At 44.4% G+C, this 72,089-nt stretch overlaps 2 protein-coding genes across 2 annotated transcripts; one reads left to right on the top strand and one right to left on the bottom strand.

The window, feature by feature from the left end:
- Nucleotides 1-15,268: 15,268 nt before the first annotated feature.
- Nucleotides 15,269-23,799, top strand: LOC121535380 (mitochondrial ubiquitin ligase activator of nfkb 1-A). The gene is made up of 5 exons (XM_041842399.2): nt 15,269-15,366; nt 18,895-19,023; nt 19,103-19,190; nt 19,298-19,418; nt 22,476-23,799. Exons 2-5 carry the CDS (start codon nt 18,904-18,906, stop codon nt 22,960-22,962), a joined length of 816 nt encoding a protein of 271 aa, XP_041698333.1. The 5' UTR covers nt 15,269-15,366; nt 18,895-18,903; the 3' UTR covers nt 22,963-23,799.
- eif2b5 (eukaryotic translation initiation factor 2B, subunit 5 epsilon) lies at nt 23,796-64,737 on the bottom strand. Its single transcript, XM_045205943.1, has 16 exons — nt 64,507-64,737; nt 63,750-63,874; nt 63,414-63,599; nt 62,906-63,083; nt 62,572-62,652; nt 62,086-62,163; nt 61,611-61,923; nt 56,955-57,100; nt 56,471-56,615; nt 55,887-55,985; nt 55,678-55,782; nt 55,489-55,579; nt 25,947-26,070; nt 25,575-25,700; nt 24,618-24,728; nt 23,796-24,413 (listed from the first exon to the last, which is right to left on the bottom strand). The coding sequence occupies exons 1-16, from the start codon at nt 64,642-64,644 to the stop codon at nt 24,351-24,353; spliced, it is 2,109 nt and encodes a 702-aa protein (XP_045061878.1). The 5' UTR covers nt 64,645-64,737; the 3' UTR covers nt 23,796-24,350.
- Nucleotides 64,738-72,089: the final 7,352 nt, after the last annotated feature.

Here is a 72,089-nt window from a genome sequence, read left to right as displayed (position 1 = left end):
CTTGATGACAGCTTTGCACACTCTTGGCATTCTCTCAACCAGCTTCATGAGGTAGTAACCTGGAATGCATTTCAATTAACAGGTGTGCCTTCTTTAAAGTTAATTTGTGGAATTATTATTTCATTCTTAATGCGTTTGAGCCAATCAGTTGTGTTGTGACAAGTTAGGGGGGCTATACAGAAGATAGCCCTATTTGGTAAAAGACCAAGTCCATATTATGGCAAGAACAGCTCAAATAAGCAAAGAGAAACGACAGTCCATCAGTACTTTAAGACATGAAGGTCAGTCAATACGGATCATTTCAAGAACTTTGAAAGTTTCTTCAAGAGTAGTCGCAAAAACCATCAAGTGCTATGATGAAACTGGCTCTCATGAGGACCACCACAGGAATGGAAGTGCCAGAGTTACCTCTGCTGCAGAGGATAAGTTCATTAGAGTTCCCAGCCTCAGAAATTGCAGCCCAAATAAATGCTTCACAGAGTTCAAGTAACAGACACATCTCAACATCAACTGTTCAGAGGAGACTGTGAATCAGGCCTTCATGGTTGAATTGCTGCAAAGAAACCACTACTAAAGGACACCAATAATAAGAAGAGACTTGCTTGGGCCAAGAAACACGAGCAATGGACATTAGATCAGTGGAAATTTGTCCTTTGGTCTGGAGTTCAAATTGGAAATTTTTGGTTCCAACCACCGTGTCTTTGGGAGACGCGGTGTGGGTGAACGGATGATCTCTGCATGTGTATTTCCCACCGTAAAGCATGGAGGAGGAGGTGTTATGGTGTGGGGGTGCTTTGCTGGTGACACTATCTGTGATTTATTTAGACTTCAAGGCACACTTAACCAGCATGGCTACCACAGCTTCTGCAGCAATACACAATCCTATCTGGTTTGCGCTTAGTGGGACTGTCATTTGTTTTTCAACAGGACAAACGCCCAACACACCTCCAGGCTGTGTAAGGGCTAATTTACCAAGAAGAAGAGTGATGGAGTGCTGCATCAGATGACCTGGCCTCCACAACCACCTGACCTCAACCCAATTGAGATGGTTTGGGATGAGTTGGACCGCAGAGTGAAGGAAAAGCAGCCAACAAGTGCTCAGCATATGTGGGAACTCCTTCAAGACTGTTGGAAAAGCATTCCAGGTGAAGCTGGTTGAGAGAATGCCAAGAGTGTGCAAAGCTGTCAAGGCAAAGGGTGGCTACTTTGAAGAATCTCAAATATAAAATATATTTTGATTTGTTTAATACTTTTTTGGTTACCATATGATTCCATATGTGTTATTTCATAGTTCTGATGTCTTCACTATTATTGTACAATGTAGAAAATAGTAAAAATAAAGAAAAATCCTGGAATGAGTAGGTGTGTCCAAACTTTTCTGATACTGTACGTCTTCATACATTTGATTAATATAAAATGAAATGTTTTGTTCAAGCTGGGCCAAAGTGCATTCTGGTACGCTTTCATTCTATCGCAACAAAATGTATTTTAAAATACAAATGTTATATTTGGGGGATTGTGAAAAGTGCTTTATGAATGAAATACAGTTATTGAGTAATGAGTCATTTGTCCATTTCATTAGTAGAGTGACCTTTAAATGTAATATTGTAACAATGTTTTGACTCGACACAAATGTAGACCAAAACATCATGGTGTGTGTGTGCTGTCACCTATGAGCCTAAGATAGCTGAAGTGTGTCAGTGAATGTGAATATCTAATGATTAGCTCTGGCACTGTCTGATACAGTGGGGGGAAAAAAGTATTTAGTCAGCCACCAATTGTGCAAGTTCTCCCACTTAAAAAGATGAGAGAGGCCTGTAATTTTCATCATAGGTACACGTCAACTATGACAGACAAAATGAGAAAAAAAAATCCAGAAAATCACATTGTAGGATTTTTAATGAATTTATTTGCAAATTATGGTGGAAAATAAGTATTTGGTCAATAACAAAAGTTTCTCAATACTTTGTTATATACCCTTTACATTTACGTCATTTAGCAGACGCTCTTATCCAGAGCGACTTACACATAGGTGCATTCACCTTATAGCCAGTAGTACAACCACTTGACAATGTTTTTTTTTGTTTTTGTTTTTTTTGTGTGGGGGGGGGGGGGGGGTTGGGGTAAGGGGGGGGTAGAAGGATTACTTTATCCTATCCCAGGTATTCCTTAAAGAGGTGGGGTTTCAAATGTCTCCGGAGGGTGGTGAGTGACTCCGCTGTCCTGGCGTCGTGAGGGAGCTTGTTCCACCATTGGGGTGCCAGAGCAGCGAACAGTTTTGATTGGGCTGAGCGGGAACTATGCTTCCGCAGAGGAAGGGGAGCCAGCAGGCCAGAGGTGGATGAACGCAATGCCCTCGTTTGGGTGTAGGGACTGATCAGAGCCTGAAGGTACGGAGGTGCCATTCCCCTCACAGCTCCATAGGCAAGCACCATGGTCTTGTAACAGATGCGAGCTTCAACTGGAAGCCAGTGGAGTGTGCGGAGGAGCGGGGTGACGTGAGAGAACTTGGGACGGTTGAACACCAGGCGGGCTGCGGCATTCTGGATGAGTTGTAGGGGTTTAATGGCACAGGCAGGAGCCCAGCCAACAGCGAGTTGCAGTAATCCAGACGGGGAGATGACAAGTGCCTGGATTAGGACCTGTGCCGCTTCCTGTGTAAGGCAGGGTCGTACTCTCCGAATGTTGTAGAGCATGAACCTACAGGATCGGGTCACCGCCTTGATGTTAGCAGAGAACGACAGGGTGTTGTCCAGGGTCACGCCAAGGCTCTTCGCACTCTGGGAGGAGGACACAACGGAGTTGTCAACCGTGATGGCGAGATCATGGAACGGGCAGTCCTTCCCCGGGAGGAAGAGCAGCTCCGTCTTGCCAAGGTTCAGCTTGAGGTGGTGATCCGTCATCCATACTGATATGTCTGCCAGACATGCAGAGATGCGATTCGCCACCTGGTTATCAGAAGGGGGAAAGGAGAAGATTAGTTGTGTATCGTCAGCGTAGCAATGATAGGAGAGGCCATGTGACGATATGACAGAGCCAAGTGACTTGGTGTATAGCGAGAATAGTAGAGGGCCTAGAACTGAGCCCTGGGGGACACCAGTGGTGAGAGCACGTGGTGCGGAGACAGCTTCCGCCACGCCACTTGGTAGGAGCGACCGGTCAGGTAGGACGCAATCCAAGAGTGAGCCGCGCCGGAGATGCCCAGCTCAGAGAGGGTGGAGAGGAGGATCTGATGGTTCACAGTATCAAAGGCAGCAGACAGGTCTAGAAGGATAAGAGCAGAGGAGAGAGAGTTAGCTTTAGCAGTGCGGAGAGCCTCCGTGACACAGAGAAGAGCAGTCTCAGTTGAATGACCAGTCTTGAAACCTGACTGGTTTGGATCAAGAAGGTCATTCTGAGAGCGATAGCAAGAGAGTTGGCTAGAGACGGCACGCTCAATCGTTTTGGAGAGAAAAGAAAGAAGGGATACTGATCTGTAGTTGTTGACATCAGAGGGATCGAGTGTTGGTTTTTTGAGAAGGGGTGCAACTCTCGCTCTCTTGAAGACGGAAGGGACATAGCCAGCGGTCAAGGATGAGTTGATCAGCGAGGTGAGGTATGGGAGAAGGTCACCGGAGATGGTCTGGAGAAGAGAGGAGGGGATAGGGTCAAGCGGGCAGGTTGTTGGGCGGCCTGCCGTCACAAGTCACATGATTTTATCTGGAGAGAGAGGGGAGAAAGAAGTCAAAGCATAGGATAGGGCAGTGTGAGCAGGACCAGCAGTGTCATTTGGCTTAACAAACGAGGATCGGATGTCGTCAACCCTTTTTTTCAAAGTGGTTGACGGAGTCATGCACAGAGAGGGAGGGGGGGAGGATTCAGCAGGGAGGAGAATGTGGCAAAGAGCTTCCCTAGGGTTAGAGGCAGATGCTTGGAATTTAGAGTGGTAGAAAGTGGCTTTAGCAGCAGAAACAGATGAAGAAAATGTAGAGAGGAGGGAGTGAAAAGATGCCAGGTCCGCAGAGAGTCTAGTTTTCTTCCATTTCTGCTCAGCTGCCCGGAGCTCTGTTCTGTGAGCTCGCAATGAGTCATCAAGCCACGGAGCTGGAGGGGAGGACCGAGCCGGCCGGGAGGATAGGGGACATAGAGAGTCAAAGGATGCAGAAAGGGAGGAGAGGAGGGTTGAGGTGGCAGAATCAGGAGATTGGAGGGAGAAGGATTGAGCAGAGGGAAGAGATGATAGGATGGAAGAGGAGAGAGTAGCGGGAGAGAGAGAGCGAAGGTTGCGACGGCGCATTACCATCTGTGTAGGGGCAGAGTGAGTAGTGTTGGAGGAGAGCGAGAGAGAGAAGGATACAAAGTAGTGGTCGGAGACATGGAGGGGAGTTGCAGTGAGATTAGTAGAAGAACAGCATCTAGTAAAGATGAGGTCAAGCGTATTGCCTGCCTTGTGAGTAGGTGAGAGGGTGAGGTCAAAAGAGGAGAGGAGTGGAAAGAAGGAGGCAGAGAGAAATGAGTCAAATGTAGACGTAGGGAGGTTGAAATCCCCCAGAACTGTGAGGGGTGAACCATCCTCAGGAAAGGAGCTTATCAAGGCGTCAAGCTCATTGATGAACTCTCCAAGGGAACCTGGAGGGCGATAGATAACAAGGATATTAAGCTTAAATGGGCTAGTGACTGTGACAGCATGGAATTCAAATGAGGAGATAGACAGATGGGTTTGTTGGCAATGACACAGGTCAAACGTTTTCTGTAAGTTTTCACAAGGTTTTCACACACTGTTGCTGGTATTTTGGCCCATTCCTCCATGCAGATCTCCTATAGAGCAGTAATGTTTTGGGGCTGTCACTGGGCAACACGGACTTTCAACTCCCTCCAAAGATTTTCTATGGGGTTGAGATCTGGAGACTGGCTAGGCCACTCCAGGACCTTGAAATGCTTCTTACGAAGCCACTCCTTCGTTGCCCGGGCGGTGTGTTTGGGATCATTGTCATGCTGAAAAACCCAGCCACGTTTCATCTTCAATGCCCTTGCTGATGGAAGGATATTTTCGATTCACGATACATGGCCCCATTCATTCTTTCCTTTACACGGATCAGTCGTCCTGGTCCCTTTGCAGAAAAACAGCCCCAAAGCATGATGTTTCCACCCCCATGCTTCACAGTAGGTATGGTGTTCTTTGGATGCAACTCAGCATTCTTTGTCCTCCAAACACGACGAGTTGAGTTTTTACCAAAAAGTTCTATTTTGGTTTCATCTGACCATATGACATTCTCCCAATCCTCTTCTGGATCATCCAAATGCACTCTAGCAAACTTCAGACGAGGCCTGGACATGTACTGGCTTAAGCAGGGGGACACGTCTGGCACTGCAGGATTTGAGTCCCTGGCGGCGTAGCGTGTTACTGATGGTAGGCTTTGTTACTTTGGTCCCAGCTCTCTGCAGGTCATTCACTAGGTCCCCCTGTGTGGTTCTGGGATTTTTGCTCACCGTTCTTGTGATCATTTTGACCCCACGGGGTAGGATCTTGCGTGGAGCCCCAGATCGAGGGGAGATTATCAGTGGTCTTGTATGTCTTCCATTTCCTAATAATTGCTCCCACAGTTGATTTCTTCAAACCAAGCTGCTTACCTATTGCAGATTCAGTCTTCCCAGCCTGGTGCAGGTCTACAATTTTGTTTCTGGTGTCCTTTGACAGCTCTTTGGTCTTGGCCATAGTGGAGTTTGGAGTGTGACTGTTTGAGGTTGTGGACAGGTGTCTTTTATACTGATAACAAGTTCAAACAGGTGCCATTAATACAGGTAACGAGTGGAGGACAGAGGAGCCTCTTAAAGAAGAAGTTACAGGTCTGTGAGAGCCAGAAATCTTGCTTGTTTGTAGGTGACCGAATACTTATTTCCCACCATAATTTGCAAATAAATTCATTAAAAATCCTACAATGTGATTTTCTGGAAAGTTTTTTCTCAATTTGTCTGTCATAGTTGACGTGTACCTATGATGAAAATTACAAGCCTCTCTCATCTTTTTAAGTGGGAGAACTTGCACAATTGGTGGCTGACTAAATATGTTTTTCCCCCACTGTAGATCTGTGTTAATACCACTTAAGACAGGCTGTGTCTCACACGCACGCCTTGATTTTCTCAGATCGCAATCTAAGTTAAAGCACCTCAAGTTCGGCTGAGGCTGATGTTTGGACTGTTTGGTTCACGAAATAATATAAATCAATTTTAAATCAAGCCTATTCTATGAAATCTTATTTTATGAAATAACACATACTATAGACTATAGGGCTTTGTTTAAATGTGCTATTTAAACATGTTATATATTCTTGTGCATTGTGGACAATTCTCTGACGTGATGTATGTTCTGAAAGGCAGGCAATAGTAATTAATTATGACATTCAACATTGTCTCTTGATTGTGTGTAGGAAAGGGAGATGGTAAAGAAGGCAGGCATATACTGTATAAGCAAAATATTATAATAATAATAATAATAATAATAATAATAATATGCCATTTAGCAATTAGGATTACATTGAAAATAACACAAGGGTTACATTAAAAATGACCCCAAACCCAATATGCTGGGTTATGTTACAACCCAATACACTGGGTTGTTTTAACCCAGCAATATCTAACATACCCAGCAGCTGGGTCAAGTGCTCAACCCAAGGTGGTTAGAAGTACAACCCAAACCCACTGGGTTGTGCTTGTCCAATACTGACCCAGCGCTGGGTTGTCGAAATTACCCAAATTGGGTTATTTTTAACACTGCATTTTTTTAGAGTGTAACAATAATTCCTTTTGGGGAAATAATATGAATTGCGATATTAGGCATAACTCAATTTCTACCTTTTTAAGATGCAAAAATAAAATAAAATCAGTAAAATGTTTTCAGTATCCTAATTTTGTTTTTGTTTAGCGTTTTCTGATTGTTTCAGTGCATGCTTTGGACAAAGGACACTCAAAAAGGCAATAGTTCTGAACTGAGTATGGTTTAGTTTTTATTTAAATTATTACAATTGTGTTAATTAACTTTTAAACTTCCATTGGTTGAAATCTGTTGCTCAGTTATCACTTGGCTCATGTAAATAATTCTGTAGTTGGCCATTTAAACCTCCTAAGGTCAACATCCCCATAGTGTTCACATTTTTCTCATGTAAACGTTGTAGCTACATATAAATATTGAACAAACAATTGATTTGGGAAATATCCAGTCTTCTTCATTACCATGCTGATGATTTCAATAATAATAATAATAATAATAATATGCCATTTAGCAGACGCTTTTATCCAAAGCGACTTACAGTCATGTGTGCATACATTTTCACGTATGGGTGGTGCCGGGGATCGAACCCACTACCCTGGTGTTACAAGCGCCGTGCTCTACCAATTGAGCTACAGAGGACCACATTTCAAGTTGTATTGAATTTATTTGTATCTGTTAAGACACTGAATACATGTTGTTTAGTATATTTACTACATGTAGTATGTTCAGTTTTTTCTATGAAAAGTTCATTTAAAAAGTTATGGTTTATGTAGATACAACATTTCAATGTTAACACATAGTAACCAAAAACCTGATCTACAGTGCGTTCAGACCCCTTCACTTTTTGCAAATGTTATTACGTTACAGCCTTATTCTAAAATTGATTAAATAAATGTTTTTCTTAATCAATCTACACACAATACCCCATAATGACAAAGGGAAAACAGCTTTTTAGAAATTTTTGCAAATGTATAAAAAAATAAAAACAGAAATACCATATTTACATAAGTATTCAGACCCTTTGCTATGAGACTCAACATTGAGCTCAGGTGCATCCTGTTTCCATTGATTATCCTTGAGATGTTTCTACATCTTGATTGGAGTCCACCTGTGGTAAATTCAATTGATTGGACATGATTTGGAAAGGCACACACCTGTCTATATAAGGTCCCACAGTTGACAGTGCATGTCAGAACAAAAACCAAGCCATGAGGTCAAAAGGAATTGTCCGTAGAGCTCTGAGACAGGATTGTGTCGAGGCACAGATCTGGGGAAGGATACCAAAAAATGTCTGCAGCATTGAAGGTCCCCAAGAACACAGTGGCCTCCATCATTTTTAAATGGAAGAAGTTTGGAACCACCAAGACTCTTCCTAGAGCTGGCCGCCCGGCCAAACCAGAGCTGGCAGCCCGGCAAAACTGAGCAATCGGGGGAGAAAGGCCTTGTCGGGGAGATGACCAAGAACCCAATGGTCACTCTAACAGAGCTCCAGTGTTCCTCTGTGGAGATGGGAGAACCTTCCAGAAGGACATCCATCTCTGCAGCACTCCACCAGTCAGGCCTTTACGGTAGAGTGGCCAGACCGAAGCCACTCCTCAGGTAAGAGCACATGACAGCCTGCTTGGAGTTTGCCAAAAGGCACCTAAAGGACTCTCAGAACATGAGAAACAAGATTCTCTGGTCTGATGAAACCAATATTGAACTCTTTGGCCTGAATGCCAAGCGTCACATCTGGAGGAAACCAGGCACTGCACATCACCTGGCCAAATACATCCCTACGGTGAAGCATCGTGGTGGCAGCATCATGCTGTGGGGATGTTTTTCAGCGGCAGGGACTGGGAGACTAGTCAGGATCGAGGGAAAGATGAACGGAGCAAAGTACAGAGAGATCCTTGATGAAAACCTGCTCCAGAGTGCTCAGGACCTTAGACTGGGGGCAAAGGTTAACCTTCCAACAGGACAATTACATTTACATTTTAGTCATTTAGCAGACGCTCTTATCCAGAGCGACTTACAGGAGCAATTAGGGTTAAGTGCCTTGCTCAAGGGCACATTTACGTCATTTAGCAGACGCTCTTATCCAGAGCGATTTACAAATTGGTGCATTCACCCTATAGCCAGTGGGATAACCACTTTACACTTTTTTTTTTTTTGGGTGTGGAGAAGGATTACTTTATCCTATCCCAGGTATTCTTTAAAGAGGTGGGGTTTCAAATGTCTCCGGAAGGGTGGTGAGTGACTCCGCTGTCCTGGCGTCGTGAGGGGAGCTTGTTCCACCATTGGGGTGCCAGAGCAGCGAACAGTTTTGACTGGGCTGAGCGGGAACTATGCTTCCGCAGAGGAAGGGAGCCAGCAGGCCAGAGGTGGATGAACGCAATGCCCTCGTTTGGGTGTAGGGACTGATCAGAGCCCGAAGGTACGGAGGTGCCGTTCCCCTCACTGCTCCATAGGCAAGCACCATGGTCTTGTAACAGATGCGAGCTTCAACTGGAAGCCAGTGGAGTGTGCGGAGGAGCGGGGTGACGGAGAGAACTAGGGAAGGTTGAACACCAGGCGGGCTGCGGCATTCTGGATGAGTTGTAGGGGTTTAATGGCACAGGCAGGGAGGCCAGCCAACAGAGAGTTGCAGTAATCCAGACGGGGAGATGACAAGTGCCTGGATTAGGACCTGTGCCGCTTCCTGTGTAAGGCAGGGTCGTACTCTCCGAATGTTGTAGAGCATGAACCTGCAGGATCGGGTCACCGCCTTGATGTTAGCGGAGAACGACAGGGTGTTGTCCAGGGTCACGCCAAGGCTCTTCGCACTCTGGGAGGAGGACACAACGGAGTTGTCAACCGTGATGGCGAGATCATGGAACGGGCAGTCCTTCCCGGGAGGAAGAGCAGCTCCGTCTTGCCAGGGTTCAGCTTGAGGTGGTGATCCGTCATCCATACTGATATGTCTGCCAGACATGCAGAGATGCGATTCTCCACCTGGTTATCAGAAGGGGAAAGGAGAAGATTAGTTGTGTATCGTCAGCGTAGCAATGATAGGAGAGGCCATGTGAGGATATGACAGAGCCAAGTGACTTGGTGTATAGGGAGAATAGGAGAGGGCCTAGAACTGAGCCCTGGGGGACACCAGTGGTGAGAGCACGTGGTGCGGAGACAGCTTCTCGCCACGCCACTTGGTAGGAGCGACCGGTCAGGTAGGACGCAATCCAAGAGTGAGCCGCGCCGGAGATGCCCAGCTCGGAGAGGGTGGAGAGGAGGATCTGATGGTTCACAGTATCAAAGGCAGCAGACAGGTCTAGAAGGACAAGAGCAGAGGAGAGAGAGTTAGCTTTAGCAGTGCGGAGAGCCTCCGTGACACAGAGAAGAGCAGTCTCAGTTGAATGACCAGTCCTGAAACCTGACTGGTTTGGATCAAGAAGGTCATTCTGAGAGAGATAGCAAGAGAGTTGGCTAAAGACGGCACGCTCAATAGTTTTGGAGAGAAAAGAAAGAAGGGATACTGGTCTGTAGTTGTTGACATCAGTGGGATCGAGTGTTGGTTTTTTGAGAAGGGGTGCAACTCTCGCTCTCTTGAAGACGGAAGGGACATAGCCAGCGGTCAAGGATGAGTTGATCAGCGAGGTGAGGTAGGGGAGAAGGTCACCGGAGATGGTCTGGAGAAGAGAGGAGGGGATAGGGGTCAAGCGGGCAGGTTGTTGGGCGGCCTGCAGTCACAAGTCGCAGGATTTTATCTGAGAGAGAGAGGGGGAGAAAGAAGTCAGATCATAGGGTAGGGCAGTGTGAGTAGGACCAGCAGTGTCATTAGGCTTAACAAACGAGGATCGGATGTCGTCAACCTTCTTTTTCAAAGTGGTTGGCGAAGTCATCCACAGAGAGAGGAGGGGGGGGGAGGATTCAGCAGGGAGGAAAATGTGGCAAAGAGCTTCCCTAGGGTTAGAGGCAGATGCTTGGAATTTAGAGTGGTAGAAAGTGGCCTTAGCAGCAGAAACAGATGAAGAAAATGTAGAGAGGAGGGAGTGAAAAGATGCCAGGTCGGCAGGGAGTTTAGTTTTCTTCCATTTCCGCTCCGCTGCCCGGAGCTCTGTTCTGTGAGCTCGCAATGAGTCATCAAGCCACGGAGCTGGAGGGGAGGACCGGAGCCGGCCGGGAGGATAGGGGACACAGAGAGTCAAAGGATGCAGAAAGGGAGGAGAGGAGGGTTGAGGAGGCAGAATCAGGAGATTGGAGGGAGAAGGATTGAGCAGAGGGAAGAGATGATAGGATGGAAGAGGAGAGAGTAGTGGGAGAGAGAGAGCGAAGGTTGCGGCGGCGCATTACCATCTGTGTAGGGGCAGAGTGAGTAGTGTTGGAGGAGAGCGAGAGAGAAGGGGAAACAAAGTAGTGGTCGGAGACATGGAGGGGAGTTGCAGTGAGATTAGTAGAAGAACAGCATCTAGTAAAGATGAGGTCAAGCGTATTGCCTGCCTTGTGAGTAGGGGGGACGGTGAGAGGGTGAGGTCAAAAGAGGAGAGGAGTGGAAAGAAGGAGGCAGAGAGAAATGAGTCAAATGTGGACGTAGGGAGGTTGAAATCCCCCAAAACTGTGAGGGGTGAGCCATCCTCAGGAAAGGAACTTATCAAGGCGTCAAGCTCATTGATGAACTCTCCAAGGGAACCTGGAGGGCGATAGATGACAAGGATATTAAGCTTAAATGGGCTAGTGACTGTGACAGCATGGAATTCAAATGAGGAGATAGACAGATGGGTTAGGGGGAAAAAATTGAGAATGTCCACTTGGGAGAGATGAGGATTCCTGTGCCACCACCCCTCTGACCAGATGCTCTCGGGGTATGCGAGAACACATGGTCAGACGAGGAGAGAGCAGTAGGAGTAGCAATGTTTTCAGTGGTAATCCATGTTTCCGTCAGCGCCAGGAAGTCGAGGGACTGGAGGTTAGCATAGGCTGGGATGAAGTCAGCTTTGTTGGCAGCAGAACGGCAGTTCCAGAGGCTGCCTGAGACCTGGAACTCCAGGTGTGGGGTGCGTGCAGGGACCACCAGGTTAGAGAGGCAGCAGCCACGCGGTGTGAGGCGTTTGTGTAGCCTGTGCAGAGAGGAGAGAACAGGGATAGGCAGAGGCATAGTTGACAGGCTGTAGCAAATGGCTACAATAATGCAGAGGAGATCGGAATGAAATGAACTAAACATCTGGGAGAGGAGAGAGCAGGGCCTCCCTCACCAAAACTTCCACCTCAGAAACTATAATTGTTTCACTGAACCACCCGAACAAAAACTCTCCCAACTTCCACCTTTAGAAATCAGAATTGTTGTGAACCACAGCGGTTCAATGTTTCAAGGAATAGACTCAACCCACTTTATTCAGCTAGCTAACTATGACACCATAGCTAACTAGCATGCTAGCATCCAATAACACACAGTTTAGCACCAACACTTGGTCACAACAAACCACCAATAGTGTGTTAACACACTAAACAGATAATTCGTGTCCGTGTCTAGTTCCTTTCATAACGCAGCAATAATTAAACGTTGGCTAGCTAGCACAAATATATTGTATTTAGCTGCCACAGTACAGCACACAATGGCTACTGTGTTGACTCTGTTCGAAAAACGGCTAGCTAGCTAGCTTCGTGCTACACCCGGCACCGCCGAAAAACAATGCTAACCTACAATAACTACCCACAGCAGCCCACGATGCCTAACTATGACACCATAGCTAACTAGCATGCTAGCATCCAATAACACACCTCTTTAAGGAATACCCTAAGCACACAGCCAAGACGACGAAGGAGTGGTTTCGGGACAAGTCTCTGAATGTCCTCGAGTGGCCCAGCAAGAGCCCAGACTTGAACCCGATCTAACATCTCTGGAGATACCTGAAAATAGCTGTGCAGCAACGCTCCCCATCCAACCTGACAGAGCTTGAGAGGATCTGCAGAGAAGAATGGGAGAAACTCCCTAAATATAGGTGTGCCAAGCTTGTAGCGTCATACCCAAGAAGATGAGGCTGTAATCGCTGCCAAAGGTGCTTCAACAAAGTACTGAGTAAAGTATGAGAGGGGGGGTAGTAGAAGGATTACTGTTATACTATTCCAGGTATTCCTTAAAGAGGTGGGGTTTCAAGTGTCTCCGGAAGGTGGTCAGTGACTCCGCTGTCCTGGCGTCGTGGGGGAGCTTGTTCCACCATTGGGGTGCCAGAGCAGCGAATAGCTTTGACTGGGCTGAGCGGGAACTGTGCTTCCGTAGAGGTAGGAGGGCTAGCAGGCCAGAGGTGGATGAACGTAGTGCCCTCGTTCGGGTGTAGGGTCTGATCAGAGCCTGAAGGTAAGGAGGTGCCGTTCCCCTCACGGCTCCGTAGGCAAGCACCATGGTCTTGTAGTAGTAAAATAATATAAACCTCTTCATTTGGAAGAATATAATTTATAAATGCATGAATGAGATTAGAACTACCGTATTTTATGATAACTAAGACCCTATTGCCCCATTCGTTTCTGATGTAGCTGTAAAGCTACTGAGTTGTTTTTTTTGGTTGCTGATTTCAGTTGAGACACACAGAGAGAGGAGTTTAAAGTATCAAAATTGAGAAGATCTGAAATGTCTTTCGCACTTAATTCAAAGATGTCATATGTTGTTTGTATGATGTTAACATATGAAAATCTTCCAGGATCCTTAAGGTATCTGTTTTTTTTTTTTTTACACGTTACATTTTCGTTTTTTTTGAGCAGACTGTTTTCAGGTGAGGAAAACTGTAAGTCGCTCTGGATGAGAGCGTCTGCTAAATGACAAAAAAATAAAAAATAAATATATATATATGAATAGCAATGCGTCAGCAATACATTTATCTATTATCTTCTTCTCTTCCATAGTTTTTTCTTAGATCACAAAGCGCTGTACTCAGAATGGTGCAGTCACAATGACCAAGAAATCAAGACTTCAAGGACACAAAGATGATTCAAACTGAATAAATCTATACCTGAGTCAAACCGAGCTGAAAAGCAAGATCGTGACAAAAAATAATAATAATAAGTTCTATGGGACCTTAGACTATCAATATGAAACAAAGCATAGCAAACTGAAGAAACTAAACTATTTGGCAGCACATAAAGATGAATGCCCAAGCATGACTAAGTGAATGTTTCTGACTATCCACAACAGGTGAGTTGATGGGCAATTAGTCTCGCTTCACAAAACTCACTGGTCTACTAGCAGCCATCAATACGGTGGTAATATGATTTATGACACACGAGGTTGCATGTCTTCCCTGCTGTCTGTCTTGGCTTCTGAGCCCAGCAGGAGAAATAGAGCATATCAAAGCAGGTCCTATCCTGTCTAACTCTACTGTAGATCAGCGTCTGTCAACTCACAGGGCTTCATCCTCTAACCATTACAAGACTCACAGGGTGTGGCCCAAATGGCACCCTATGGGCTTATTGTGGCCTTAAGCTCCATAGGAAACGAAGAGGAGTTAATGGCTACGTCTCATTGGGCTCTGGTCAAAAGTAGGGGACTACTTTGTCTAGCCACTAACTCTTTCTTCGTTCCCTGTGGAGCATTATGCCACAATAAGCCCATGCCATCCCACGGATCTATCTTTTAGAGGCGCTGTGGGATAAACTCCAGTCCTGGGGACCCACCGTTAAGCACAATTGTTATGATCGTCCTCAGGTGACTGCAGAAAATGGAATCAGACAAAGTTACTCAGAATCCGGAATCGGACAGAAAGTTGGGTGAGGTTTATCACAGTTTTCCCCTCACATTTTGTAGTTTGAAATTCTGCCTGGGTACTTTAAATCAAACCAAAACAGAGATGATGTCTGCTAGTGACATTTAGTTTGCGGCAAAGTCTTGTGCAGGACAGCTTCCAAAGAGACACAGACTTTACACCTCAACCTAAGGAGTGCCTTGAAGTTTTTTTTCTTTCTTTTTTCGAAAGGTTTTAAAGACTCACTCCACAGATAAATGTGGTGCAAAAAGAGAGCGAGAGAGAGACAGACAGACAAAGAGTAGCAGTACACGTTATTTTAAAGACAGTGTGTGCAATAGCAAAGTTTAGCCTACTAAGATATGAGAATATGTTAAATAATAAAACAGACAGGATGAGGAAGCTGACTGACACAATCAGTGGAGTTTTACCCAGGAGTCATTGAGCTGAGGGAGACACACTGGACAGCTAGCCTTCGCACATACAAACCAACCAACAAACCAACACAGCCAGATATAATACAGAGAGGGACCCGTTTGAATGATTCATAACTCATAGTAGACATATTGAACAAAACATTGATAGTTTTGTGACTGATGCAATGTACCATACATTATACATCAAGTTGAAAAGAGAACTAACTGCCTCAATTATTAAGTGGACAAGCGTCCTAAACTCAGAGCCCTTTGCTGAAGTTAAAGGCTCTAACCAAAACCATTGGCTTTGCTGCCACCTGGAGGACTCGTCTTCTAACTCCCTTTGTAGAACTACTAGTGGGCGGGTACGATTGCAATTTACCTGCCATTGCCATTGGCTTAGCAAGTGCAACGTCATCAACGCGTAAAATAAAGGAAGTGAAACCTAAATGACTCGCCTAGAGTTATTTCAGGTTATTCGTTCCCACATTTTGACTGTGTTTTCGAATAGGTGAGTACTGGGATTTATTCATTCACATCAAGGCCATTTGACTAAATCCATCATTACGAATATATATCGTTGAGTTCCTCTTCCTCTCTTGTTCTTCTTACAAGGTGAACAGCCAGGCTACAGGGTGTAATCACAGATAGAACAATGAGGGTTAGTTATAAAAAAAAATATTTGGTGTAATCATTAGCCAAACAGTTGCAAACAGTTGAGTTTTGCAACGAAAACGAGAGTTTCTATTGGACAAGTTCAGGTAGGTCCCTCCCCGTTTCGTTCCGTTTGCTTTCGTATGTTTTTGAACAGAATCGGCGTAATGAATACGTCCCTGTTTTATTCATTACACAGGAGAGGGACATTAAGGTGTTTCTGGTCAAGAATACCAATGCTTAAAATCTCTCCGACATTTCCTGGTTGCTAAAAGTGTAATAGTTGGCCTAATTTCAGTTTGTCACAAAACAAGCAAGAGAGAATGTAGAGAGTCATTGTAACATCTAAAACGCAGTGAAATATCTTCAATAACCACAAATATAGTATTTTCAGATGTTTGAAGCTGGTGTACAAAACCAAAAGTAAAAGACGCAAAAACGAAACTTCAGAACGGGAAGCATAAAAATAGCATACATGGAACAGATCTACCGCTTCTTAAGACGTTGCTTTCAATGAAAATGACAGATTTATAAGTCACATTTCTATGGGAATTTGGGCTGTCACTCAAAAAGTTACATATTGCGGCTTTAAACTTTTACTGCAAATAGCATTTACACATCATTAGCACAGTCTCTCCAAACAAACCACATCAAAAATACTAGATTATTGGAAAACAATAAATCCTGGTCAAAAGTCCCTATGTAGTGTACTATTATAGTGGCATTTGCGAGAGGACACACGCCAAGAAACCTAGTAGTGTATCTAAATCAAATCAAATTGTATTGGTGACATACACACATTTAGCAGATGTTATTGCGGGTGTAGCGAAATGCTTGTAACGTCTATGCCAGGGCAGTCCAACCCTCTTCCTGGAGATCTAGCGTCCTGTGGGTTTTCAGTCCAACCCTAATTTAACACACCTGATTCTACTTATTAGCTGCTCAACAAGACCTTAACTAGCTGAATCAGATACGCTAAATTAGGGTTGGATTGAAATCCTACAGGACAGTAGCTCTCCAGGAAGAGGGTTGGGCAGCCCTGGTCTATGCCAAAAACTATTTCTGGATGAACAAAACAAAAGCACACGCTGTGTACTCAGCTTACCATGGGGCTGGCCTCTTGTCCTACAGTGAGCTACATGCAAGCGTGTGTCATCAGGGGCTGAACTTCCACTCATAATAATGGCCGGAACGGAATAAATTGAATGGCATTAAACACATGGAAACCATGAATCGTACTACACCGGCTCTGACGCTCGTCGGATGTGGCAGGGCTTGAAAACTATTACAGACTACAAAGGGAAGCACAGCCGCGAGCTGCCCAGTGACACAAGCCTACCAGACGAGCTAAACCACTTCTATGCTCGCTTCGAGGCAAGCAACACTGAAGCATGCATGAGAGCACCAGCTGTTCCGGATGACTATGTGATCACGCTCTCCGTAGCCGATGTGAGTAAGACTTTTAAGCAGGTCAACATTCACAAGGCCGCAGGGCCAGATGGATTACCAGGACGTGTACTCCGAGCATGCGCTGACCAACTGGCAAGTGTCTTCACTGACATTTTCAACATGTCCCTGACTGAGTCTGTAATACCAACATGTTTCAAGCAGACCACCATAGTCCCCGTGCCCAAAGACACTAAGATAACCTGCCTAAATGACTACCGACCCGTAGCACTGACGTCTGTAGCCATGAAGTGCTTTGAAAGGCTGGTCATGGCTCATATCAACACCATTATCCCAGAAACCCTAGACCCACTCCAATTTGCATACCGCCCCAACAGATCCACAGATGATGCAATCTCTATTGCACTCCACACTGCCCTTTCCCACCTGGACAAGAGGAACACCTACGTGAGAATGCTATTCATTGACCAAAGCTCAGCATTCAACACCATAGTGCCCTCAAAGCTCATCACTAAGCTAAGGATCCTGGGACTAAACACCTCCCTCTGCAACTGGATCCTGGACTTCCTGACGGGCCGCCCCCAGGTGGTAAGTGTAGGTAACAACACATCTGCCACACTGATCCTCAACACGGGGGCCCCTCAGGGGTGCATGCTCAGTCCCCTCCTGTACTACCTGTTCGCCCATGACTGCATGGCCAGGCACGACTCCAACACCATCATTAAGTTTGCCGACGACACAACAGTGGTAGGCATGATCACTGACAACGATGAGACAGCCTATAGGGAGGAGGTCAGAGACCTGGCCGTGTGGTGCCAGGATAACAACCTCTCCCTAAACGTGACCAAGACAAAGGAGATGATTGTGGACTACAGGAAAAAGAGGACTGAGCACGCCCCCATTCTCATCGACAGGGCTGTAGTGGAACAGGTTGAGAGCTTCAAGTTCCTTGGTGTCCACATCACCAACTAACTATCATGGTCCAAACACACCAAGACAGTCGTGAAGAGGGCACGACAAAGCCTATTCCCCCTCAGGAGACTGAAAAGATTTGGCATGGGTCCTCAGATCCTCAAAAAATTATACAGCTGCACCATCGAGAGCATCCTGACTGGTTGCATCACCGCCTGGTATGGCAACTGCTTGGCCTCCGACCGCAAAGCACTACAGAGGGTAGTGCGTACGGCTCAGTACATCACTGGGGCCAAGCTTCTGCTGCCATCCAGGACCTCTATACCAGGCGGTGTCAGCGGAAGGCCCTCAAAATTGTCAAAGACTCCAGCCACCCTAGTCATAGACTGTTCTCTCTGCTACTGCACGGCAAGCGATACCGGAGTGCCAAGTCTAGGTCCAAAAGACTTCTCAACAGCTTCTACCCCCAAGCCATAAGACTCCTGAACAGATAATCATGGCTACCCGGACTATTTGCACTGCCCCCCCACCCCATCATTTTACGCTGCTGCTACTCTGTTAATGATTTATGCATAGTCACTTTAACTCTACCCACATGTACATATTACTTCAACTAGCCGGTGCCCCCGCACATTGACTCTGCACCGGTACCCCCCTGTATATATAGCCTCCCTACTGTTATCTTTTTTTTTTTCTGCTCTTTTTTTTCTCAACACTTTTGTTTTATTTTACTTTTTTTATTAAAAATAAATGCATTGTTGGTTAAGGGCTGTAAGTAAGCATTTCACTGTAATGTCTGCACCTGTTGTATTCGGCGCATGTGGCCAATAAAATTTGATTTGATGTATTTGTTACCATTACACTAATTCCGCTCCAGTCATTACCACGAGCCCGTTCTCCCCAATTAAGGCGCCACCAAACTCCTGTCCACAACATCCACATCAACAAACAGTGGATGTGGATGTGGATGTTGTTGTGGAAGTTGGCCAGCAGTCACACAAGATTTGGTTTTAGGTTTCTGATCTGGGAGTTTTAATCTGCTGAAATGTCTTATTTTCTATCACAGATTGACAAGATGAGTGACCTTCCCATCTTCAACCCGTTGGTCCTGATCGGTGTGGGCTCCAGCTTCGCCTTCTCTGGCTTGTTTTACCACTTATACAAAGACAAGAAAGATGACCTAGTCAAGCTGAAGGTAACACACACACACACACAAACTCATGAAGGTGAAATGCAGTACAGTTTCTGTGTTTTCATTTTTCTCTCCCGAATAGGAAATACCCAAATTCATCCCGGATCAACACTTGGTAAGGATCCTCAAGGCATCGCCCCACAGAAAACTGCAGTACGTCGCAGTGGAAGGTAAGTGGAAACCCCCCCCCCGAAACTGATTAAACAGCCTTTTGATTAAATAATGTGTTTTTATTACCAGTATGCATTTAGAGACGTGTGAAGTATTCTTGTTCCAGGTTTGGTCCAGGCGGACGGTGAGACTCTGGCCAGTCAGTTTGTCCCAAGATGCTTTGGTGTGATCCAGAGGATAGCTGTAGAGGAACACTGGAATGTGTGGAACAACATCACTAGAACATGGTAAGTACACAGAAAATTCTATACATTAGCCATAAATACAGCATTATGTACACACACACACTACATGACCAAAAGTATGCGGACACCTGCTCATCCAAAATCATGGGCATTTAAAATGGAGTTGGAACCACAGCCCAGCCCTACTGGCCTCGATCAAGAACTACCAATGACCAAGGGAGGGACTGGGTCTGGGACTCCCTCACAACAGCTCTCTCTCTGTCCCCTGACTGCCCCGTCTGTGCCATCAATACATACACAGAGCACGCCTCAACCCTTGCTCTCCATCTTTGGGATTTTCCAACCAGTTCAGCAACCCAACAACTCTCGACTTAAACTCCCAACCCAGCCCTCGGGGTTCGTTTGCACCATTGTGTGATGCTTGGCGTGTTCAGGAAGCTATAGAGACAGTGGTTGGTGATGGGTCAGGTCTTTATAGATTTTTATAATCGGCGCATACAATGCGGGTAGATTTAGGTATTGGCAGGTAAGGTCTTTCACCAGCCACGTTGGCGGGTGGTCAGTTTGCAGGGCTCTACAGTGCCAGCTTTACATTTGCGAATAAACAGTCAAAAGTCAAGTATGCATGCACATGTTAGAAAAATAATGCAGTAGCTGTTTTCAAAGTATTTCTGCTCTTTTGCATCATAGCTAATTGCGCAAATAAATACTAAATCTATATCCAACCTCGCGCAGCAACACTGCATGGGAGCTGAGCTCACTGAGTGAAGTGCTGATAGATACAGTTTTGTAGGCATGAAAGTTAGTCTAATTTACTTGAAAGTCTACAAAGTGAGACTTTGTCCTCGTGTTTCTTGGCGATTTTAAAATTGTTTTGTTCACAAGCTCGGTTGTTTTTCAACGTTAGTTTGAGTCCGCTGCTTAAACTGAGTGAAGAGACGCCATAATCAGATCCCAAATATCACACGTGACAGAACTCGAGTGGCCCCGTTACTACGGTAACCTCCCGCTCTTAAAGGGGCAGCTGGACATTTGTCTCAGATATTTTGATTTAAAAGACAAAAAAAAGATATTAAATGTACTTCTTACTAAAACATTTCTTGTTTTAGAAACATTACAAAGCATGGTCATCTTTTTTTTTTGTAATTATGTCAAAAATATTTTGGCTGGTAAAAGAGATCTGAGTGTCTGGTAGATTATATATGTTTTGTCCATCTACCTTGCCACAATGGCTGGTGGACCCTAACAGTACATATTAGGCCCTGGTTATACTCCTGTTTTTATGGTTTACTTTAATCATATACTGGGACATCCACGTCTGTGAAGGACATGACATGCAGACAGATGACTTTAAACACAACTTTGCTGTTCCTGAGGACCAGAGGATGACTGCCACGGTGGGACTCATGAGGACCAGAGAATGACTGCCACGGTGGGACTCCTGTCTGTCTGCTGGTCATGAGGACCAGAGGATGACTGCCACGGTGGGACTCCTGTCTGTCTGCTGGTCATGAGGACCAGAGGATGACTGCCACGGTGGGACTCCTGTCTGTCTGCTGGTCATGAGGACCAGAGGATGACTGCCACGGTGGGACTCCTGTCTGTCTGCTGGTCATGAGGACCAGAGGATGACTGCCACGGTGGGATTCCTGTCTGTCTGCTGGTCATGAGGACCAGAGGATGACTGCCACGGTGGGATTCCTGTCTGTCTGCTGGTCATGAGGACCAGAGGATGACTGCCACGGTGGGACTCCTGTCTGTCTGCTGGTCATGAGGACCAGAGGATGACTGCCACGGTGGGACTCCTGTCTGTCTGCTGGTCATGAGGACCAGAGGATGACTGCCACGGTGGGATTCCTGTCTGTCTGTCTGCTGGTCATGAGGACCACCATGTAAAGACAAGTGAGACTCCTGTATGTCTGTCTGTGGGACTCCTGTATGTCTGTCTGTGGGACTCCTGTATGTCTGTCTGTGGGACTCCTGTATGTCTGTCTGTGTATGTTGAAGTGCAATGAGTTTGACGGTATGTCAGTCTGTTTTGACCACAACACCTCTTAAATGTGATTTACTTTTCAATCCTTTTGTTTTCAGTTTGGCTTTGAAATGAAAAATCAATCACGTGAGACATGTCCTGTTGGTAAATAGTTAGATTAGTGATGGCTGTATGACATGAAAAATGTATGCACTCACTAACTGTAAGTCGCTCTGGATAAGAGCGTCTGCTAAATGACTAAAATGTAAGATGTAAAAGTAGTTCTCCTGGCATCCGCCAAACCCAGATTCATTTGGTCGGACTGCCAGATGGTGAAGCGTGATTCATCACTCCAGAGAACGTGTTTCCACTGCTCCGGAGTCCCAATGGCAGCGAACTTTACACCACTCCAGCCGACGCTTGGCATTGCGCATGCTAATATTAGGCTTGTGTGCGACTGCTCAGCCATGGAAACCCATTTCATGAAGCTCCCGACGAACAGTTCTTGTGCTGACGTTGCTTCCAGAGGCAGTTTGGAACTCTGTAGTGAGTGTTGCAACCGAGGACAGACGATTCGTACGCGCTATGTGCTTCAGCACTCGTCGGTCCCGTTCTGTGAGCTTGTGTGGCCTACCACTTCGCGGCTGAGCCGTTGTTGCTCCTAGACGTTTCCACTTCACAATAACAGCACTTACAGTTGACCCGGGGCAGCTCTAGCAGCGTTAGAAATTTGACATAGTGACTTGTTGGAAAGGTGGCATCCTATGACGGTGCCACGTTGAAAGTCACTGAGCTCTTCAGTATGTTTTTGTCTATGGAGATTGCATGGGTGTGTGCTCGATTTTTATACACCGGTCAGCAACGGGTGTGGCTGAAATAGCCGAATCCACACATTTTGAAGGGGTGTCCACATACTTTTGTGTATATATAGTGTAGTATGGACATATGGAGACTAAATAGTACTATGGAGGCTATGTGGTCCAGCTCAAAGTGGAACTTGGAATCATGTAGGTCTTCAAGAATCACATTTTCTGACAGGAGTCTACATCACCTAAAAGTAATGCAATTGCAACACAATTCAGTACATACTGTAAATTCAACACCACCATTCATCCCTCTTCTCTCAGGAACACCAGAATGACCAACAGGAAGGAGACCAACAACGCCGTCCCCTTCAGTCTTGTTGAACCGGGCGCCTGCATCACCGACATCACCGTCAAGGTCCATTCCCCTCTGGAGGCTTCCGGCTCGTTCCTGGAGAGGGTTCACTGCGGGGTCAAACACGCCCAGGAGGGTCTGGTGAACGTGTTGTTGGAGGGCCTCAGCGGCGAGCGGCCCACGGTGCAGAAGGAGACGGAGGAGCTGCTCCGTGTCGGGACCACTATGACGGGTTTCGGGGAGGTGGTGCTGGAGGGAGGGACCGTGAGACTACAGGCGCCACAGGACGGCCGCCGCTACATCCTGGTCCCCACGGACTACAGGGGGTTCATAGAGGGACACGAGGGCACGGCCAATCTGTGGAAGGGGCTGACAGCGCTGTTTGGGATTACGGGGGCATCGCTGCTGGCCGGGGCGGTTTATAGTACGATGGGGAAAAAGGACAGAAGGGACTAGTAGTGATGATGCCCAAATCGACCACCTGCCCTCCTGCACATCTAAAATGATTGGATAGGTTTTAAGCAATATGGGGGAAATTCAACCCAGCCTATCAAAAGGTGAAGTATTGCTTAAAACTTTATCCTAGTTCTTTGTAGATATGGACAGTGCATGGTCCACAATTGTAACCGTGGTGATTTTATAGCTGATCAGTCATTCATGATGGACCAAACCAAATATTTTGTTTTAATGAGGGATGATGTCCTAGCTGAACGGGAAACGTCTGTAGTGAATATTACTAAAACCACTCCGAATTTACAGGATTATGGCGGACCATAGGTATTGCAAGACTGTGTCTGACGAATCCCGTCCACAGCGTATCAGTGGCACATAAAGTGTTTAAGTAGATGCTTCAACAAAGGAGTTCTTATACTGGAATGTAGACCAGTCGTTTAAAAAATAAATTAAAAAATTGTTCTGAATAGATTATTTTTTCGAACATTTAGTTTTAATCGTACTTTCTTTGAATCATTCCTTGCCAGTCGCTGCGGTCCACAAAACTGGTGATTGTAAGGTGTCTGAGATTGTGGTGTATTATGTGATAGACGTATGACTTAACGTCAGCAGGTGAGCTTGCTAGTATAACAACTACCTCTATACAGCATTAAACCACTGTGGTTACTTCAAACCGCCCCCAGGGAAATCTGTTGTATTGTTCTGAACTGACAAGAGACCGGTAAAACCTGTCTATACTGAACACTGTAAAAAAACAGATCTGTGACATTCTTTATTAATTGGTGATGGTCTGTGTCGGGAGCATCTTGTTTTCACTCATTAAAACCTTACTCAAGTGTGTTCAAGCTTTCTTTTATTAGGGTGTTTAAATCATACCACAGCTTTTGTCTTCTTGTGACATTGTGAGCAAGATGTCACCTTTGTGTTGTCCACTAAATATCAACAACACCATTTCCTTTTGGAGAAGCAATATGAAGCTGCCGCAGTGTACAACCTGATAACCTTTGACATTCTGGGCCGGTTTTCCCGGACACAGATTAAGCCTAACCCTGGACTAAAAAGCGTCCTCAGTGGAGAACGTCCACTGAAATAGATTTTTACTTCAGGACTAGAGGTTTAGGGCTGTGTTCAATCCGTATGGCGGAAGATCTGCGTTATAGCTCAATTGAAAGGCAATGTTCGATGAGGCTGCATTAATGGTAAACGCTGTATATGTCGGCTCAATCGGAAATGACCTTTTATGTTTTCACGCGGATCTTCCGCGATACGGATTAAATCCAGCCCTAACTCTGTCCGGGAAACCGGTCCTCTTAAATGCAGATTTAAAGTGGAACCACCATGGGTTTCTATTCACACAACAGTCTCAAGTCTTCAGTCTTTATTCCACTTCCTCACTCTCCTTCCTCCGAAGACTCATCCTCTGCTTCTTCCAACCACTGGATAAACTTCTGGAGCTGAGGAAAGACAGGACATCACCTCTCAGCCATGTGTTTTAGGCCTGGGGCCTGTTCAGGACGTACAGTGCCACCTCTAAAAGTACAGAGGCACGCACTTCGGGTACGTTTAACTGCCCCCTTCCGTTGGAAAACAAAATCGCTTTCCCTACACAATGCCTTTGTTGCTGTCATAATGTAAGAAGCCCTGTAAGTGGTACTCACTCCCTGGTTCTTCCGTAGTTGTCTGCTCCTGTCTGTGGTGGTTCCTGTAGAGAACCATTTTAGGATGGCCGCCTCCTCAAGGATCTCCAGCTGGTACATTTTCATCAGCACCTACAGGGAAGGCGACAACAACAGACAAGTTAACATCCAACATCACACGTTTTTTTTTTATGTAAAAAGCGGGTTGGAACCGGTTCAGGGAACAGAACTGAAAATGCAATTTTTTAGAGGAACAGAATCTGAAACGCAAACGAAAGTGATCTATACTGTTCCGGGACAGAACTGTTATTTAAATAATGATGGGAACCGGTTAATTATGTTATTTTACAGGAATTTTTTTACAGTCCCACTAAAAAAAAAAACACAACAAACTACCTATGCAAAGTCCTCACACTGTCACTCAGTCATTCCATTGTCTGCCTGCCTGCCGGAAAAATCTTTGCCAGTGTGTGTGCCAGGGTTTCCGTTAGGGAAATGTGGTGCTGGGAAGATTTAAATTCACCGGACATTTGAGAAATTTACCCGACATCCATATGTATTCAGATCCGAACTGGCCATCAATAAACAAGGGATATTGGCCAAATGAGACACATTTGCGTCCTTAAAAAGCAGCCTATAGCAAATTACAAAGACAGTAGCCTGCAATTGGCCCCGCCAAAGTTCTCCTCATCTTAGTCCACTACAATATTAAAACTTCTCCACGTGTACTCTACTCACTGTAGACATAGACCTACTCTTCGTCCTCGAACTTCAATGAAAAAGGCCTCCATCTTCGTAATCAACAGTGACCCCCTCTCTCATTCCCGCTCTCTCCTCAGCAGCAGGCGCACGTGCGCCCAAAAGGAGTGCGATTATGGCGCTGACGCTCATATTCGGGGTGTAGGCTATGATGGACAGCCTCTCCCGGACAATTTGGCCCACCCTCTCACCCACCCTCCCACCCACCCTCTCACCCACCTTGACCATAGCAGTCTGGTGTGTGTCCTGCTCCAGAAACAGCTCCTCCACAGCAGACAGACAGTCCAGGTGGTCCTGAGCTCTCTTGATATAGTTCTTAAACACCGGAGACCACTTCTTCAGCAGCTGAGAGGCGGGGGGAGGAGAAGAGAAAATAGGTTATTCTGTGACCGTCTCGCCCTCTGTCCCCCATTCACAGCTACACCTCTGTAAAAGTTGTTTTGGGGTAGAGATAGGAGCTGGTCATTTTTGTAAGTGATTTGTCTGTAAAAATGAAGAGCTAGATAAATAACATATATTTATTCTAATTATTGGTTGTAGAACAATTTATTGGGGTGTGGTGGTTGTAGGTCTGTAGTTGTAGGTACTTACAGGCAATAGTAAACCAGTGTACTGTAGGGTGGTGAGTTGCGTCCCCTGCAGTTGGAAGGGGTACTCTAGAACAACTCTGGTAAGAATCTGCATTACCTCCTTGAGAGTGATGTTATAGGCATACCTGGTGGGAGAGGGGAAGTACAAGATCTATACATTGAAGATAGTAGCATGGAGCAACATTTAGCTGGATATGTTCTAATGGGACTGAAATATTATTGCACTTCAACAAAGTTTGCACTTCTCTGTAGAGCACTTATCAGGAGCTGACCACTAGTTACTCTTATCAGGAGCTGACCACTAGTTACTCTTATCAGGAGCTGACCACTACTTACTTATCAGGAGCTGACCACTACTTACTTATCAGGAGCTGACCACTACTTACTTATCAGGAGCTGACCACTACTTACTCTTATCAGGAGCTGACTACTACTTACTCTTATCAGGAGCTGACCACTAGTTACTTATCAGGAGCTGACCACTACTTACTTATCAGGAGCTGACTACTACTTACTTATCAGGAGCTGACTACTACTTACTTATCAGGACCTGACCACTACTTACTTATCAGGAGCTGACCACTACTTACTTATCAGGAGCTGACCACTACTTACTTATCAGGAGCTGACCACTACTTACTTATCAGGAGCTGACCACTACTTACTCTTATCAGGAGCTGACTACTACTTACTCTTATCAGGAGCTGACCACTAGTTACTTATCAGGAGCTGACCACTAGTTACTTATCAGGAGCTGACCACTACTTACTTATCAGGAGCTGACTACTACTTACTTATCAGGAGCTGACCACTACTTACTTATCAGGAGCTGACCACTACTTACTTATCGGGAGCTGACCACTACTTACTCTTATCAGGAGCTGACTACTACTTACTCTTATCAGGAGCTGACCACTAGTTACTTATCAGGAGCTGACCACTACTTACTTATCAGGAGCTGACCACTACTTACTTATCAGGAGCTGACTACTACTTACTTATCAGGAGCTGACTACTACTTACTTATCAGGAGCTGACCACTACTTACTTATCAGGAGCTGACCACTAGTTACTTATCAGGAGCTGACCACTACTTACTTATCAGGAGCTGACCACTACTTACTTATCAGGAGCTGACCACTACTTACTTATCAGGAGCTGACCACTACTTATCAGGAGCTGACCACTACTTACTTATCAGGAGCTGACCACTACTTACTTATCAGGAGCTGACCACTACTTACTTATCAGGAGCTGACCACTACTTACTTATCAGGAGCTGACTACTACTTACTTATCAGGAGCTGACCACTACTTACTCTTATCAGGAGCTGAACACTACTTACTCTTATCAGGAGCTGAACACTAGTTACTTATCAGGAGCTGACCACTAGTTACTTATCAGGAGCTGACCACTACTTACTCTTATCAGGAGCTGACCACTACTTACTCGTATCAGGAGCTGACCACTAGTTACTTATCAGGAGCTGACCACTAGTTACTTATCAGGAGCTGACCACTACTTACTTATCAGGAGCTGACCACTACTTACTTATCAGGAGCTGACCACTACTTACTTATCAGGAGCTGACCACTACTTACTTATCAGGAGCTGACTACTACTTACTTATCAGGAGCTGACCACTACTTACTTATGAGGAGCTGACCACTACTTACTTATCAGGAGCTGACCACTACTTACTCTTATCAGGAGCTGACTACTACTTACTCTTATCAGGAGCTGACCACTAGTTACTTATCAGGAGCTGACCACTACTTACTTATCAGGAGCTGACTACTACTTACTTATCAGGAGCTGACCACTACTTACTTATCAGGAGCTGACCACTACTTACTTATCAGGAGCTGAACACTACTTACTTATCAGGAGCTGACCACTACTTACTTATCAGGAGCTGACCACTACTTACTTATCAGGAGCTGACTACTACTTACTTATCAGGAGCTGACCACTACTTACTTATCAGGAGCTGACCACTAGTTACTTATCAGGAGCTGACCACTACTGACTTATCAGGAGCTGAACACTACTTACTTATCGGGAGCTGACCACTACTTACTTATCGGGAGCTGACCACTACTTACTTATCAGGAGCTGACCACTACTTACTTATCAGGAGCTGACCACTACTTACTTATCAGGAGCTGACCACTACTTACTTATCAGGAGCTGACCACTACTTACTTATCAGGAGCTGACCACTACTTACTTATCAGGAGCTGACCACTACTTACTCTTATCAGGAGCTGACCACTAGTTACTTATCAGGAGCTGACCACTACTTACTTATCGGGAGCTGACTACTACTTACTTATCAGGAGCTGACCACTACTTACTTATCAGGAGCTGAACACTACTTACTTATCAGGAGCTGACTACTACTTACTTATCAGGAGCTGACCACTACTTACTCTTATCAGGAGCTGAACACTACTTACTCTTATCAGGAGCTGAACACTAGTTACTTATCAGGAGCTGAACACTACTTACTTATCAGGAGCTGACTACTACTTACTTATCAGGAGCTGACCTATACTTATTCTTATCAGGAGCTGAACACTACTTACTCTTATCAGGAGCTGACCACTAGTTACTTATCAGGAGCTGACTACTACTTACTTATCAGGAGCTGACTACTACTTACTTATCAGGAGCTGACCACTACTTACTTATCAGGAGCTGACTACTACTTACTTATCAGGAGCTGACCACTACTTACTCTTATCAGGAGCTGACCACTAGTTACTTATCAGGAGCTGACCACTAGTTACTTATCAGGAGCTGACCACTACTTACTTATCAGGAGCTGACCACCACTTACTCTTATCAGGAGCTGACCACCACTTACTCTTATCAGGAGCTGACCACTACTCACTTATCAGGAGCTGACCACTAGTTACTTATCAGGAGCTGACCACTAGTTACTTATCAGGAGCTGACCACTACTTACTTATCAGGAGCTGAACACTACTTACTTATCAGGAGCTGACTACTACTTACTTATCAGGAGCTGACCACTACTTACTCTTATCAGGAGCTGACCACTACTTACTCTTATCAGGAGCTGAACACTACTTACTCTTATCAGGAGCTGACCACTAGTTACTTATCAGGAGCTGACCACTAGTTACTTATCAGGAGCTGAACACTAGTTACTTATCAGGAGCTGAACACTAGTTACTTATCAGGAGCTGAACACTACTTACTTATCAGGAGCTGACTACTACTTACTTATCAGGAGCTGAACACTACTTACTCTTATCAGGAGCTGAACACTACTTACTCTTATCAGGAGCTGACCACTAGTTACTTATCAGGAGCTGACTACTACTTACTTATCAGGAGCTGACCACTACTTACTTATCAGGAGCTGACTACTACTTACTTATCAGGAGCTGACCACTACTTACTTATCAGGAGCTGACCACTACTTACTTATCAGGAGCTGAACACTACTTACTTATCAGGAGCTGACCACTACTTACTTATCAGGAGCTGACCACTACTTACTTATCAGGAGCTGACTACTACTTACTTATCAGGAGCTGACCACTACTTACTTATCAGGAGCTGACCACTAGTTACTTATCAGGAGCTGACCACTACTGACTTATCAGGAGCTGAACACTACTTACTTATCGGGAGCTGACCACTACTTACTTATCGGGAGCTGACCACTACTTACTTATCAGGAGCTGACCACTACTTACTTATCAGGAGCTGACCACTACTTACTTATCAGGAGCTGACCACTACTTACTTATCAGGAGCTGACCACTACTTACTTATCAGGAGCTGACCACTACTTACTTATCAGGAGCTGACCACTACTTACTCTTATCAGGAGCTGACCACTAGTTACTTATCAGGAGCTGACCACTACTTACTTATCAGGAGCTGACTACTACTTACTTATCAGGAGCTGACCACTACTTACTTATCAGGAGCTGAACACTACTTACTTATCAGGAGCTGACTACTACTTACTTATCAGGAGCTGACCACTACTTACTCTTATCAGGAGCTGAACACTACTTACTCTTATCAGGAGCTGAACACTAGTTACTTATCAGGAGCTGAACACTAGTTACTTATCAGGAGCTGACTACTACTTACTTATCAGGAGCTGACCACTACTTACTCTTATCAGGAGCTGAACACTACTTACTCTTATCAGGAGCTGACCACTAGTTACTTATCAGGAGCTGACTACTACTTACTTATCAGGAGCTGACTACTACTTACTTATCAGGAGCTGACCACTACTTACTTATCAGGAGCTGACTACTACTTACTTATCAGGAGCTGACCACTACTTACTTATGAGGAGCTGACCACTACTTACTTATCAGGAGCTGACCACTACTTACTCTTATCAGGAGCTGACTACTACTTACTCTTATCAGGAGCTGACCACTAGTTACTTATCAGGAGCTGACCACTACTTACTTATCAGGAGCTGACTACTACTTACTTATCAGGAGCTGACCACTACTTACTTATCAGGAGCTGACCACTACTTACTTATCAGGAGCTGAACACTACTTACTCTTATCAGGAGCTGAACACTAGTTACTTATCAGGAGCTGAACACTACTTACTTATCAGGAGCTGACTACTACTTACTTATCAGGAGCTGACCACTACTTACTCTTATCAGGAGCTGAACACTACTTACTCTTATCAGGAGCTGAACACTACTTACTCTTATCAGGAGCTGACCACTAGTTACTTATCAGGAGCTGACCACTAGTTACTTATCAGGAGCTGAACACTAGTTACTTATCAGGAGCTGAACACTAGTTACTTATCAGGAGCTGAACACTACTTACTTATCAGGAGCTGACTACTACTTACTTATCAGGAGCTGACCACTACTTACTCTTATCAGGAGCTGAACACTACTTACTCTTATCAGGAGCTGACCACTAGTTACTTATCAGGAGCTGACCACTAGTTACTTATCAGGAGCTGACTACTACTTACTTATCAGGAGCTGACCACTACTTACTTATCAGGAGCTGACTACTACTTACTTATCAGGAGCTGACCACTACTTACTTATCAGGAGCTGACTACTACTTACTTATCAGGAGCTGACCACTACTTACTTATCAGGAGCTGACCACTACTTACTTATCAGGAGCTGACCACTACTTACTCTTATCAGGAGCTGACCACTACTTACTCTTATCAGGAGCTGACCACTAGTTACTTATCAGGAGCTGACCACTAGTTACTTATCAGGAGCTGACCACTACTTACTTATCAGGAGCTGACCACCACTTACTCTTATCAGGAGCTGACCACCACTTACTCTTATCAGGAGCTGACCACTACTTACTTATCAGGAGCTGACCACTAGTTACTTATCAGGAGCTGACCACTAGTTACTTATCAGGAGCTGACCACCACTTACTCTTATCAGGAGCTGAACACTACTTACTTATCAGGAGCTGACCACTAGTTACTTATCAGGAGCTGACCACTACTTACTTATCAGGAGCTGACCACTACTTACTCTTATCAGGAGCTGACCACTAGTTACTTATCAGGAGCTGACCACTACTTACTTATCAGGAGCTGACCACTACTTACTTATCGGGAGCTGACCACTAGTTACTTATCAGGAGCTGACCACTAGTTACTTATCAGGAGCTGAACACTACTTACTTATCAGGAGCTGACCACTAGTTACTTATCAGGAGCTGACCACTAGTTACTCTTATCAGGAGCTGACTACTACTTCCTCTTACTTACTTATCAGGAGCTGACCACCACTTACTCTTATCAGGAGCTGACCACTAGTTACTTATCAGGAGCTGACCACTAGTTACTTATCAGGAGCTGACAACTAGTTACTTATCAGGAGCTGACCACTAGTTACTTATCAGGAGCTGACCACTAGTTACTTATCAGGAGCTGACCACTAGTTACTTATCAGGAGCTGACCACTAGTTACTTATCAGGAGCTGACCACTACTTACTCTTATCAGGAGCTGACCACTACTTACTCTTATCAGGAGCTGACCACTAGTTACTTATCAGGAGCTGACCACTACTTACTTATCAGGAGCTGACCACTACTTACTTATCAGGAGCTGACCACCACTTACTCTTATCCGGAGCTGAACACTACTTACCAGGAGCTGACCACTAGTTACTTATCAGGAGCTGACCACTAGTTACTTATCAGGAGCTGAACACTACTTACTTATCAGGAGCTGACCACTAGTTACTTATCAGGAGCTGACCACTAGTTACTCTTATCAGGAGCTGACTACTACTTCCTCTTACTTACTTATCAGGAGCTGACCACCACTTACTCTTATCAGGAGCTGACCACTAGTTACTTATCAGGAGCTGACCACTAGTTACTTATCAGGAGCTGACCACTAGTTACTTATCAGGAGCTGACCACTAGTTACTTATCAGGAGCTGACCACTACTTACTCTTATCAGGAGCTGACCACTACTTACTCTTATCAGGAGCTGACCACTAGTTACTTATCAGGAGCTGACCACTAGTTACTTATCAGGAGCTGACCACTACTTACTTATCAGGAGCTGACCACTACTTACTTATCAGGAGCTGACCACTACTTACTTATCAGGAGCTGACCACTACTTACTTATCAGGAGCTGACCACTACTTACTTATCAGGAGCTGACCACTACTTACTTATGAGGAGCTGACCACTACTTACTTATCAGGAGCTGACCACTACTTACTCTTATCAGGAGCTGACTACTACTTACTCTTATCAGGAGCTGACCACTAGTTACTTATCAGGAGCTGACCACTACTTACTTATCAGGAGCTGACCACTACTTACTTATCAGGAGCTGACTACTACTTACTTATCAGGAGCTGACCACTACTTACTTATCAGGAGCTGAACACTACTTACTTATCAGGAGCTGACCACTACTTACTTATCAGGAGCTGACCACTACTTACTTATCAGGAGCTGACTACTACTTACTTATCAGGAGCTGACCACTACTTACTTATCGGGAGCTGACCACTACTTACTTATCAGGAGCTGACCACTACTTACTTATCAGGAGCTGACCACTACTTACTTATCAGGAGCTGACCACTACTTACTTATCAGGAGCTGACCACTACTTACTTATCAGGAGCTGACCACTACTTACTTATCAGGAGCTGACCACTACTTACTCTTATCAGGAGCTGACCACTAGTTACTTATCAGGAGCTGACCACTACTTACTTATCAGGAGCTGACTACTACTTACTTATCAGGAGCTGACCACTACTTACTTATCAGGAGCTGAACACTACTTACTTATCAGGAGCTGACTACTACTTACTTATCAGGAGCTGACCACTACTTACTCTTATCAGGAGCTGAACACTACTTACTCTTATCAGGAGCTGAACACTAGTTACTTATCAGGAGCTGAACACTACTTACTTATCAGGAGCTGACCACTACTTACTTATCAGGAGCTGACCACTACTTACTCTTATCAGGAGCTGACCACTACTTACTCTTATCAGGAGCTGACCACTAGTTACTTATCAGGAGCTGACCACTAGTTACTTATCAGGAGCTGACCACTACTTACTTATCAGGAGCTGACCACCACTTACTCTTATCAGGAGCTGACCACCACTTACTCTTATCAGGAGCTGACCACTACTCACTTATCAGGAGCTGACCACTAGTTACTTATCAGGAGCTGACCACTAGTTACTTATCAGGAGCTGACCACTAGTTACTTATCAGGAGCTGACCACTACTTACTTATCAGGAGCTGAACACTACTTACTTATCAGGAGCTGACTACTACTCACTTATCAGGAGCTGACCACTAGTTACTTATCAGGAGCTGACCACTAGTTACTTATCAGGAGCTGACCACTAGTTACTTATCAGGAGCTGACCACTACTTACTTATCAGGAGCTGAACACTACTTACTTATCAGGAGCTGACTACTACTTACTTATCAGGAGCTGACCACTACTTACTCTTATCAGGAGCTGAACACTACTTACTCTTATCAGGAGCTGAACACTAGTTACTTATCAGGAGCTGACCACTAGTTACTTATCAGGAGCTGACCACTACTTACTCTTATCAGGAGCTGAACACTAGTTACTTATCAGGAGCTGAACACTACTTACTTATCAGGAGCTGACTACTACTTACTTATCAGGAGCTGACCACTACTTACTCTTATCAGGAGCTGAACACTACTTACTCTTATCAGGAGCTGACCACTAGTTACTTATCAGGAGCTGACTACTACTTACTTATCAGGAGCTGACTACTACTTACTTATCAGGAGCTGACCACTACTTACTTATCAGGAGCTGACTACTACTTACTTATCAGGAGCTGACCACTACTTACTTATCAGGAGCTGACTACTACTTACTTATCAGGAGCTGACAACTAGTTACTTATCAGGAGCTGACCACTAGTTGCTTATCAGGAGCTGACCACTAGTTACTTATCAGGAGCTGACCACTAGTTACTTATCAGGAGCTGACCACTAGTTACTTATCAGGAGCTGACCACTACTTACTCTTATCAGGAGCTGACCACTACTTACTCTTATCAGGAGCTGACCACTAGTTACTTATCAGGAGCTGACCACTACTTACTTATCAGGAGCTGACCACTACTTACTTATCAGGAGCTGACCACCACTTACTCTTATCCGGAGCTGAACACTACTTACCAGGAGCTGACCACTAGTTACTTATCAGGAGCTGACCACTAGTTACTTATCAGGAGCTGAACACTACTTACTTATCAGGAGCTGACCACTAGTTACTTATCAGGAGCTGACCACTAGTTACTCTTATCAGGAGCTGACTACTACTTCCTCTTACTTACTTATCAGGAGCTGACCACCACTTACTCTTATCAGGAGCTGACCACTAGTTACTTATCAGGAGCTGACCACTAGTTACTTATCAGGAGCTGACCACTAGTTACTTATCAGGAGCTGACCACTAGTTACTTATCAGGAGCTGACCACTACTTACTCTTATCAGGAGCTGACCACTACTTACTCTTATCAGGAGCTGACCACTAGTTACTTATCAGGAGCTGACCACTAGTTACTTATCAGGAGCTGACCACTACTTACTTATCAGGAGCTGACCACTACTTACTTATCGGGAGCTGACCACTAGTTACTTATCAGGAGCTGACCACTAGTTACTTATCAGGAGCTGAACACTACTTACTTATCAGGAGCTGACCACTAGTTACTTATCAGGAGCTGACCACTAGTTACTCTTATCAGGAGCTGACTACTACTTCCTCTTACTTACTTATCAGGAGCTGACCACCACTTACTCTTATCAGGAGCTGACCACTAGTTACTTATCAGGAGCTGACCACTAGTTACTTATCAGGAGCTGACAACTAGTTACTTATCAGGAGCTGACCACTAGTTACTTATCAGGAGCTGACCACTAGTTACTTATCAGGAGCTGACCACTAGTTACTTATCAGGAGCTGACCACTAGTTACTTATCAGGAGCTGACCACTACTTACTCTTATCAGGAGCTGACCACTACTTACTCTTATCAGGAGCTGACCACTAGTTACTTATCAGGAGCTGACCACTACTTACTTATCAGGAGCTGACCACTACTTACTTATCAGGAGCTGACCACCACTTACTCTTATCCGGAGCTGAACACTACTTACCAGGAGCTGACCACTAGTTACTTATCAGGAGCTGACCACTAGTTACTTATCAGGAGCTGAACACTACTTACTTATCAGGAGCTGACCACTAGTTACTTATCAGGAGCTGACCACTAGTTACTCTTATCAGGAGCTGACTACTACTTCCTCTTACTTACTTATCAGGAGCTGACCACCACTTACTCTTATCAGGAGCTGACCACTAGTTACTTATCAGGAGCTGACCACTAGTTACTTATCAGGAGCTGACCACTAGTTACTTATCAGGAGCTGACCACTAGTTACTTATCAGGAGCTGACCACTACTTACTCTTATCAGGAGCTGACCACTACTTACTCTTATCAGGAGCTGACCACTAGTTACTTATCAGGAGCTGACCACTAGTTACTTATCAGGAGCTGACCACTACTTACTTATCAGGAGCTGACCACTACTTACTTATCAGGAGCTGACCACTACTTACTTATCAGGAGCTGACCACTACTTACTTATCAGGAGCTGACCACTACTTACTTATCAGGAGCTGACCACTACTTACTTATGAGGAGCTGACCACTACTTACTTATCAGGAGCTGACCACTACTTACTCTTATCAGGAGCTGACTACTACTTACTCTTATCAGGAGCTGACCACTAGTTACTTATCAGGAGCTGACCACTACTTACTTATCAGGAGCTGACCACTACTTACTTATCAGGAGCTGACTACTACTTACTTATCAGGAGCTGACCACTACTTACTTATCAGGAGCTGACCACTACTTACTTATCAGGAGCTGAACACTACTTACTTATCAGGAGCTGACCACTACTTACTTATCAGGAGCTGACCACTACTTACTTATCAGGAGCTGACTACTACTTACTTATCAGGAGCTGACCACTACTTACTTATCGGGAGCTGACCACTACTTACTTATCAGGAGCTGACCACTACTTACTTATCAGGAGCTGACCACTACTTACTTATCAGGAGCTGACCACTACTTACTTATCAGGAGCTGACCACTACTTACTTATCAGGAGCTGACCACTACTTACTTATCAGGAGCTGACCACTACTTACTCTTATCAGGAGCTGACCACTAGTTACTTATCAGGAGCTGACCACTACTTACTTATCAGGAGCTGACTACTACTTACTTATCAGGAGCTGACCACTACTTACTTATCAGGAGCTGAACACTACTTACTTATCAGGAGCTGACTACTACTTACTTATCAGGAGCTGACCACTACTTACTCTTATCAGGAGCTGAACACTACTTACTCTTATCAGGAGCTGAACACTAGTTACTTATCAGGAGCTGACCACTACTTACTTATCAGGAGCTGACCACTACTTACTTATCAGGAGCTGACCACTACTTACTCTTATCAGGAGCTGACCACTACTTACTCTTATCAGGAGCTGACCACTAGTTACTTATCAGGAGCTGACCACTAGTTACTTATCAGGAGCTGACCACTACTTACTTATCAGGAGCTGACCACCACTTACTCTTATCAGGAGCTGACCACCACTTACTCTTATCAGGAGCTGACCACTACTCACTTATCAGGAGCTGACCACTAGTTACTTATCAGGAGCTGACCACTAGTTACTTATCAGGAGCTGACCACTACTTACTTATCAGGAGCTGAACACTACTTACTTATCAGGAGCTGACTACTACTCACTTATCAGGAGCTGACCACTAGTTACTTATCAGGAGCTGACCACTAGTTACTTATCAGGAGCTGACCACTAGTTACTTATCAGGAGCTGACCACTACTTACTTATCAGGAGCTGAACACTACTTACTTATCAGGAGCTGACTACTACTTACTTATCAGGAGCTGACCACTACTTACTCTTATCAGGAGCTGAACACTACTTACTCTTATCAGGAGCTGAACACTAGTTACTTATCAGGAGCTGACCACTAGTTACTTATCAGGAGCTGACCACTACTTACTCTTATCAGGAGCTGAACACTAGTTACTTATCAGGAGCTGAACACTACTTACTTATCAGGAGCTGACTACTACTTACTTATCAGGAGCTGACCACTACTTACTCTTATCAGGAGCTGAACACTACTTACTCTTATCAGGAGCTGACCACTAGTTACTTATCAGGAGCTGACTACTACTTACTTATCAGGAGCTGACTACTACTTACTTATCAGGAGCTGACCACTACTTACTTATCAGGAGCTGACTACTACTTACTTATCAGGAGCTGACCACTACTTACTTATCAGGAGCTGACTACTACTTACTTATCAGGAGCTGACAACTAGTTACTTATCAGGAGCTGACCACTAGTTACTTATCAGGAGCTGACCACTAGTTACTTATCAGGAGCTGACCACTAGTTACTTATCAGGAGCTGACCACTAGTTACTTATCAGGAGCTGACCACTACTTACTCTTATCAGGAGCTGACCACTACTTACTCTTATCAGGAGCTGACCACTAGTTACTTATCAGGAGCTGACCACTACTTACTTATCAGGAGCTGACCACTACTTACTTATCAGGAGCTGACCACCACTTACTCTTATCCGGAGCTGAACACTACTTACCAGGAGCTGACCACTAGTTACTTATCAGGAGCTGACCACTAGTTACTTATCAGGAGCTGAACACTACTTACTTATCAGGAGCTGACCACTAGTTACTTATCAGGAGCTGACCACTAGTTACTCTTATCAGGAGCTGACTACTACTTCCTCTTACTTACTTATCAGGAGCTGACCACCACTTACTCTTATCAGGAGCTGACCACTAGTTACTTATCAGGAGCTGACCACTAGTTACTTATCAGGAGCTGACCACTAGTTACTTATCAGGAGCTGACCACTAGTTACTTATCAGGAGCTGACCACTACTTACTCTTATCAGGAGCTGACCACTACTTACTCTTATCAGGAGCTGACCACTAGTTACTTATCAGGAGCTGACCACTAGTTACTTATCAGGAGCTGACCACTACTTACTTATCAGGAGCTGACCACTACTTACTTATCAGGAGCTGACCACTACTTACTTATCAGGAGCTGACCACTACTTACTTATCAGGAGCTGACCACTACTTACTTATGAGGAGCTGACCACTACTTACTTATCAGGAGCTGACCACTACTTACTCTTATCAGGAGCTGACTACTACTTACTCTTATCAGGAGCTGACCACTAGTTACTTATCAGGAGCTGACCACTACTTACTTATCAGGAGCTGACCACTACTTACTTATCAGGAGCTGACTACTACTTACTTATCAGGAGCTGACCACTACTTACTTATCAGGAGCTGACCACTACTTACTTATCAGGAGCTGAACACTACTTACTTATCAGGAGCTGACCACTACTTACTTATCAGGAGCTGACCACTACTTACTTATCAGGAGCTGACTACTACTTACTTATCAGGAGCTGACCACTACTTACTTATCAGGAGCTGACCACTAGTTACTTATCAGGAGCTGACCACTACTGACTTATCAGGAGCTGAACACTACTTACTTATCGGGAGCTGACCACTACTTACTTATCGGGAGCTGACCACTACTTACTTATCAGGAGCTGACCACTACTTACTTATCAGGAGCTGACCACTACTTACTTATCAGGAGCTGACCACTACTTACTTATCAGGAGCTGACCACTACTTACTTATCAGGAGCTGACCACTACTTACTCTTATCAGGAGCTGACCACTAGTTACTTATCAGGAGCTTACCACTACTTACTTATCAGGAGCTGACTACTACTTACTTATCAGGAGCTGACCACTACTTACTTATCAGGAGCTGAACACTACTTACTTATCAGGAGCTGACTACTACTTACTTATCAGGAGCTGACCACTACTTACTCTTATCAGGAGCTGAACACTACTTACTCTTATCAGGAGCTGAACACTAGTTACTTATCAGGAGCTGAACACTACTTACTTATCAGGAGCTGACCACTACTTACTTATCAGGAGCTGACCACTACTTACTCTTATCAGGAGCTGACCACTACTTACTCTTATCAGGAGCTGACCACTAGTTACTTATCAGGAGCTGACCACTAGTTACTTATCAGGAGCTGACCACTACTTACTTATCAGGAGCTGACCACCACTTACTCTTATCAGGAGCTGACCACCACTTACTCTTATCAGGAGCTGACCACTACTCACTTATCAGGAGCTGACCACTAGTTACTTATCAGGAGCTGACCACTAGTTACTTATCAGGAGCTGACCACTAGTTACTTATCAGGAGCTGACCACTACTTACTTATCAGGAGCTGAACACTACTTACTTATCAGGAGCTGACTACTACTCACTTATCAGGAGCTGACCACTAGTTACTTATCAGGAGCTGACCACTAGTTACTTATCAGGAGCTGACCACTAGTTACTTATCAGGAGCTGACCACTACTTACTTATCAGGAGCTGAACACTACTTACTTATCAGGAGCTGACTACTACTTACTTATCAGGAGCTGACCACTACTTACTCTTATCAGGAGCTGAACACTACTTACTCTTATCAGGAGCTGAACACTAGTTACTTATCAGGAGCTGACCACTAGTTACTTATCAGGAGCTGACCACTACTTACTCTTATCAGGAGCTGAACACTAGTTACTTATCAGGAGCTGAACACTACTTACTTATCAGGAGCTGACTACTACTTACTTATCAGGAGCTGACCACTACTTACTCTTATCAGGAGCTGAACACTACTTACTCTTATCAGGAGCTGACCACTAGTTACTTATCAGGAGCTGACTACTACTTACTTATCAGGAGCTGACTACTACTTACTTATCAGGAGCTGACCACTACTTACTTATCAGGAGCTGACTACTACTTACTTATCAGGAGCTGACCACTACTTACTTATCAGGAGCTGACTACTACTTACTTATCAGGAGCTGACCACTACTTACTTATCAGGAGCTGACCACTACTTACTCTTATCAGGAGCTGACCACTACTTACTCTTATCAGGAGCTGACCACTAGTTACTTATCAGGAGCTGACCACTAGTTACTTATCAGGAGCTGACCACTACTTACTTATCAGGAGCTGACCACCACTTACTCTTATCCGGAGCTGAACACTACTTACCAGGAGCTGACCACTAGTTACTTATCAGGAGCTGACCACTAGTTACTTATCAGGAGCTGAACACTACTTACTTATCAGGAGCTGACCACTAGTTACTTATCAGGAGCTGACCACTAGTTACTCTTATCAGGAGCTGACTACTACTTCCTCTTACTTACTTATCAGGAGCTGACCACCACTTACTCTTATCAGGAGCTGACCACTAGTTACTTATCAGGAGCTGACCACTAGTTACTTATCAGGAGCTGACCACTAGTTACTTATCAGGAGCTGACCACTAGTTACTTATCAGGAGCTGACCACTACTTACTCTTATCAGGAGCTGACCACTAGTTACTTATCAGGAGCTGACCACTACTTACTTATCAGGAGCTGACCACTACTTACTTATCGGGAGCTGACCACTACTTACTTATCGGGAGCTGACCACTACTTACTTATCAGGAGCTGACCACTACTTACTTATCAGGAGCTGACCACTACTTACTTATCAGGAGCTGACCACTACTTACTTATCAGGAGCTGACCACTACTTACTTATCAGGAGCTGACCACTACTTACTTATCAGGAGCTGACCACTACTTACTCTTATCAGGAGCTGACCACTAGTTACTTATCAGGAGCTGACCACTACTTACTTATCAGGAGCTGACTACTACTTACTTATCAGGAGCTGACCACTACTTACTTATCAGGAGCTGAACACTACTTACTTATCAGGAGCTGACTACTACTTACTTATCAGGAGCTGACCACTACTTACTCTTATCAGGAGCTGAACACTACTTACTCTTATCAGGAGCTGAACACTAGTTACTTATCAGGAGCTGAACACTACTTACTTATCAGGAGCTGACCACTACTTACTTATCAGGAGCTGACCACTACTTACTCTTATCAGGAGCTGACCACTACTTACTCTTATCAGGAGCTGACCACTAGTTACTTATCAGGAGCTGACCACTAGTTACTTATCAGGAGCTGACCACTACTTACTTATCAGGAGCTGACCACCACTTACTCTTATCAGGAGCTGACCACCACTTACTCTTATCAGGAGCTGACCACTACTCACTTATCAGGAGCTGACCACTAGTTACTTATCAGGAGCTGACCACTAGTTACTTATCAGGAGCTGACCACTAGTTACTTATCAGGAGCTGACCACTACTTACTTATCAGGAGCTGAACACTACTTACTTATCAGGAGCTGACTACTACTCACTTATCAGGAGCTGACCACTAGTTACTTATCAGGAGCTGACCACTAGTTACTTATCAGGAGCTGACCACTAGTTACTTATCAGGAGCTGACCACTACTTACTTATCAGGAGCTGAACACTACTTACTTATCAGGAGCTGACTACTACTTACTTATCAGGAGCTGACCACTACTTACTCTTATCAGGAGCTGAACACTACTTACTCTTATCAGGAGCTGAACACTAGTTACTTATCAGGAGCTGACCACTAGTTACTTATCAGGAGCTGACCACTACTTACTCTTATCAGGAGCTGAACACTAGTTACTTATCAGGAGCTGAACACTACTTACTTATCAGGAGCTGACTACTACTTACTTATCAGGAGCTGACCACTACTTACTCTTATCAGGAGCTGAACACTACTTACTCTTATCAGGAGCTGACCACTAGTTACTTATCAGGAGCTGACTACTACTTACTTATCAGGAGCTGACTACTACTTACTTATCAGGAGCTGACCACTACTTACTTATCAGGAGCTGACTACTACTTACTTATCAGGAGCTGACCACTACTTACTTATCAGGAGCTGACTACTACTTACTTATCAGGAGCTGACCACTACTTACTTATCAGGAGCTGACCACTACTTACTTATCAGGAGCTGACCACTACTTACTCTTATCAGGAGCTGACCACTACTTACTCTTATCAGGAGCTGACCACTAGTTACTTATCAGGAGCTGACCACTAGTTACTTATCAGGAGCTGACCACTACTTACTTATCAGGAGCTGACCACCACTTACTCTTATCAGGAGCTGACCACCACTTACTCTTATCAGGAGCTGACCACTACTTACTTATCAGGAGCTGACCACTAGTTACTTATCAGGAGCTGACCACTAGTTACTTATCAGGAGCTGACCACCACTTACTCTTATCAGGAGCTGAACACTACTTACTTATCAGGAGCTGACCACTAGTTACTTAACAGGAGCTGACCACTACTTACTTATCAGGAGCTGACCACTACTTACTCTTATCAGGAGCTGACCACTAGTTACTTATCAGGAGCTGACCACTAGTTACTTATCAGGAGCTGACCACTACTTACTTATCAGGAGCTGACCACTAGTTACTTATCAGGAGCTGACCACTAGTTACTTATCAGGAGCTGAACACTACTTACTTATCAGGAGCTGACCACTAGTTACTTATCAGGAGCTGACCACTAGTTACTCTTATCAGGAGCTGACTACTACTTCCTCTTACTTACTTATCAGGAGCTGACCACCACTTACTCTTATCAGGAGCTGACCACTAGTTACTTATCAGGAGCTGACCACTAGTTACTTATCAGGAGCTGACAACTAGTTACTTATCAGGAGCTGACCACTAGTTACTTATCAGGAGCTGACCACTAGTTACTTATCAGGAGCTGACCACTAGTTACTTATCAGGAGCTGACCACTAGTTACTTATCAGGAGCTGACCACTACTTACTCTTATCAGGAGCTGACCACTACTTACTCTTATCAGGAGCTGACCACTAGTTACTTATCAGGAGCTGACCACTACTTACTCTTATCAGGAGCTGACCACTACATACTCTTATCAGGAGCTGACCACTAGTTACTTATCAGGAGCTGACCACTACTTACTTATCAGGAGCTGACCACTACTTACTTATCAGGAGCTGACCACCACTTACTCTTATCCGGAGCTGAACACTACTTACCAGGAGCTGACCACTAGTTACTTATCAGGAGCTGACCACTAGTTACTTATCAGGAGCTGAACACTACTTACTTATCAGGAGCTGACCACTAGTTACTTATCAGGAGCTGACCACTAGTTACTCTTATCAGGAGCTGACTACTACTTCCTCTTACTTACTTATCAGGAGCTGACCACCACTTACTCTTATCAGGAGCTGACCACTAGTTACTTATCAGGAGCTGACCACTAGTTACTTATCAGGAGCTGACCACTAGTTACTTATCAGGAGCTGACCACTAGTTACTTATCAGGAGCTGACCACTACTTACTCTTATCAGGAGCTGACCACTAGTTACTTATCAGGAGCTGACCACTACTTACTTATCAGGAGCTGACCACTACTTACTTATCAGGAGCTGACCACTACTTACTCTTATCAGGAGCTGACCACTAGTTACTTATCAGGAGCTGACCACTAGTTACTTATCAGGAGCTGACCACTAGTTACTTATCAGTAGCTGACCACTAGTTACTTATCAGGAGCTGACTACTAGTTACTTATCAGGAGCTGACCACTAGTTACTTATCAGGAGCTGACCACTAGTTACTTATCAGGAGCTGACCACTAGTTACTTATCAGGAGCTGACCACTAGTTACTTATCAGGAGCTGACCACTAGTTACTTATCAGGAGCTGACCACTAGTTACTTATCAGGAGCTGACCACTAGTTACTTATCAGGAGCTGACCACCACTTACTCTTATCAGGAGCTGAACACTACTTACTTATCAGGAGCTGACCACTAGTTACTTATCAGGAGCTGACCACTAGTTACTTATCAGGAGCTGACCACTAGTTACTTATCAGGAGCTGACCACTACTTACTCTTGATTTCCAAGATGGCGAAGTAGTGCAGTCCTGTTTCTGTCGTGTGTCTGTAAATAGCCTGTAAATACCCTGTTTTTTGTATTTTTCGTACATATTTCCCTATCAGACTTTTCATCCTTCTACAAAATATACTTTCCTGCAACCCGCCTCACTCAATGTGGAACGGATTCTATTATTGACTTACCTTTTATCTAGAATCTAGAATCTCCAGTTGAAACTAGCTAGCCAGCTAACTAGCTACTTGCTATTAGCCACAGCTAGCGGTGTTTCACCCAGATCATTGGATTTTTTTTCCGCGGGATACATTTTAATCACTGGACATTGATCACCGGATATTCGGCCAGTCTGCACAGCGCGTTATCGACCCAGAACATATCAGTTTTTCCGCCGGAATCATTGAATCACTGGACCTTTAACTCCGGATTCATCGCTACCAGCTGGCTACAACAAAACGGACACTGTGGTCTGGCTAATCATCCTGAGCTAGGCCCATCTCCCGGCTATCTACCTCTCTGTCAACCGGACGGGACCACCTAGTGTTGACACGGAGCCCCGCCGATCCTACACGACTGGTCTGCCGACGAAATCGTCTGATGTGGTTACGACATTAACCACGAAGATTCCATCCATCTGCTAGCCCTGGCCTAGCACACGCTAGCCGTGGCCTCTTACTCACTAGCGCTTCACCACCGGACCTTATGATAACTCAGCTATACAGCTGATATCTGCTGGACTGTTCCTTTTTACGGTACTACATCCTGTTTATGTTTAGCCTCAGCCCAAACATGGTTAGTTTATTGTTGTTTCGGTTATTTCTAATTGTACTATATCACTGTAGATCCCCCAGCCTAGCTAAACCTGCCTTAGATAGCTATTTTGTCCCTCCCCCCATACACTCAGAGACCGACTCAATTGATGCCTCTAGAGATACTATCTCTTTCATTGTTACCCAACGCTTAGGTTTACCTCCACTTTACTCATATCCTTCCATATCCTTGTCTGTACATAATGCCCTGAATCTTTTCTATAACACCCGGAAATCTGCCCCCTTTATTCTATGTACCCAACGCACTAGAAGACCAGTTCTTAAAGCCTTTAGCCGTATCCTTATTCTAGTCCTCCTCTGTTCCTCTGGTGATGTAGAGGCTAACCCAGGCCCTGCAGCCCTCAGTATCACTCCTACTCCCCAGGCGCTATCATTTGATGACTTCTGTAATCGCAAAAGTCTTGGTTTCTTGCACATAAATATCAGAAGTCTACTTCCTAAGTTTGAGTTATTCACTGCGCTAGCACACTCTGCCAACCCTGATGTTCTAGCAGTGTCTGAATCCTGGCTCAGGAAGGCCACCAAAAATTCTGAAATTTCCATCCCCAACTATAACATTTTCCGTCTAGATAGAACTGCCAAAGGGGGTGGAGTTGCAATCTACTGTAGAGATAGCCTGCAGAGCTCTATCATACTATCCAGGTCTGTGCCCAAACAGTTTGAGCTTCTACTTCTAAAAATCCACCTTTCCAGAAATAAGTCTCTCACTGTTGCCGCTTGCTACAGACCCCCCTCAGCCCCCAGCTGTGCCCTGGACACCATATGTGAATTGATTGCCCCCCATTTATCCTCAGAGTTTGTACTGCTTGGTGACCTAAATTGGGATATGCTTGGGGCTGTGCTTTGGCAGAGTGGGTGGGGTTATATCCTTCCTGTTTGGCCCTGTCCGGGGGTTTCTTCGGATGGGGCCACAGTGTCTCCGGACCGCTCCTGTCTCAGCCTCCAGTATTTATGCTGCAGTAGTTTATGTGTCGGGGGGCTGGGGTTAGTTGGTTATACCTGGAGTACTTCTCCTGTCTTATCCAGTGTCCTATGTGAATTTAAGTATGCTCTCTCTAATTCTCTCGTTCTCTCTTCTCTCTGAGAACCTGAGCCCTAGGACCATACGTCAGGACTACCGGGCATGCTGACACCTTGCTGTCCCCAGTCCGCCTGGCCTTGCTGCTATTCCAGTTTCAACTGTTCTGCCTGCGGTTATGGAACCCCTACCTGTCCCAGACCTGCTGTTTTCAACTCTTAATGATCGGCTATGAAAAGCCAACTGAGAGACCTGAGCCCTAGGACCATACGTCGGGACTACCGGCCGTGGTGACTCCTTGCTGTCCCCAGTCCGCCTGGCCTTGCTGCTATTCCAGTTTCAACTGTTCTGCCTGCGGTTATGGAACCCCTACCTGTCCCAGACCTGCTGTTTTCAACTCTTAATGATCGGCTATGAAAAGCCAACTGAGATTTATTCCTGATTATTATTTGACCATGCTTGTCACTTATGAACATTTTTGAACATCTTGGTATGGTTCTGTTATAATCTCCACCCGGCACAGCCAGAAGAGGACTGGCCACCCCTCATAGCCTGGTTCCTCTCTAGGTTTCTTCCTAGGTTTTGGCCTTTCTAGGGAGTTTTTCCTAGCCACCGTGCTTCTACACCTGCATTACTAGCTGTTTGGGGTTTTAGGCTGGGTTTCTGTACAGCACTTCGAGATATTAGCTGATGTACGAAGGGCTATATAAAATAAAATTGATTGCTTAATACCCCAGCCATCCTACAATCCAAGCTAGATGCCCTCAACCTCACGCAAATTATCAACGAACCTACCAGGTACAACCCTAAATCCGTAAACATGGGTACCCTCATAGATATCATCCTGACTAACATACCCTCTAAATACACCTCAGCTGTCTTCAACCAGGATCTCAGCGATCACTGCCTTATTGCTCACGTCCGTGACGGGTCCGCGGTCAAACGACCACCCCTCATCACTGTCAAACGCTCCCTAAAACACTTTAGCGAGGAGGCCTTCCTAATTGACCTGGCCCAGGTATCCTGGATGGATATAGATCTCATTCCGTCAGTAGAGGATGCCTGGTTGTTCCTTAAAAGTAATTTCCTCTCAATCTTAAATAAACATGCCCCATTCAAAAAATACAGAACTAAGAACCGATATAGCCCCTGGTTCTCCTCAGACTTGACTGCCCTTGACCAGCACAAAAACATCCTGTGGCGTACAGCATTAGCATCAAATAGCCCCCGCGATATGCAACTTTTCAGGGAAGTTAGGAACCAATATACACAAGCAGTCAGGAAAGCAAAGGCTAACTTTTTCAAACAGAAATTTGCATCCTGTAGCACTAACTCCAAAAAGTTTTGGGACACTGTAAAGTCCATGGAGAATAAGAGCACTTCCTCCCAGCTGCCCACTGCACTGAGGCTAGGAAACACTATCACCACCGATAAATCTACAATAATCGAGAATTTCAACAAGCATTTTGCTACAGCTGGCCATGCTTTCCATCTGGCTACCACTAACCCGGCCACCAACTCTGCACCCTCTGCTGCAACTTGCCCATGCCCCCCCGCTTCTCCTTCACACAAATTCAGACAGCTGATGTTTTGAAAGCGCTGCAAAATCTGGACCCCTACAAATCAGCTGGGCTAGACAATCTGGACCCTTTCTTTCTAAAACTAGCCGCCGAAACTGTCGCAACCCCTATTACTAGTCTGTTCAACCTCTCTTTCATAACGTCTGAGATCCCCAGAGATTGGAAAGCTGCCGCGGGTGACACTCGATCCAAACTGCTACAGACCTATATCCATCCTGCCCTGCCTTTCGAAAGTATTCGAAAGCCAAGTTAACAAACAGATCATCGACCATTTCGAATACCACCGTACCTTCTCCGCTATGCAATCCGGTTTCCGAGCTGGTCACGGGTGCACTTCAGCCACGCTCAAGGTCCTAAACGATATTATAACCGCGATTGATAATAGACAGTACTGTGCAGCCGTCTTCATCGACCTGGCCAAGGCTTTCGACTCTGTCAACCACCGCATTCTTATTGGCAGACTAAATAGCCTTGGTTTCTCAAATGACTGCCTCGCCTGGTTCACCAACTACTTCTCAGATAGAGTTCAGTGTGTCAAATCGGAGGGCCTGTTGTCTGGACCTATGGCAGTCTCTATGGGGGTGCCACAGGGTTCAATTCTTGGGCCGACACTTTTCTCCGTGTATATCAATGATGTCGCTCTTGCTGCTGGTGACTCTCAGATCCACCTCTACGCAGACGACACCATTTTGTATACATCTGGCCCTTCATTGGACACTGTGTTAACAAACCTCCAAACGAGCTTCAATGCCATACAACAATCCTTCAGTAGCCTTCAACTGCTCCTAAACACTAGTAAAACTAAATGCATGCTTTTCAATCGAACGCTGCTAGCACCCGCCCACCCGACTAGAATCACCACTCTCGACGGGTCTGACCTAGAGTATGTGGACAACTACAAATATCTAGGTGTCTGGTTAGACTGTAAACTCAACTTCCAGACTCACATAAAGAATCTCCAATCCAAAGTTAAATCTAGAATCGGCTTCCTATTTCGCAACAAAGCCTCCTTCACTCATGCTGCCAAACATGCCCTCGTAAAACTGACTATCCTACCGATCCTTGACTTCGGCGATGTCATTTACAAAATAGCCTCCAACACTCTACTCAGCAAATTGGATGTAGTCTATCACAGTGCCATCCGTTTTGTCTCCAAAGCCCCATACACTACCCACCACTGTGACCTGTACGCTCTTGTTGGCTGGTCCTCACTACATGTTCGTCGTCAAACCCACTGGCTCCAGGCCATCTATAAATCACTGCTAGGCAAATCCCGCCTTATCTTAGCTCATTGGTCACCATAGCAGCACCCACCCGTAGTCTGCGCTCCAGCAGGTATATCTCACTGGTCATTCCCAAAGCCAACACCTCCTTTGGCCGCCATTCCTTCCAGTTCTCTGCTGCCAATGACTGGAACGAATTGCAAAAATCTCTGAAACTGGAGACTCTTATCTCCCTCAATAACTTTAAGCATCAGTTGTCAGAGCACCTTACCGATCACTGCACCTGTACACAGCCCATCTGAAATTAGCCCACCCAACTACCTCATCCCTATATTGTTATTTATTTTGCTATTTTGCACCCCAGTATCTCTATTTGCACATAATCTCTTGCACATCTAGCATTCCAGTGTTAATACTATTGTAATTATTCTGCACTATAGCCTATTTATTGCCTTACCTCCATAACTTGCTACATTTGCACACACTGTATATATATTTTCTGTTGTATTTCTGACTTTATGTTTTTTTTTTACCCCATATGTAACTTTGTGTTGTTTTTATTGCACTACTTTGCTTTATCTTGGCCAGGTCGCAGTTGTAAATGAGAACCTGTTCTCAACTGGCTTACCTGGTTAAATAAAGGTGAAAAAAAAATAAAAAATACTCTTATCAGGAGCTGAACACTAGTTACTTATCAGGAGCTGACCACTAGTTACTTATCAGGAGCTGACCACTAGTTACTTATCAGGAGCTGACCACTAGTTACTTATCAGGAGCTGACCACTAGTTACTTATCAGGAGCTGACCACCACTTACTCTTATCAGGAGCTGACCACTACTTACTTATCAGGAGCTGACCACTAGTTACTTATCAGGAGCTGACCACCACTTACTCTTATCAGGAGCTGACCACCACTTACTCTTATCAGGAGCTGACCACTAGTTACTTATCAGGAGCTGACCACTAGTTACTTATCAGGAGCTGACCACTAGTTACTTATCAGGAGCTGACCACTAGTTACTTATCAGGAGCTGACCACTAGTTACTTATCAGGAGCTGACCACTACTTACTCTTATCAGGAGCTGACTACTACTTCCTCTTACTTACTTATCAGGAGCTGACCACTAGTTACTTATCAGGAGCTGACCACTAGTTACTTATCAGGAGCTGACCACTACTTACTCTTATCAGGAGCTGACCATTAGTTACTTATCAGGAGCTGACCACTAGTTACTTATCAGGAGCTGACTACTACTTACTCTTATCAGGAGCTGACCACTACTTACTCTTATCAGGAGCTGACCACTAGTTACTTATCAGGAGCTGACTACTACTTACTCCTATCAGGAGCTGACCACTAGTTACTCTTATCAGGAGCTGACTACTACTTACTCTTATCAGGAGCTGACCACTACTTACTCTTATCAGGAGCTGACCACTAGTTACTTATCAGGAGCTGACCACTACTTACTTATCAGAAGCTGACCACTAGTTACTTATCAGGAGCTGACCACTAGTTACTTAACAGGAGCTGACTACTACTTACTTATCAGGAGCTGACCACTACTTACTTATCAGGAGCTGACCACTAGTTACTTATCAGGAGCTGACCACTAGTTACTTAACAGGAGCTGACTACTACTTACTTATCAGGAGCTGACCACTACTTACTTATCAGGAGCTGACCACCACTTACTCTTATCAGGAGCTGAACACTACTTACTTATCAGGAGCTGACCACTAGTTACTTATCAGGAGCTGACGACTAGTTACTTATCAGGAGCTGACCACTACTTACTCTTATCAGGAGCTGACTACTACTTACTCTTACTTACTTATCAGGAGCTGACCACTAGTTACTTATCAGGAGCTGACCACTACTTACTCTTATCAGGAGCTGACCACTAGTTACTTATCAGGAGCTGACCACTAGTTACTTATCAGGAGCTGACCACTAGTTACTTATCAGTAGCTGACCACTAGTTACTTATCAGTAGCTGACCACTAGTTACTTATCAGTAGCTGACCACTAGTTACTTATCAGGAGCTGACTACTAGTTACTTAACAGGAGCTGACCACTACTTACTTATCAGGAGCTGACCACTACTTACTTATCAGGAGCTGACCACCACTTACTCTTATCAGGAGCTGAACACTACTTACTTATCAGGAGCTGACCACTAGTTACTTATCAGGAGCTGACGACTAGTTACTTATCAGGAGCTGACCACTACTTACTCTTATCAGGAGCTGACTACTACTTACTCTTACTTACTTATCAGGAGCTGACCACTAGTTACTTATCAGGAGCTGACCACTACTTACTCTTATCAGGAGCTGACCACTAGTTACTTATCAGGAGCTGACCACTAGTTACTTATCAGGAGCTGACCACTAGTTACTTATCAGTAGCTGACCACTAGTTACTTATCAGTAGCTGACCACTAGTTACTTATCAGTAGCTGACCACTAGTTACTTATCAGGAGCTGACTACTAGTTACTTAACAGGAGCTGACCACTACTTACTTATCAGGAGCTGACCACTACTTACTTATCAGGAGCTGACCACCACTTACTCTTATCAGGAGCTGAACACTACTTACTTATCAGGAGCTGACCACTAGTTACTTATCAGGAGCTGACCACTAGTTACTTATCAGGAGCTGACCACTACTTACTCTTATCAGGAGCTGACCACTAGTTACTTATCAGGAGCTGACCACTACTTACTCTTATCAGGAGCTGACCACTACTTACTTATCAGGAGCTGACCACTACTTACTTATCAGGAGCTGACCACTACTTACTTATCAGGAGCTGACCACCACTTACTCTTATCAGGAGCTGAACACTACTTACTTATCAGGAGCTGACCACTAGTTACTTATCAGGAGCTGACCACTAGTTACTTATCAGGAGCTGACCACTAGTTATTTATCAGGAGCTGACCACTACTTACTCTTATCAGGAGCTGAACACTACTTACTTATCAGGAGCTGACCACTAGTTACTTATCAGGAGCTGACCACTAGTTACTTATCAGGAGCTGACCACTAGTTACTTATCAGGAGCTGACCACTAGTTACTTATCAGGAGCTGACCACTAGTTACTTATCAGGAGCTGACCACTAGTTACTTATCAGGAGCTGACCACCACTTACTCTTATCAGGAGCTGAACACTACTTACTTATCAGGAGCTGACCACTAGTTACTTATCAGGAGCTGACCACTACTTACTCTTATCAGGAGCTGACTACTACTTCCTCTTACTTACTTATCAGGAGCTGACCACCACTTACTCTTATCAGGAGCTGACCACTAGTTACTTATCAGGAGCTGACCACTAGTTACTTATCAGGAGCTGACCACTAGTTACTTATCAGGAGCTGACCACTACTTACTCTTATCAGGAGCTGACTACTACTTCCTCTTACTTACTTATCAGGAACTGACCACTACTTACTCTTATCAGGAGCTGACCACTAGTTACTTATCAGGAGCTGACCACTAGTTACTTATCAGGAGCTGACCACTACTTACTTATCAGGAGCTGACCACTACTTACTCTTATCAGGAGCTGACCACTAGTTACTTATCAGGTGCTGACCACTAGTTACTTATCAGGAGCTGACTACTACTTACTTATCAGGAGCTGACCACTACTTACTTATCAGGAGCTGACCACTACTTACTTATCAGGAGCTGACCACTACTTACTCTTATCAGGAGCTGACCACCACTTACTCTTATCAGGAGCTGACCACTAGTTACTTATCAGGAGCTGACCACTAGTTACTTATCAGGAGCTGACCACTAGTTACTTATCAGGAGCTGACCACTAGTTACTTATCAGGAGCTGACCACTAGTTATTTATCAGGAGCTGACCACTACTTACTCTTATCAGGAGCTGACCACTAGTTACTTATCAGGAGCTGACCACTACTTACTTATCAGGAGCTGACCACCACTTACTCTTATCAGGAGCTGAACACTACTTACTTATCAGGAGCTGACCACTAGTTACTTATCAGGAGCTGACCACTAGTTACTTATCAGGAGCTGACCACTACTTACTCTTATCAGGAGCTGACTACTACTTCCTTTTACTTACTTATCAGGAGCTGACCACTAGTTACTTATCAGGAGCTGACCACTAGTTACTTATCAGGAGCTGACCACTACTTACTCTTATCAGGAGCTGACCACTAGTTACTTATCAGGAGCTGACCACTAGTTACTTATCAGGAGCTGACTACTACTTACTCTTATCAGGAGCTGACCACTACTTACTCTTATCAGGAGCTGACCACTAGTTACTTATCAGGAGCTGACCACTACTTACTCTTATCAGGAGCTGACCACTAGTTACTTATCAGGAGCTGACCACTAGTTACTTATCAGGAGCTGACCACTAGTTACTTATCAGGAGCTGACCACTAGTTACTTATCAGGAGCTGACCACTAGTTATTTATCAGGAGCTGACCACTACTTACTCTTATCAGGAGCTGACCACTAGTTACTTATCAGGAGCTGACCACTACTTACTTATCAGGAGCTGACCACCACTTACTCTTATCAGGAGCTGAACACTACTTACTTATCAGGAGCTGACCACTAGTTACTTATCAGGAGCTGACCACTAGTTACTTATCAGGAGCTGACCACTACTTACTCTTATCAGGAGCTGACTACTACTTCCTTTTACTTACTTATCAGGAGCTGACCACTAGTTACTTATCAGGAGCTGACCACTAGTTACTTATCAGGAGCTGACCACTACTTACTCTTATCAGGAGCTGACCACTAGTTACTTATCAGGAGCTGACCACTAGTTACTTATCAGGAGCTGACTACTACTTACTCTTATCAGGAGCTGACCACTACTTACTCTTATCAGGAGCTGACCACTAGTTACTTATCAGGAGCTGACCACTACTTACTCTTATCAGGAGCTGACCACTAGTTACTTATCAGGAGCTGACCACTAGTTACTTATCAGGAGCTGACCACTAGTTACTTATCAGGAGCTGACTACTACTTACTTATCAGGAGCTGACCACTACTTACTTATCAGGAGCTGACCACCACTTACTCTTATCAGGAGCTGAACACTACTTACTTATCAGGAGCTGACCACTAGTTACTTATCAGGAGCTGACCACTACTTACTCTTATCAGGAGCTGACAACTACTTACTCTTACTTACTTATCAGGAGCTGACCACTAGTTACTTATCAGGAGCTGACCACTAGTTACTTATCAGGAGCTGACCACTACTTACTCTTATCAGGAGCTGACCACTAGTTATAATAATATAATAATATATAATAATAATAATAATATAATATAATATAAATAATATAATATAATATGCCATTTAGCAGACGCTTTTATCCAAAGCGACTTACAGTCATGCGTGCATACATTTTTTTTTTGTGTATGGGTGGTCCCGGGGATCGAACCCACTACCTTAGCGTTACAAGCGCCGTGCTCTACCAGCTGAGCTACAGAGGACCACTTACTTATCAGGAGCTGACCACTACTTACTTATCAGGAGCTGACCACTACTTACTTATCAGGAGCTGACCACTACTTACTTATCAGGAGCTGACCACTACTTACTCTTATCAGGAGCTGACCACTAGTTACTTATCAGGAGCTGACCACTAGTTACTTATCAGGAGCTGACCACTAGTTACTTATCAGGAGCTGACCACTAGTTACTTATCAGTAGCTGACCACTAGTTACTTATCAGGAGCTGACCACTAGTTACTTATCAGGAGCTGACCACTAGTTACTTATCAGGAGCTGACCACTAGTTACTTATCAGGAGCAGGAGCTGACCACTACTTACTTATCAGGAGCTGACCACTAGTTACTTATCAGGAGCTGACCACTAGTTACTTATCAGGAGCTGACCACTACTTACTTATCAGGAGCTGACCACTACTTACTTATCAGGAGCTGACCACTACTTACTTATCAGGAGCTGACCACTAGTTACTTATCAGGAGCTGACCACTAGTTACTTATCAGGAGCTGACCACTAGTTACTTATCAGGAGCTGACCACTACTTACTTATCAGGAGCTGACCACTAGTTACTTATCAGGAGCTGACCACTAGTTACTTATCAGGAGCTGACCACTACTTACTTATCAGGAGCTGACCACTACTTACTTATCAGGAGCTGACCACTACTTACTTATCAGGAGCTGACCACTACTTACTTGAGAGAGTTGATCTCTAGGACCAGGTTGTCACAGACAATGTTCTCCTCCAAACCTCTCTGTAGTGTCCCCAACACTTCCAACTGGAAAGCTACACAAACACATTCTTGTTATGGCTGATAATATGTCATTTTCGATGTGTATCATCAATTCAACTAATCAATTAATAAATCAATCAGTACCCCTCACCATTGACGTCGTCAATCTCAGGTGAGACACTGCGACTGCGATCCTGAGATTCCTCGCTGGCCTCACTCTCGCTGTCACTCTCTGGGTCAGGGTTCAGCACTAGGCCTAGGGAAACAGGATATATATTTTATGACTGATGGCATGGACAGCTGGCCTGACCCAGTCTCTTCACACTACCTTGCATGAGTTTTGTTTTGAAAGTGGCCTACCCCATAGACACTGTGCCAGCTCTTCGTCCTCAGTGTCGTCCACACTAGGCTTCCAGATATAACCTTTACCCTCAGGTCCTACCTCTGCTGGATTAAATGCTGAACAGGTGAAACAGGGAGGTAAGTGTACTGTACAGTCGTCAAGGTTTTGCTCACTGTCATGGACATAAATATCACAGCTATGTCCTGAGATACCTTTGACATATTATTTCCAAAAACAGATTTCCATAACGTTGAAATAACAATATAACTTTGGAAACAAGATCAAGATACATTTCATATCAAAACATAGTTTGTAGACTTATCAATTGTTGAAGCATCGCATAATCCTTTCCATAAACCCACTACAGTAATAAATACTGAGAATGTGTAGAAGGTATAGAGCAGGGGTAGGTCACCCTGGTCCTGGAGGCACTTCATGTTTTTTGATTTAACCAACCTGGAAGATCAGCAGGTATGTTGAATTTAGGCATTCACTGAACTGATCAATTAGTTCAGCTGATTCAAATAATCAAAGGTTGATGATGAGTTGGTTATTAGAATCAATTAGTTATTAGGGGGGGGGGTATACTACTAATACACACCTTTCTGCCTGGTCTTGTCTTTGCTGTGTCCCACCTCCTGGTCATCACTGAGGAACTCATCATCATCATCTTCCTCCTCTTCCTCAGGGTGATGCATGGACACCACAGTCCCTTCTGGGAGGGACAGGTTCGGACCAATCTCCACCTGGGGAAACAGACAACATGGAATAATGGAAAAAAAATACTCCAAAAGTACTCAACAGTTACTATTTTGAAAGCTTACTGTAGCTAATAACATTTTGATATTAGGAAAGAGTGAAAGCAAAACAGTTATCAACATGTTTCATGCCGGCGTTTTACAATATGTAGCTAATGTTTACATAAATATTTCAATGAGCACCTACAATGAGCACCTACAATGTAAAGTACTTCGAGAGCTACTGAAAGGCACTACAGAAACAACAGTCGATTATCTCTATTCAAGAGGGTAATCTGTTTTCATTAAAAACAGTGTTATTTGGTTGTAAAGACTCAGTTGCCTTACGTTGTATGCGAGGACACACTGTTTGTTAAGGCGTACAGCCTCTTTGACCACCGCCCCGTCACACACTACTGACTGGTGAATCTCTACGTTGCTGGAGATGTCTACGTTGTTCCAGATGTAGCCCCGGTCCAACACCACGTTGTCCCCTACAGAGAGACATCAGAGAGAGGCGGTAAGAGTTGGACTTTCCACTGCTAGGTTCTCCAGGATCACTGGCATCTTGGTAGAACCTAGCAGAGTAGTAATGCAGAGCAAAGAGCAGATTGAAGGAAAACTGCACCGTGGATTCACTCAGAATGTTTATATTGAAAGGACAGGTGCGGTTCCCACGATCTAACCTCATGACTACCTATGGTGGTGAGGTTCCCACGATCTAACCTCAGTTCTGTACCATAGGTAGTCATGAGGTTAGATCGTGGGAACCTCACCACCATAGGTAGTCATGAGGTTAGATCGTGGGAACCTCACCACCATAGGTAGTCATGAGGTTAGATCGTGGGAACCTCACCACCATAGGTAGTCATGAGGTTAGATCGTGGGAACCGCACCACCATAGGTAGTCATGAGGTTAGATCGTGGGAACCTCACCACCATAGGTAGTCATGAGGTTAGATCGTGGGAACCTCACCACCATAGGCAGTCATGAGGTTAGATCGTGGGAACCTCACCACCATAGGTAGTCATGAGGTTAGATCGTGGGAACCTCACCACCATAGGTAGTCATGAGGTTAGATCGTGGGAACCTCACCACCATAGGTAGTCATGAGGTTAGATCGTGGGAACCTCACCACCATAGGCAGTCATGAGGTTAGATCGTGGGAACCTCACCACCATAGGCAGTCATGAGGTTAGATCGTGGGAACCTCACCACCATAGGTAGTCATGAGGTTAGATCATGGGAACCTCACCACCATAGGTAGTCATGAGGTTAGATCGTGGGAACCTCACCACCACAGGTAGTCATGAGGTTAGATCGTGGGAACCTCACCACCATAGGTAGTCATGAGGTTAGATCGTGGGAACCTCACCACCACAGGTAGTCATGAGGTTAGATCGTGGGAACCTCACCACCATAGGTAGTCATGAGGTTAGATCGTGGGAACCTCACCACCACAGGTAGTCATGAGGTTAGATCGTGGGAACCTCACCACCATAGGCAGTCATGAGGTTAGATCGTGGGAACCTCACCACCATAGGTAGTCATAAGCTCAGGTGTTAGCTTCACTACAGTACCTACAATAGACACAGGGTTCATACACATTTTGACAGATGGAATATCATGACTTTTAACAACATTTCCATGACCAACACTTGGCGGCGTCTCTATGTAGGTATAAATAAAGTATGTGGTGTGGTATCGACACTGGGAGGCCGCTCTCTGATCCCATGTACCATCTCCTGTCGTTCAGCAAGGCACTTAACATCCACAAAGTAGAATACCTGCTGTATAAAACAATGTGGTCAACCCTCAGTCCGGAGAGCTGCTGGGTGTGCATGCTTTTTGATCAAGCCCTGCTCAAACACATCAGAGCCAGTTTATCAAGGTCTGGTTGAGCAGCTAATTTCTAAAATGTGGTTTGTTAGAGGGGGGGCTGGAACAAAAGCCTGCATCTATTATCTCTCCTGAAAGATGGTTGACCACTCTTGATGTAAAACATTTCAACATTACAACCAAATAGGTTATGCCTTTTGAAATAATTCGCTCATTCAATATATCAAAGATCAAATAGCTATGGCAGGCAACAAATATTTTTATTCAGATGAAGCAAGCCCATAAATGTTCTTCAGGAAATGTACCTTTTCTAGTTTAGTCATATTTATCTTAGCTACATTTTTACATTTTAGTCATTTAGCAGACGCTCTCATCCAGAGCGACTTACAGTTAGTGAATGCATACATTTTTATTTTCATACTGGCCCCCCGTGGGAATCGAACCCACAACCCTGGCGTTGCAAGCGCCATGCTCTACCAACTGAGCTACACAGGGCTGAAATACCTTGGAAGTGTTTACTTTGCAGGCTGACTAGCATCTATTGAGTTGCAATGTCCCATACATTGGATGCCCAACTCAACTGGAAGTATCTACAAAACAAGTTCAAGCCACATAACCCCAAAGGCTAAATCTAATATTTTTTCCTAAAATTCATGTTCACGGTTATCAAATGTTTATTTTCAAACACATGATTTGATTCACCGCAATTGAACCTAATCCCAACTAATACAATGTCAAAGTGAATTGTTAGTTTTGTCAAAATTAATAGTTGAAATGAATCATATCAATTGTTTAAAAAAGTGAATCAACTTTGTATGGCCTTATTCGCGAGTGTCGGCGGAAAGTTTTTTGGGGACATGACGAAAACATGACTACATGCTAATAACAGCTCAACAGTTAACTAGAGGGTAGAAGATATGTTTTGAATTGGCTTCCTAGTCAGTCTGCTCTATCATAGTTTATAGGCCAGGCCTACCTGCTGCAATGGCCTACTGTCTGTCTCTCCTTGGGAAACGGCCTACTGTCTGTCTCTCCTTGGGAAACGGCCTACTGTCTGTCTCTCCTTGGGAAACGGCCCACTGTCTGTCTCTCCTTGGGAAACGGCCTACTGTCTGTCTCTCCTTGGGAAACGGCCCACTGTCTGTCTCTCCTTGGGAAACGGCCTACAGTCTGTCTCTCCTTGGGAAACGGCCTACTGTCTGTCTCTCCTTGGGAAACGGCCTACTGTCTGTCTCTCCCTGGGAAACGGCCTACTGTCTGTCTCTCCTTGGGAAACGGCCTACTGTCTGTCTCTCCTTGGGAAACGGCCTACTGTCTGTCTCTCCTTGGGAAACGGCCCACAGTCTGTCTCTCCTTGGGAAACGGCCCACAGTCTGTCTCTCCTTGGGAAACGGCCTACAGTCTGTCTCTCCTTGGGAAACGGCCTACAGTCTGTCTCTCCTTGGGAAACGGCCTACTGTCTGTCTCTCCTTGGGAAACGGCCTACTGTCTGTCTCTCCTTGGGAAACGGCCTACTGTCTGTCTCTCCTTGGGAAACGGCCTACTGTCTGTCTCTCCTTGGGAAACGGCCTACTGTCTGTCTCTCCTTGGGAAACGGCCTACTGTCTGTCTCTCCTTGGGAAACGGCCTACTGTCTGTCTCTCCTTGGAAACGGCCTACTGTCTGTCTCTCCTTGGGAAACGGCCCACTGTCTGTCTCTCCTTGGGAAACGGCCTACTGTCTGTCTCTCCTTGGGAAACGGCCTACTGTCTGTCTCTCCTTGGGAAACGGCCTACTGTCTGTCTCTCCTTGGGAAACGGCCTACTGTCTGTCTCTCCTTGGGAAACGGCCTACTGTCTGTCTCTCCTTGGGAAACGGCCTACTGTCTGTCTCTCCTTGGGAAACGGCCTACTGTCTGTCTCTCCTTGGGAAACGGCCCACTGTCTGTCTCTCCTTGGGAAACGGCCCACTGTCTGTCTCTCCTTGGGAAACGGCCCACTGTCTGTCTCTCCTTGGGAAACGGCCCACTGTCTGTCTCTCCTTGGGAAACGGCCCACTGTCTGTCTCTCCTTGGGAAACGGCCCACTGTCTGTCTCTCCTTGGGAAACGGCCCACTGTCTGTCTCTCCTTGGGAAACGGCCTACAGTCTGTCTCTCCTTGGGAAACGGCCTACAGTCTGTCTCTCCTTGGGAAACGGCCTACTGTCTGTCTCTCCTTGGGAAACGGCCTACTGTCTGTCTCTCCTTGGGAAACGGCCTACTGTCTGTCTCTCCTTGGGAAACGGCCTACTGTCTGTCTCTCCTTGGGAAACGGCCTACTATCTGTCTCTCCTTGGGAAACGGCCTACTGTCTGTCTCTCCTTCGGAAACGGCCCACTGTCTGTCTCTCCTTGGGAAACGGCCCACTGTCTGTCTCTCCTTGGGAAACGGCCCACTGTCTGTCTCTCCTTGGGAAACGGCCCACTGTCTGTCTCTCCTTGGGAAACGGCCTACAGTCTGTCTCTCCTTGGGAAACGGCCCACTGTCTGTCTCTCCTTGGGAAACGGCCTACTGTCTGTCTCTCCTTGGGAAACGGCCTACTGTCTGTCTCTCCTTGGGAAACGGCCTACTGTCTGTCTCTCCTTGGGAAACGGCCCACTGTCTGTCTCTCCTTGGGAAACGGCCTACTGTCTGTCTCTCCTTGGGAAACGGCCTACTGTCTGTCTCTCCTTGGGAAACGGCCTACTGTCTGTCTCTCCTTGGGAAACGGCCTACTGTCTGTCTCTCCTTGGGAAACGGCCCACTGTCTGTCTCTCCTTGGGAAACGGCCTACTGTCTGTCTCTCCTTGGGAAACGGCCTACTGTCTGTCTCTCCTTGGGAAACGGCCTACTGTCTGTCTCTCCTTGGGAAACGGCCTACTGTCTGTCTCTCCTTGGGAAACGGCCTACTGTCTGTCTCTCCTTGGGAAACGGCCCATGCAGCTGATGCACCATTCCAATCCTGGCTGATGTTGACTTTTATTTATAAAATATTTAAAAACGTGCCTAAATAAATAACATTAACAGACATTGTGAAATACATTTTTATGACTTTTCGGACTAACATTTTCCATGACTTTTCCAGGCCTGGAAAACACAATTTCAAAATTCCATGACTTTTCCATGACTTTGTCGTGACCCTGTAGAAACAGTAAAACAGTATAATACCTATGGTGCAGTTGTTGCCGATGACGCTGTTCGATATATGACAGTTGGCCCCGATGCTGGTGTCTCGACCAATCAGAACGTTCTCCTCCATCTGGCTGCCGTGCCCCAGGCTGACCCCCGCGCCCCGGTAGACGTTATGACGGGAGTGGGTACACCCTTGCCCCCGCTGGTCTGTGAAGTTCGCCTCAGGGGTGAGAGGATAGACCCAGCGACGCACCATGTCCGAGGAGACGGAGTCGTACATCTGCAGGTTGGACACGCGGGCTCCATAGCCATCCTGTGTTACATACAGGTGGATCTGGTTGCCAAGGATCTATAGAGCAGGAGGAGGAGGAGATGGTAGACTTGTTTTGCTCGGTAAGGATGTGTATAAGCTATGGTTGGGGCATTGCTTGGGCTGTTCTGGTTTCAATACAACACACACACAGTACATCTTATATACTGTAGCATAATCACTGAATTCGTCTTCTCATACCTCTTCATTGACCAGAATCCCTCTGACAAAGTCATTCCTGGTCTGGTAGTCAAAGTTGTCTGTGAAGAGCTCAGCTACCTGTAAACAAAACCATATACAATGTCTGTAAGAGCCAGTGTCATGTCTTCCATACAAGAGACTTGCAGCTCACCTGGTTAAAGACGGGCAATTCCACAGTAAAGGAATTAGCTGAGAGTCAGATTTTTCACTTTAAAATGTATGCCAAACAAAAACCATTGAATTCAAAAGTTTAACATACCATACAACTCTATGCACAATAATTACTTTGAACAATTTACAGAGTAAACAAAAAAAACAAAACAAAAACATTTACTGGAACAACTGTGCAGATGCGACCTTTCTGAGGAAATTCTATGGTTTGTTAAACTTTGAAATCAATGGTTTTTGTTTTGTATACATTTTAAAGTGAAAAAAACAGTTTCTGCGTAATTCCGTTACCATGGAATTGCCCAGACAGTAGATTACCTGTGGGGAACAGATACTGATGTGGCAGTCCAGCAGATCATGTCTAACTTCAAACTCATCACTTCCATGTTGGAAAATGTTCTGCAACGATACAGAGAAAACACAATAGTCAGTCCAACACCGCTGAACATCCACACATTCTGAAAATATATTTGTGTTTGTATCTATACTACTTGCTGTGAAGTAAATTGACCTTTTGGGGATACTATAGTTTTATAAACACATCATACTCTATCCTATCCCTCGTTACCATGGGGAACTGTTACGTTACCATGGGGAACCGTTACGTTACCATGGAGAACTGTTACGTTACCATGGAGAACTGTTACGTTACCATGGGGAACTGTAGCTTCTTAAGGCCCTGTGTCTTCTGGTAGTGGAGGACCCGCTTGCTCTTGCTGTCCATGGCAACAATCACGTCATCCTCCTCGCAGCGAGACTTGTGGCCGGGAGAGGACTCTTTGAACACCATGGTCATCACAGAGATGTTCTTGTCCACCTTACGCCGGTGCCTTCATGAACAACATAAATCCTAGTGTTAATACATGATCACTATGAAAAGGTATAGAAATAGTCCTACCTGCCCATTGGTGTACTACATTGTATACACCTGATTCTACTAATCAGCTGCTCATCACAATCTTGAATAGCTGGATCAACTGTGCTAGATTAAAGCAGGGCTGGTGCAAAAGCTGACACACCCAGTATCTGTAGCTCTCCAGGAAGAGGTTTGGCCAACTCATGAGGATTGGCCACCCAAACCCTCCTCCTGGCGAGATGCTGGGTGTGCAGGCTTTTTCTCCAGCCCTGTTGTCTAAGGTCAAGGGTCAAATGTGACTGACCGGTGCTCCTGTAGGGCCTGGCTGACGTCGATGTTGGACACCACGTCTCCGTAGACCAGGATGAAGTCGTTCCTCACCAGAGTCTTGGCATCCACATCCCGCAACACGTCACCAAGGGAACGGTACAGATCAGAGGTGATGATGTGGACCACGTTGGGAGAAGTGGGACGACACCACTTGGACTTACTGTTGGGAGGATGAGGGAACATTTATATTGAGAAAACCCTGTGTGTGTGTGTGTGTGTGTGTGTGTGTGTGTGTGTGTGTGTTTGGGCGCTAAATATTTTCTATGACTAGTTTTTCCTGGTCAGACAGTGTGTGTATGTGTGTTCTCACAGCAGGTGGTCCTTGATCTTGTTGGACATCCAGCAGCAGAAGACGAATGTCTCCTGAACCCCAGTGGATGTTAGGAACTCCAGGGTGTAGTCTATCATGGCCACATTGCCCAACGGTAGGAGAGCCTGGATGGCACAAAACACAGCAGAGATGTGATGAGTGCAACAATGACCATCGGGTTTGGAGTCTCACATATAAAGCATAAGATGGTGTCAAGAAATCTGAAGTTCTGAGTGATGCTGGCTAGCAATTACGCGATATTTGGTTTTGGATTCCAAGATTAGACTGATGACAACTTTATGTAGCCAAGTTTATTTTTTTATTTTTTTTTAACCAATGTTCAGTTATTAGCAGGATGAATAAATTAACATTGTCGTTGATATTGTGCTTTTGTCACGATTAGTCCCGCTACATGGATCTGATTGTGTCCCACTTAAAGAGATGATCATATATCATGCCATCTGGAACAGTGCTAAATTAGCTGGCTCGCTACCTGACTAAGTTACCGACAAGAACTGCTGGCATGTGACACCCACAGATTTACTCCCACCAATATTACTAACTAGCTAGCAGGAAAACATATTGACCACAATTGTTATGAAATGTTGCATTTCAAGAACACGAGGTCGCTGCAAGAACGGTAGCTAGCTAGCTAGCTATGCTAGCGCTGTCATCCATTGACAATAACATGCATTTAGCCACCTAGAGTTTTCGAGCCGCTAGCATGCACTAGTCAAGCCATGGCATCATCACATACCCTAGGTTGGTCTTTGGAGATGGGGAAAAACCTCCGGTTGAAGCTATCGGCGACTAACACAGCTTGAAGCGGCTGCTCCTCTTCCTCCTGCTCACTGGCAACGTTACCTTTCTTCTGTTTTCCTCCTCTGCTAGACATGGTGTTTGTTTGACAACTAGGTAGCTAGCTACTAGCAAAAATTTCAACAACCTTTCGTCATACAGTAACAACCACAGATAGAACAATGAGCCAGATGTTGCACCGGATGTATAAATCTGAAGCATCCGGTTAGCGTTTCCACTCACCACCAAATATGGTGACAAGAGGAAGCCCAGTGACCAGCGGTGGGAGAAGATGGAGCGAGATGGATTTTAGCCGACATTCTGCTAATTTTCTCATTTACGAAACATTTGATCTCAATACAGTTATCTGTTCCCCAAACTAAAATCTATATGTTCCTAGGCGTTCCCTAACGGAAATATGCAAATACATGCTAGAACGCGCAAATAGGATCTCGCTAGCTCGTGCTTGGCTCTGCCCACCTCCTTGCTTGTTCTGCTCACTATGATTAATTTGCTCCCATTGGAAACGACAGGTTGTGGTCCATCTTGAGTTAGTTATAAGAAATCTTTGGTACAACTACGGCGTCTGCATTGGGACATGTCCTCTTCTTTGGTGGGGTTTATCGGAGGTTGGCATCCAACGTTAATGGCGCATTATCTCCACCTACTGTACTGGAGCGTGGGCTTTGAGATTGAGAACTCTGTTCTTCTTACATTTTACATTTTAGTCATTTAGCAGACGCTCTTATCCAGAGCGACTTACAGTTATTGAGTGTATACATTTTCACTGCCCCCCCGTGGGAATCGAACCCACAACCTTGGCGTTGCAAGCGCCATGCTCTACCAACTGAGCTACACTTCTTCCATTCCCTTAAACCAGTCTTAAACGAAATGGAATATAAAAATAATATGCCATTTAGCAGACGCTTTTATCCAAAGCGACTTACAGTCATGTGTGCATACATTTTCACGTATGGGTGGTCCCGGGGATCGAACCCACTACACTGGCGTTACAAGCGCCATGCTCTACCAATTGAGCTACAGAGGACCACCTGAAGGTTTTCTTAACAAATCAATTAAACTTGGCTCCTCAATAACATTATTCCTTAAACATCCCATACTGCTGGTTTAACAGATGTTAATCGTACTCTCCCTGCGTTGTGTTTAGTTTAAAGAAATCACCCCAGTCAGTGGTCCCAGTGTGGTATCTGAAGATTATGCCTTTGTTAAATGTTTTTCATGAAGAGATAGAATGTTGTTTGTGGTAGTATCAAGGGGGAATGTTTTAGGTGTAATACCACATATCACAGACAGGGGGGGGTGTAGACAGGAAGTGTAGTGTAAACTGGCCAGCAGAGGGAGCCCATCTTGTTGCATTGGTTATAAATAGGGGTGAACGAAGAAGATAGAACAGAGCAGAAATTAGAATGGGAGGACACTGCTCTCCGGACCACGCGTGTCTGTTACTCATGCTGAAGCTTGTGGTCTGAATAAACCTTATGATCAATGTTCAGTATGAGCAGACTCCTTTTGTTCATCAGCCATGACGACCACAATTCATCATATACTACAGAATGGCGAGCTTGCCAGGAGGGATGATGCAATCCTTCTTTGCTGCATTTGGAGTCAAGCTAACTCAGGCTGACTTTGGTCTGGAGTCATGACCCGGCTAGACACAGCTAAGTTGTTGGTTTTGTTACTGCTTATGTACACTGGAGGAGTGTACCCTTACGACCGTGTTTTGGGTGGCGTTATGGCTGTTAACTGGGAGTCTGAACGAAAATATTCTAAATTTGGTTGATGGATAATGATCATTGGTAACTATGGACAATGATGAACGGTAGAATTTTATATTTCATTGGTAACGGGTGACAATGGATTTGGCAATTAATGTTGGGAGATGTCTGCATAATTAGGGCACCGGGGGATCTGGAAAAGCCCTCGAGGAGGCGACTCACAGGAGTGGGCCAGAAATCCAGACTTAGTTAGTATTGGGTCAGGTTGATTCCTTAAGCGGGAATTATGAAGTGAATTGGTGTATTTACGTTATACTCCGCCTCTGGTCGACGGGAAATTGGTTTGGGGGTAACCTCTTGATATGAGATTCATCTTTCAAGGCAACACAAAGTTAGAAGGAGATATTATTGATAATCATGGAAAATGATTGGGCCACGGTGCAGGATATTGATTTGTGTAGTATATCGCAATTGGCTAGAGGCTACAGCTCATTCTTCATTGTTTCAGGTCACGTGGTACATCGTGGCTAATGCTAACGGCTAATGCTAACGGCTAAATGTGTGTTGTGTCACCATGTACTTTAGGCTAAGTTAAATGCTAATGCTACAGGCTAATTGTGTTGTGTGCTACATGTTAATGTATCCTTAGAGATTCCGTTGCGACGGGTTAAAGTCTCTTAAACTTGTTACTGTTTGTAAGTCGGGTTGTATGTTTTGTGAGCTCTGTTAAATGTTGTTTGACTAGAAGGGGGAAATGGGAAGTTACAGCTGGCTGTTATTCTTTCTGTTTGGGGAGAGAGTAGAGAATCATTCTTGCATGGGGAAAAGTATTTTGAATGGTTGTGCGCATGCGTTTAATTTTGCGACACTACAGTACCAAACGTGGGAGTTGGAGTTTATGGCACGAGATTAGGGAACGTTTTGTTTTACGGCACCATGAGGGGATTCTGAGACTCGAGTGAGGTTAAAATGATATTTGCGCATGCGTGATTTTACGGGGCTAAAAACTACAACATGTGGTTATGTGCTAAGCCTACAAAGCACGGCATTATGGGTAAGGGTCATAGGTCCCATGTGACGCGGCAAGGGATAATAGTCACAGAATAAGAGAGATTTTGGGAAAAAATCTCCTAGGTGTTAAACGGCTGTTGTTCGAACGGGAAACTATTTGGCGAGATGTGGTAAAGTCATAAATCAAATATATGTTGATGGAGTATAATTAATTAAATTAAAAGACGATTAAAATTAAATGAAATGTTTTGGAGCGATCTATGTAATAAATGATATTTGCGCATGTGTGGGATTCTGCAAAACAACACATTGGTTAAACGGCAGGGGGAGACAGAGGGACACAGACGACGAAACAAATACGCATAAAGAGATTTTAACACGATGATTCTAGTTTAAACTGTGATTGGTTAAGATGAAACTTGTTTGGAGCCTATTGAATTTATAAATTAAATATAGGATAACGGATTATAATAGATTGAATTAAATAATTAAATGACGGATTGAAAGCAAAAGGTTTTTGGGCGATCTATAATTAGTCCTGAGTTAAAGTCTTACAGTGAATAATGTAGAACAAACGAATATTGAATGGTTGGAAATACTCAGTGATTGCATTAACGACTAAAATGTTATGTTGTGTCTTTGTTCTTCTGTCATATGAGAGGAACGCTAAGCGAGAGGCGAGAGGAGATACAGGAAGTGCTGACTGCGTCACGTGACAAGGTGACGAGGCAGAGGATCGGATCAGATATCAGGCTAGTTCACAAAATCTTCCCCATACAGGATATGTGATGTTATGACGATTTCGCATAAGCTTGGCAAACTGATTCATTAAAAATTTCATTTTGGAGGCTATGTGCATCATTGGGGTTTAATTACAGATGGGTTGGGAATCCAGGATGGATTGAGGATTCTTCTGTAAATTTATGATAATTAGAGCTAATAGAGCAAGGGGTTATGGGAATTGGAGTATTGAAGGGTTGTAAGGTTAGAAGGCTTTGTTTATGGGTATTTTAGTCTGAAGATGACTAACTTGCATTTACTTGCATTTGATGGGTTGTGGTAATATACTCAACACTAATGGATAAGTTGGTGACATAGGATATAGGAATAGGAATTGGGGTTAATTATTCAGGATTGTTAATGGATTTGTTTAGGTTATATTAAGAATTACAGGGGGGAAGGCTACTTAGGCTATACAGGTTAGAATAACATAGTTCACAATAAAGGAATATAAAGGGCTTGATATAGGGGAAAATTGATTAAAATAGTCATTTTTTAATCAAAGTAGTGTTAGGAGAGACTAATGGCAGAAGTTAGTACACCTTTCTCACATATGGATTCAGCAGAAAGACATCATCCAGCAGGGTGATTATGGCATCAGAGATGAAGACGAATACGAGCAGAAACGACGATGAAGATGAATTCAAAACTCCAGAAGTAAGAAGAACCGACATGTCTGGAAACGAAGAGAAGGAGGTTTAGAAAGATGAAGGAGAAGAGGATGATGGAGAATGAGAGTGATTGATGAGAGGTCATGGGTGGAGGTGACTCTGTGATCAGAGGGAAGTGGCAAGAGAGGAAAGAAGAAATGGATACTAGAGATTTGATCTCTGATGGAAGTTGAAGATGAAGAAAGCGATGAAGATTTGGAGATTAAAGGTGCTTTATTTTCAAGAGGAGTTTGTCCTACAAGGACTGGCACAGAAGATGATGGAAGATGATATTTCAAGAACAGAACTTAGAAGATAACCTTTTGAAGAATACTGATAGGTCCACAACGAGAAGAACTGGACGAAGAAAACTCAATCAAATACAACTTATAACTGGTGGTGGAGAAGAAGAAAAGTATGAAGAATCAGAGTGAACCAAATCAACAATCACTGTCACAGCTTCAACTGAACAATATCAAATGCAATTGTACCAGCCAAAGGGGGGTACCAGATGTTCCTTATCCACAGCAACAAGTCAGGAGGAAACAAGAGAACATTTTTAAGGAAGATACAGGGGCAATTCAAGATCACCTGTGCTTCAGGTGAACACTAAATATTCTAGAGTGCCTAGAATATCCAGAAGGGGGGTATCAGCTGATAGCATCGATTAGAGGAGAAGGGAAAATAGCTAACAGTTAAAACAATCGACCATTAGAAGTGATAGTGAATAGGGGAAAAACTTATCTGGGTTCAGCCTAAAGAGGTTAAACATATCACTCTGTAAAATAAACTAATTAGGTTAGGATAGGGATTTGAAGTAGTAAAACAGTTTACTCTTCGGGAATCAATTGAGCTCTGCTATAGAAGTCAAATAGGAATTACAATAGACATACTAATATTAGGACAATATATCAAGGATATTGTGGGAAGAGATGTATGGTGTAAATTGAAGTGTTCGATCAGAGGCACACTGGACGACTGACTGTCTGGTGGAATATTTTAAGAAGTGGGGTGTTTGGGAATCAGTTGCTTAAAAGATAATATCATAGGAAGGATGATAATGTATTAGATTGCCTGTTAGACAATCTGTCTGGGGAAAAAAACTTAATAGGGGTGACTGTTATTTTGGGTTACATTCTTACACTAAGAGATTTGAGGTTAGGCTAAAGGGTGTTTAGTCATTTGCCAAGTCTGTGTGTAATGAGTCAGAAGCAGGTGGGGAATTCCCAATCACGTATTCTAAAAATTGGTGGGGAAGGAATTTTGTCAATAAATCAGTGGGAAAAGGTTTTAAATGTTATGAGAGAAAAGATTAGATTAAAATAAGTTAGGAGAACTAGGGGTGAAGGAACTCTGAGACAGTAAGCTAAGTTTCAAAGTTAGTAGTAAGACAGAGAGAGAACAGTGAGGAAGGACATTTTAAAGTTTAGTGGGAAGATATGGTAGGAGTTTAAATCGATTAGGAGCAGATGCATTGAGAAAGTATGTGTTGCTGAATGATTTGAGGGTGATTGAGTATCTATATTTACAGTTTCCAGCAGGGAGATCAAGGTCATTATAGGTGTACTTTGTGTAATCAAAAGTTTGAAAGTCAGGGATTTAGAGATAGGACTGAGATTTGGGGAAAAAGTGACACTAGTGGTGATGGATGGAAGTACAAGGAAAGAGTTCAAAGTTTTAGGGGAAAACTGGGGGAAACTAGGAGTAAATAAGGACATTAACACTTCAGTCTATTAGAACAACAGAGAGAAGCAATTTAACTCTTTCAACATTGATAGGTATTAAAGTCATAAATATATCGCATTTGATTATAAGGGAACCAATACAGCACCAATTTTAGGGGGAAAACACTTATTAGGGTTTAGGATGGGGACGTTTCTCTCATATGGAGAGATAATTATGGAGAATAAGTGTTGTTATTAGGACCAGGAGTAAAAGGAGGTATAGTTTAGAAGAGGGTTAGGAGTGACTGTTCACTTAATTTGCGTAAGGTTACAGATAAAGATCAGGGAGAATATGTGTACTTATCTAGTGAAAGCATTAAAATTTGTTTTGGTTAAGAATTATTGGTTAAAGGGCTATGTAATTTGTAAGGTGATGCTTATAATGGAAGATTTGAAGTCTGTAAAACTTTTCACAGTCACAGAGGGAGTTAAGGATAAGTTTATTACAGTAATCACTCCAACAGGGAATAATCGAATAGGATGTTGGTAGTTTCCCACTAGAGGGAATTAAGGGTTTTAATTCATCAACTAAATCAACAACGTTAATGGTAACTTTGGGAAGGGATTAATGATATGATGGTAATAGCAAATGTAATAAGGAGGACGACAACTTTTCTGAAATTAGAGGTAGCAAGAGGGACTCAGGAGGTTATGGAAAATAGGAGGGCAGAGAGAGAGCAATATAGATTAATCTGAAATGGAGAAGAGAGATTCATCATGGAAGCTGCAGGATGAGGTCTTTTGATTTTGGGGACAGAGGGGGGGGGCATCTGATCAGTGCTGCTCGTTCCTCTGTTGTGAAAATTAGAGATATATTAACTCATTCTGTGAGAATCAGTGAGGAATCTTGAGGGTTGATGTCTGTTGGGGATGCCAGCCCAAGACGTGTTAGACGGTCGCGCGGCCTCTAGCGGGTCTGGGCAGGGTTATGCTTTGTCATGACTGTGGTATCGGCAACAGTCATTGACCGATAAAATAATGTAGTTGTCAGAACAGTAGGGTTTAAGTGTTCTTGGGTAAATGGATTACCCTATGGGAATTGTTAGATGGAGAGTAAAATCAGGTAATAACGGAACCCTGAAGTATTCAGGTGAAACATTGAGGGCTAAAAGTTGTTTTATAAAATATAGGATATAAGGGTATGTTTATGGGAATATCAGATTGGGATGTTATATGATAACTTTGGATAAGTATGACCTTAAGGGTAGTAATGACAAATAATAGGTTATTTTTATATATCAGGTAGTAAGAAGAGCAGGACTTTGATGGTTAAAAGATTAGCGTTTGACTGACAATGTGACTATGGGAATTTTAGAGATATTTAGGGGTTTGGAGGTGATAAAGCATATATATATTTATATTAGGGATGGACAGGATTTGGTTACATGTCAACGTTAAAGCTTCCATATGAGGTTTTACCATTATAAGAGGGATAGCATTGGACACAGCTAAATCTAGGGGTAAAAGGGTGACATGGCTACATGTCATAGTCTTCAAGCCTATCATTGAAGGATGAATTATAGGGAGAAGGGGGACTTCATTCATGGTATGGTGTAACATTTTTAGCAGATCATATTGATAATATTACATATACGTTGCAGGGCTTTGCGAATGAAACAATAAGAGGGTTTAACCTTCTGT

The sequence above is a fragment of the Coregonus clupeaformis genome, chromosome 21 (assembly GCF_020615455.1).
Source record: "Coregonus clupeaformis isolate EN_2021a chromosome 21, ASM2061545v1, whole genome shotgun sequence".
NCBI classification, from domain to species: Eukaryota; Metazoa; Chordata; class Actinopteri; order Salmoniformes; family Salmonidae; genus Coregonus; species Coregonus clupeaformis.
The sequence above is the reverse complement of the archived record's forward strand: the minus strand, read 5'-3'. Positions and strand labels throughout refer to the sequence as shown.

What these genes read in the sequence shown, in the direction of transcription:
- LOC121535380 (XM_041842399.2), top strand. Translation starts at nt 18,904, where the DNA reads ATGAGTGACCTTCCCATCTTCAACCCGTTGGTCCTGATCGGTGTGGGC. An exon ending in ATGACCTAGTCAAGCTGAAG is followed by an intron (nt 19,024 to 19,102) that starts GTAACACACACA and finishes TCTCCCGAATAG; the next exon opens with GAAATACCCAAATTCATCCC. An exon ending in GCAGTACGTCGCAGTGGAAG is followed by an intron (nt 19,191 to 19,297) that starts GTAAGTGGAAAC and finishes TTCTTGTTCCAG; the next exon opens with GTTTGGTCCAGGCGGACGGT.
- eif2b5 (XM_045205943.1), bottom strand. Translation starts at nt 64,644, where the DNA reads ATGTCTAGCAGAGGAGGAAAACAGAAGAAAGGTAACGTTGCCAGTGAG. An exon ending in GCTGGCACAGTGTCTATGGG is followed by an intron (nt 55,783 to 55,886) that starts GTAGGCCACTTT and finishes CTGTTTCCCTAG; the next exon opens with GCCTAGTGCTGAACCCTGAC. An exon ending in TGAGATTGACGACGTCAATG is followed by an intron (nt 55,580 to 55,677) that starts GTGAGGGGTACT and finishes GTGTTTGTGTAG; the next exon opens with CTTTCCAGTTGGAAGTGTTG.